This window comes from Sminthopsis crassicaudata, chromosome 2, assembly GCF_048593235.1.
Source record: "Sminthopsis crassicaudata isolate SCR6 chromosome 2, ASM4859323v1, whole genome shotgun sequence".
Lineage (NCBI taxonomy): Eukaryota > Metazoa > Chordata > Mammalia > Dasyuromorphia > Dasyuridae > Sminthopsis > Sminthopsis crassicaudata.
This window is the reverse complement of record NC_133618.1, coordinates 561015857-561087945: the sequence shown is the minus strand read 5'-3', so window position 1 is coordinate 561087945 and position 72089 is coordinate 561015857. Positions and strand designations below refer to the sequence as shown.

The following is a 72089-nucleotide window of genomic DNA, read 5'->3' as shown; positions in this document are numbered from 1 at the left end:
GGTTTATGAACAATTGGAAATGAAAAAGTGATCACTAGGAGTGAGCAGGGGTTTGGGAAGGACTGATCATGTGAGACTAACTTCATTTCCTTTAATGGCAGAATTACTATCAGATCAAGAGTTTACTAAAGATAGACAGGAACTGGATTCCTCAAGGCATTTGAAAATATCTATTTGCTTATAATAGTATTCTTACTATTTAGGGAATAAATTACTGTATCTAAGGAGTAATGATTAATGCATCAATATAAACTGATTTCCTAATATATTTTGCTCATAATAATTTTTTAAAGTTTGTTTCCATAAATAAATAAATAAATCTATATCGGCTCAAAAGGTCTCTTGTGCTGAGCCACAGTGCTCTATACTCAGACCTATTCTACTCAACATTTTTATAAGTGAGTTGAATGATATCTTTATCAAATTGTGGATGACAGGAAGTTGAGATAGTTATTATATTGGATGTCAGCCTTTTGATTCTAAGAAATGTCAACAATCTGGAATGCTAGAAACAAGACTAGAACCTAAGATTGATTTTGGTAGGGTTTGGTATTACCTCCTAATTTGCAATTCTAGTGGGGTATCATATGTAAATATTATATGTAAAACACTTCACAAGCAAGTCATAAAATATTATATACATGTAAGCTATTATTTTGGAGTTTTAGGTTAAAATATTGAAGGCATAAGTACAAGGATTTGGGTATGGATATGCTAAAGGTAGCTTATGCCAATTTTCTTGTTAAATTTTCAGTAAGAGCATTTACACCTTAGAAATCAGCAAATGCTTGACTCAGAGCTTGATTTATTTTCTTGTTGACTGTCTAGACTTAAGAAAGTGATGGAGAAAATTTAAATAATGCAGATTAAGCTGGAAAAAGTGCATCCTGAGTTTTCAGAGTGCCAGTAGTTAAACATTTACCAGTACACCTTTGGAAGTGTGAGAAAAGCCTAGGCAAGAGATCACTGGGGGGGGGGGGGGGAAGATTTTCAGTCAATTGAAATCTCACCAACAGTAAAAACAATGGTATGTCACAAGAATAACGATCACATTAATCCCAGCAAAGTGTCAAGATAAACAAAAGTAATTATCAGACTGCATTTCTCAAAAGTCAAATAACATCTGGAGTATTATGTTTAGTTCTAGGAACCAGATTTTAGGTAGGATTTTAACTGGCTGGAGTACATTCATAGAAAGATAACCAGGATGGGGAATAGAAGGTATCAATGTTTAGTCACATATAAATTGTTTAAAAGGAACAGGGGATAGATATTTAGTCTGAGTAAGAGAAAATTTAGGTGGGGTATGACAGTAGAATATCATATTTGGAGGGTTGTCCTATAAAAATAGCAGGAGACTTCTATGTCATTCCAGAGGACAGAAATGGGACTGTTGAATGGAAGTGACTGGGAGATGTGGGTCAGTTTAACATAAATACAAAAGAACTCAGAGAATTATTTAAAATGCCGGGCACTCAGGTTGTCATGTGGTAATAAGGTCCCCTCACTGTAGGCTTCCAATGTACTACGTGGGAGATAAAATTCATATATCAGGTAGTGGGCCAAACGTCTAAGATTCTATGCAGCTCTGATATTCTATGATAACTCAATTGACCTAATTTCCAGCTGGAAATCATTTTCAGGTTTCACCAAACCCCACTTTGACATAGTCACATAGTCAGTATATATATATTAAAGGGAGGATTTGAAGCCAGGGCTCCCTGCCTCAAAGACCAATCCTCCAAACATTAAGCCATGTCAACCCCATTCCATTCAGTAAAAACTAGTGGCTCCCTACTGCTCCTACAACAAAATATAAAATCCTTGATTTGACTTTTAAAGTCCTTTTTAAGTGGTCCTTTCCTATGTTTTCAGTCTCCTTATACTTTACTTCCTTTCATGTTTTTTAGGATACAGTGATACTGCCTTCTTCTTGTACCTTGCATCCGACTCTTTTATTTTCTGACTCCAAGTATTTTGCCTGGATATCCCCCATGCTTGGAATATTGTCTCCCTTCATCTCTTTCTCCTAGCTTCCCCTATTGCCAATTACAGTCCCATCTTCAAGAAAGGCTTCTTGATGCATTCCTTCTGAAATTCTTTCCAACTTATCCCACCTATATCTTGTTTGAACAAGGTTGTTATACCATGAATTCCTTGAGGGTCCTTAATGAGAATTTTTTGGCCTTTCTTTGTGATCCCATTTCTTAGTACAGTCTCTAGTCTCCTGAGGATTTTCAGTTTTGGAGAAAGAGAAACTGATGATTCCTAGGATATGTGATGATGACTTGTATTCTGACCCTTTCCTTTGTTCTGAAGCCTTCCAGAGGGCTTTGCATTATACACAAAATATAGTCACTCTGTCCTAAATGGCTTCCATTTGCAGAGTCAAGAGAACTAGTGCATGAATAGAGAGATACAAGCAATTCTCTTCAAAAGATTTTCTTCCTGGAGAAACTAGAATGGAGATTGAATAGAATGTAAAGGGGAAAAGAATAATATTTAGATGAAGGTGAGGACAAGAAGTGATAAGTATAAAAAAAGGAACAAAAGTTAGATTGAAAATAAACTTTGGAGGCACTGGAATATGCTAAAAGAAGTCTCATTTTAGATGGTATACTGGAAAGAATGCTGGCCTAGAATTATGAAGACCTGAGTTCAAATCCAACCATAGATGCTTATTAGCTATGTGACCCTGAGCAAGTCTCTTAACCCTGTGTTTCTCTTACTTTCCTCATCTGCAGAATGTTGATAGTAATAGCACCTACCTTCTATGTTTCTTTGTGAGGATCAAATGAGCCCCAACACATTGTAGGTGCTTAATAAATGCTTGTTTCCTTCCTTCTCTGAAATTTTGAATAAATCTCTAGAGGTAATATGATACAACAGAAAGAATCTTACAACTCCCTCATTTACTAGCCATGGACTTCCAGGCAAATCATTTAACCTTTCTGTGCCTCAATATTCTCATCTTTAAAGTGGGATAATATCATTTCATTAGCAACCATATCCGGTTGCTCTAAAGAAAGCCCTTTGTAAGCTTCATAACTTTCTATTGATTTGAGTTCTGGTAATGAAAATTATTATTTCAATGCTTCAGTGGGGGGAATGATCTCATCAATGTGAAGTATTCACTCCAATGGAACAGATTAAAACCCATCAATCAATGTCTTCTCATCTGGAGTGATTCTTTGGGACTATGTCCTCCATAAAGGATCTGTGAATTCATTGGAAGCCTTCCTCTAAGTCTTTGATATTACATTCCAGGCAGTATCCCATCATTCATCCCTCATTCTTACTACATGACAAGTCCACCTTCTTTTCCAATTGTGTAATGATACCTTTTACACAATTTACTACATGCATGTCATCATTGATAATATGCTATAGCCTATTTATAAACCCACTATGCATCCTTCCATTGCCCTTTGAGTCATCTGTAATTTTGATTCTTTGGAGATTGTAGAGTTCTGTGATTCACAGCCATATAGCATCATCAAAAGAGTATTAGATGGGTTTTTATGTCTTTGAGGAGCCTGAGGTAGTTGAAAGTGCTACATAATTACTTCAATACAATCCAACCTGTACTCTCTCTTCTTCAATTATGGGCATCTCTAGTACCTGTACTAATAAACTAATGGGTCTGCATCCAATTATACCTCATTGTCTAGACAAGGGACATTATTAAACCACTTTTTTCTCTGTGTGGATTGTTAGATCAGTCTCTTTAGGGAATTCATAGACCTTATAGAAGAGGCCCTATTGGTCTTGAATAGATTACCACTATATTATTTATAAATAGGAACATATGAAGGACTCATTATCTGGAAGGAATCATTCTTCCATTTCCAGAGAGTCCTTAACCTGAGGTTCATAAATTTGGAGGGTAATTTTTTTCATATTTTGTTCATTTTATTCAATGAAATTGGTTTCCTATATATTTTATTTATTTCATTTTATGCATTTAGCAACACCGTTCTGAGCTATCTACAGACTTCACAAGACTGCGCAAAGAGTCTCTGACACAAAAACAGGTTAAGAACTATTGATTTAAGGCAGAACATGTTGTTTGATCAATTATTTGCTTGATTTCAAGGTCTTTGACATTAACAGTCAGGAAATCCAAGCTTTCTCAAGTCACAAAAATCACAATGGGGAAGAATGATGAGGTGGAAGATATCCTTCCTATTGTTAAAGGAAAAACTCCTGTGTCATACTGCTAAGCACTCTTGGCAAATCTAAATGTTGCTGTTTTATGTCTCATTTGAAATTGAAAATCTTTACTTGAGTAAAATTTCCTTGAGTGGAAAAAAAATCTTTTACTTGAGTAAATATATTTCTGTGGTTCTTTTGTTAAGGAACAAGAATGTAAAGTGTAAATATGTAGAAGTTGTAAAGATAAAAATGATAAGACTTTGCAACTTATTAGATATATGTTAGAGTGAGAAGTTAAAGAGAATATCCAAAGTTTTGAAGCTGTGAGATTTAGAGGATAGTAATATCTTCAACACTAACAGGGAAATTGGGCAGTAGAGAGACTGAGTGTGAAGTTTTGTTTTGGAAATACTGAGTTTTAAGATACCTATGAAAAATCTAGTATGCTCTTGAAGATGCAGGATATGAGTTCAAATGAGAGAGGTAGATCAGGGTATATTAAATTAAACTGGTGCAGATAAATCACTAAGGGAGATTGTGTTTCTAAAGGAAAGAGAAGAGCCCACAACAGAATGTTGGGGGACATCCACAGCAGGATTGACAAGGATAAATACCTAGTAAAAGGAGACTTAAAAGAAGCAGTCAGTCAAGTAGGAGAATAACTAAGAAGAGACAATGTTGTGGATACTCAGAGTATCCAGGGGATACAGGAAATATCCAGTAGGAGAAAGTGATCACCACTGTCAAATATTGTAGGCAAACATCAAAAAAGATTAGAGCTGATAAAAGGTCATTATTTTGAGTGATTGAAAATCATTGGTAACTTTGGAGAGGACATTTTCAATTGAATTATGAGGTCAGATACAAGATTGCAATAGGTTTAGAATAAAGAAAAGAGACACTAATCTATGAAAGTTTTTCAAAGTGTTTAGTACATAAGAGATATAAGGTGATAGCTAGTGGGTATGGGAGGATTAAGTGAAGGATTTTGACAAAATGGGAGACAGAAATATTTGTAAGCAGAAAAAGAACTAGCAGACAAGAAAAACTGAATATTAGAAGGAAAGCATGGATGACAAATATTCTAATTCTCTAATTCTATATTTCTTTTGACTTTACTCTGTTTTAGCTACACACAGAGATCTTGCTGTCATCCACAAATGTTTTACTTTCATGTTCATAAATTCTCACATTCCTTTCTTACCAATACTTTTATCATCACAACAACTTTGGGAGGTAGGTAATGTTATTATCCCCATTGTATAGATAAGGAAACTGAGGGTATAACTTGCCCAGGGTCACACTAAGTATCTGACTCCAGACTTTAACCAAAGTTTTTCCTGATACCAGGTTCAAAATTCTATCCACAATATCGCCAAGCTGCCTAAGAAAAGTCTAGATTAAATGAAGACAGCAAATAAATAAGGAAAGGGAACAGGCCTACCATTGTTTCTAGAGGAATATATTTTTTTATCACCAGTAAATGTAAAGTGACCACATTTGATTCTAACAGAACAATTCCAGTGAACCATGGGAAAAAGAAGAAAGACAAGAAGATAGAATTAAGAGAGCCAAGGCAAATATACTTGGGAAAAATCCATACCAGAGGCAAAACAAGTTGAAGAGCCCACTAAGGAATCAAATTTCTTGCTATCTAAAAGAGGAGGACATATGAATTTATTGGCAAACAAATCCTGGGTCAAATCCTACCTACTGAAAAGACAATGGTAACCTGGAGCAATCTGCATGCAGTGCTATACAGATGTGAGAGGGTGGGTTAGATGACCATTTGGAGTGTCCTTCCTGCACCCAAATTCTGTAATGCTATACATAGACTCTTAGAAGAGGAAGGAGGAACAAGAGAAAATAGAAGGTCTTGATCTTGTCCCTACCCCGAAATGTCAAAGCAATAACTTGTGGTACCCATAAAAATAAAGTCCTGCCCCATCTAAAAGTTCCTTTCAGGCCCAAATGTTCATTTCACTTCAGACTTCTGACGACTTCAATCCTATAGAACACAAAAACCTTATAAAAAAAACAAAAAGTTCTCTCAGCGGCAAAAAAAAAAAAAAAAAAGCTGTCACAAAGTCCATGTCCTTTACTCTATAAGAGTGATAGAACCTCCTTCAGGCTCTTATCCAGTCAATTAATTATGTGTAAAATTACAGCAGCAGATTATAGCAGCAGGACACATTGATAGTAATGAGAATGACTGCTAACAACAAAGGAAGGTGACAAAAGAACTACAAAAAAAACCTATTAATTTTGTGTATATTTCAATTCTTTATAACAATGATCTGAGGCCATTTTGTAAAGGAGTAACTAGCCCTCCTATTTAATATCAATATATCTCTGAAGGAAGATGTTCGTTTTATTAGAGTCCCTTAATTAGTATTTAAAATGATGACCCCCATGTTATCAAATTTTGTTTGGTATTCTCGCTTTTAAGCAGGGAAAACATATATTTCTTGGGGAGGGGAAAAAATTGTCAAAATAATTAAGGTAAAAATAAAACTTTGACTTTTAAAAAATTAGATTCACTTACCTGAAAGAATTTATCTTTATGAACAAACTTAATTCTTGTCAAAATTCTAACACTTATTTTTAAAGGGATTTTAAATCTCCTGAAAAAGAAGCTCTGGCCCCAAAGAAACAACATGGCTTCATTAAGAGCATATTTGGCCAAACTAATCTTACTTTGTTTTTAGCAGATTACTAAACTGGTAAACCACAGGACTGCCATAGATAGTATATGCATAGCATTTGAAGAAGTCTTTCATTCTACTTTTATATTAAACATATGGAGATGGAAAACTGGGTCTACATTATGGAACAATTAGATGAAATTTGTTGACTGATCAGAGCCAAAAATAGTTGTTAAGAGTCCAATATCCTAGACTTGGAAGGAGGTCTCCAGTGGCGTGTTGCAGGGTTGTGTGATTGGTCATTTATTAATACTCTTATTAATATATTTACTTCATATATTATTTATCTTCATATTTTATATCCATTTATATGTTTATGCATAAATATAAAATATTTCGTCTAATAAAATATGTGAAATATATTTATATTATATTAATATTACCTTATTATATGCTTATTATCATTATATTATCAATGACTCAATGAATCACAGAATCTGTGAGGTGGGTAGGGACTCACCAGTCATTTAGCCTAACCCATGTTCCCTAAAACATACCATCAAATAGTCATTCAAGCCAAATGGAGGGTTGGGGCTTTTTACTTATTTTTTTTTTAAAAAGGGAGAACCATATTTTTTTCAGTCCTTTCCCAACCACCCTAGTTTTTAGTGCCTTTCCCTTCTGAGATTAATTTCTATTTTTTCTATATATGTATCTTATATCTACCCAATTATTTTCATGTTGTCTCCTCTCTTAGAGGCAGCTAGGTGGCAAAATGGGGCTGGAGTCAGGATAATTTATCTTTGTGAGTTCAGATCTAGTCTCAGACACTTTCTAGTTGTGTATCCCTGGACAAGTCAATTAATTAACCCTGTTTGCCTCAGTTCCTCATCTATAAAATGGGTTGAAGAAAGAAATAGCAAACCACTCCAGTGTCTTTACAAGAAAACCCCAAATTGGGTCACAAAGAGTCAGGGAGGACTGAACAAATTCCCCATTAGAATGTGAGTTCTGTAAGGACAGGGCTCTTCCCTTTCTTTGTATCCCTGGTACTTAGCAATGCCTTGCAAATAGTAAGCACTTAAAAAATGATTGTTGTCCAATTAATCAGCAAAGAGGAGAAGACTGATGATTCAAGTATAATATGGAGTATATTCTACCTTCTCTCCTGTAGCAGAAAAGGTATGCCTCCCCCTCCACATTTTCTAAGACTTGCCAACCTACAACCAAGAGGAAGTGGGATCAAGAAAGGACCTAGATGTAAAATCATAAAATCATAATATGCTCAACTTGAAAGATATTTTATTTTATTTTATTTTATTTTATTTTATTTTTCTGAGGCTGGGGTTAAGTGACTTGCCCACGGTTACACAGCCAGGAAGTGTTAAGTGACTGAGACCAGATTTGAACTCAGATGGTCCTGACTTCAGGACTGGTGCTCTATCCATTGTGCCACCTAGCTGCCCCTAAAAGACATTTTAGAAATCATATTATCCCAGAGGTATCATAGTGAAGGATCCCTTCTGGTTTCATTTACCAAAGCTGGATTTATAGTCAAAGGCTCTAAGTTTAAGTCATAGCTCTGTTATTTACTTCCTTTGTCACCTTGAACAAGTCATTTAAACTCTCTCAGTTTCTTTATCTATAAAATGAAAAAATTGAATTAAATGACCTCGAAGGTTCCTTTCAGATTTAAATCTTATAAGAATAAAACCAAAATTCAGAGCATGACCTGCTTCCAGTTGCCCCATGAATTAATTAGCAGATCCAGGATTACAGACTATCCAAGTCAAGGTGAAAATTACAGATACAAAGACATTATGAGATCAGGGGTAAAAAGAACAAAAAACTCAAACTGCATGACCTTGATCTTTTCTTGAAGCAGCAGCAGCTGAGGAAATATCTCATTCTCAGGAGAACATTGGATAAATTAATCATGTACTGAAGTGCAAACAAAGATACTAGATCCACTGTGGCAGTTAAAGGGGAATCCTTTCCCTCCTTCTACTAATACTAGAAGTACCCAATTTGAAATCTGGAAAGGGATTTTATTCACAATAGATGTTTCCTGAAATTGTATTATCTGAAAAAATCCAGAGTTAATTTATCAATCCATTCTCCACCAATGGATAGATGGCCACCAAAGTTCAATTACTAAAATAAAGTAGTAAAATATTGGACATTTTTTCATAACAACAACTGTAAAGGGGGGTCCTCCCTTTGTTTCAATAGTCTAGGCTCAGTAATTAAATGTCTCTTTTTCCCTTTTTCTGAATTTTTTGGTACAATTTTAACAACAAGATAGTATCACAGAGAATTTCAGTTCTCTGGAAATTCTCCAGTAAACCAAAAACTTAGACATTAATTTCCATCTACTTTTTTTACCAATTCTATTATCAGAAATGTTAGTATATGCAAAACTCACTCATTTGAGTCTCTTTTCTGTGTCACTAACTTCCTTTAGAATTCACATCAGCTCTTACAACCTAGGGGCAGAAGGGAATGTGAAGGAAAACAAAAGGGCTAGGTAAGCCATACACATCCCTAAACAATGGAAATGTAAATAAAATGGTCTATTAAGTCAATCACTTTGCCCCTTTATAGTGTAAAACAAAACCTAAACTTGGACTTAATCTACCTATATTTCCTATGCCCTAAACATGAGCAATGAGGCATTTTTCATCAATGTGATTTAGAGAAGAAATAGGAGACAGTAAATGGAGGGGCAGTCATGGAATCAGGGAAAACCTGGGTTCAAGTACTCTTTTTGACTGTATAACCATTTGTAAGTGATTTAATCTCTCAGTGGTCCCACACAAACCCTACAAGGCAGTAATTTGTGAGAAGTTATCAATCTGTATCAAGATAGAGAGTTCCTTCTTCTATACTGATGAAATCACAAATCTGGACCAAAAATAAAGTGACTCTACCTGAGGCTGTCACCACAGCTGGGTTGTCGCATGGTCTCAGCTGGAAAACCCAAGAGATAGAGGATTATTCCAAATCCTTCTGGATGGACTTAATGCCTACAGCATATATTGGAACCATATGTCCTCAGATGAAAAGGACTGGAGGCTAAAGTCCAGTGAGAAAGATGGCTGGTGATGAGTAAAATGTGCTCATTATGATTCCAAATCAGGTTAGCTTTCCCTTGTGGTTATTTTTTCTATCTTGATTTTGTTCTTGCAAGATTTAACCATTAACAGATCCTAGAAACAAATCCTCATCAATATCTCCAGGTATCTGTGCCCAGGTTCATTCTCTGAGGCTAGTCATCTTCCAAATCTGGTATGAAAAAGGATGTCCGGGGGTAGCTGTACCCATCTTCTGACCCCATCTTCATGGTTTCATTGAATAAGCATTTTGTCAAGTTGATGCTGCTATCACTGAGAAACAACAAGGAAATTTTAAAAAAAAAAAGCAAAACAAAACAAAACAAAAAAGCAATATGTATTTCCGGGCACTTACAGAAACCTTTTGGTTATTTCACATCTGCTGTTTCTGCTTCAAAAGTCAAGAGCTAAATACTATGTCAAGCCAGTTTGGGGGCTCATAATTCATTGGTCATTCCTCCCTGAGTTTCATTCATTCTGACCTTGTTCTCCCTCAAACATGATAAGAGCCCAGACTGCCCTGCAGACTGCAAGAACACATGGTCCCATCTGGCTGAAATGCAGAGAATCACAGATACCCATTATCTCAGTACTCTGGGTAGACTCCTAGACAGGTTGGTTTTCCAGATACAATTAATCCTAACACCAATTTCAGTCCCAGGAGGTGGGAACTTGGGGGAAGAGAATATTTAAAAATAAAAAAGGAGCTTCAACGAAACAAGGAAAAGTTTAAATGAATTAGAGGGGAACATTTCCAAATCATGCCGAATAGTAAGATTAGAAAACAATCTCCAGTGAAATCAAGTTTTTGCCTTTTGCTTCTTTTGGTCTCTTTGGTGGATCAGAATCTTGTTCATATTGACACTAGAAATGTGTAGACTACAGCAGAGTCAACTCCAATGCCATCAAGGTCATATATAGAGTGCCTTTCCAAGAGAATTGGACATGGTTGAGTGGAGTTCCTCCATCCTCTGCTAGCCTTAATTTTCATCACATTGTATGGTATCAAAATTAGAAGGGACCATAAAAGTAATTCAAATCATTCCTGGAAGGTTAAAGGCATGTATATAGTAAAAATATTATCACAAGGTTCAAATCCTGGCTCCAAGACTTAGTAGTTTTGTGACCATTTTGTCTCTCTTAGTCTCAGTTTTCTAATCAGTAAAATGTGGGTTAAAATATGCTTACATTATCTACCCTACTGGGTGGTTGTGAGGAAATAAAATTACATGCATATGAACTGTTATTATTACCCAAATTATGGATCCAGTATATAATATCCCAAAAAAGTAGTCAGTTATTGCCTTCTTAAACATCTCTTGGGACAAACAACTTGCTACCCTACTTTGAGATGCCTTCTTGGGGTATCGATCACTGTCTGATTCAATTCAATCTCCCCAGGCTCTGAAGATGATCTAGAACTTGCTGTCATCACCACTGTATCCATCTAATGGATGATGTAGTTGTAGTTGTTGTAGTAGCAGCAACAACAGCAGTAGTGATAGTAAAACTAACAATAATAGAATTTGTAGAGTTTAAATGTTTGCAAATCATCTTAGAAATATTTCATTTTTATCTGCACTAGCTCTATGAAATAGAAGGATAATCTCTCTCTGCCCCCCCATCCCATTGCTGACCAAAGCATGGGGAAAATATATTTTCTCTCAGTTAAATTGAAAACAGCAATTTTCAAAGGAACTTACAAGCCTATTTACAAATAAAATTAATCAAAATGATCAGATTCACTGATTTGGATTGAATTCAGAAACACTTCATAAATATGTTCAGGGTGTTGCCCCAGGCATTGAAGGTTAAAATTTAAATAAGAAACAGCCCCTGCCCACAAAGAATATACTTTCAACTTCTTAACAATGATGTCTTATGGATTCAATATTAAATCCAAGTAAAGGAGATAACATTTCCCAAGTTTCTCTAATTTCATCACTACAAAACTTAATATTTTAAAAATCTAACCTTCTACACATAATTCAAATGATGTTTTAAGGAGGGTTATTTTTTACAGTTCAGGGGAAGGATGGCTTACTGGGTCTTCTTGGAAAAGTTAAGGAATAATTACAATTGACTTTATCATGCGCCCAGAGATAAAAAATAAATAAATAAATAAATAAATAAACATCACTTTGTGGGACATTTAGTCATCTCACATTGTATTTTTTTAATAAAGCTTCCCCTGAAATTAATACATTCTTTCAGATAGATAGATATGAATAACTTCAATGCAAAGGTAATCATAAGGGAGGAGAATGAATACATAATGGAAAATATAGTCTATGATTAAGAAACAAAAATTTCAAAGGCACAATACAAAAAAAATTCATACCTGTGGTATACTATTGCTTTCTTTAAGAGAGTCAGCCATGTGCTAGATATAACTAGAACTAAATAATATCATCCGAAAAGTGAAATTGGCTATATCTTAAACAATAAGACATTATAAGATAATGATAGGAATAATTAATGTCTAAATCAGAAGACTGTGTAGAGTCAAACTGTTCACTCATTAACATAATGATCACTATCAATAATATCAGAAGAATTAAATAAAAATGAGAAACTATGTTGTCTAATTGTGGCAGTATTAACCTTTATCTTAAAAACTTAGTAATATTGAAAATGGGAAAGCGATAGAAGAACAAACATAGACATGGATTATCAGACTCTCAGAGTTTCTTAAGTAAGTGTAACTGATTTATATAAGTTATTGCAAAGAGATTAAAGGAGCTGAGAAATCACCTTTGCTAGAAAACACTTGATCATCTTTCTAAGTAGAAAGATAGTACAGCCTAAGACAATAAAAGTTTAAAATATAAACTTATTTGCTAAATCTTATGGAGGAGGATGGTGAAACATTATGAGCAGTGTTGCCTCATAAAACAATAAGAAGCAGGGATAGGAAAAACAATTTTACAGCCTTGGCAATACATCCAATTAAGGCAGATTATCCCGAGATCATTCAAGTATGAAATTGAAAGGAGCACAACAAATAGAGAAGAAATGGAAAAGATCTGTCAATATTTCCATAATAAACCTTTTCCTCCATCAATGATAGTGGAGCCAACACATTTGGAGTCTAATATCATGTCCTGGAAGTGCTTACAGAGAAAATAGAAATGACACCAAAAAAGCAGGGGAGAGGGGGAGGGGAAGAAGCTGGAATTGACCAAAGTTCACATGGAAGAAATCTGTGTTAATAGTCACACTTTTGAGGGGAGTGGGATAGAAATCAATACTCAAGGAAGGAGGGGAAAAAAATAAAAGTATAGTAAAATCTCTAAACTGATACTTAAATAAGTCAACTGAAAAAAATCAATTATTACTGACCTATATGACTACTTTTCAATTTATAAAATTTTTTTGAAAATAGCCCCCTTACATATCATGAACATCTTTGATAAAGATATTAGAAGGAAAGAGGCAAGCATTCACAAGTGAAATTCTACAATAGACCAAAACTTTATCATCACACAATTGGCTGTAAGATGCCCAGAATATATAACATCCCCCTATATTTAATGCTTATTGACATAAACAATATATGATTCAATATCTTTAAATGTCCTCCGAAAATAAAATAACTCCCATTCATATGTACTAGGGCTATTATCATTCTAATCACCTCTTTAAGAAAAAATTCACTCCCCAAAAGTTCCCAGAAACCTCTCATCAGGATGACAAGGAAATATCCCTCCAGACCCAAGACCAAAAAGGAATCTATTCTTCCTATCTCTGATACTCAAAGGAATCCAAATATGAGAATTGTTGCTTATCAACTGTAGCAATAATCACCTAATCTCTCTCTTTCCACTCTGTCTCTTTTCTAATGCATCCTCCTTAACATCTACCAAACTGATATTTTTAAAATAAAGCTCTGACCATGTCATTAACCTACTTTTAAAAATCTTCAGAATTTTTCTATATCTTATAAAATAAAGAGTCTTGTTTTATGTAACTCATTTTTACATATCCTCCAATTCAATCAAGCTTGTCTGTTCTCTGAGGAAGAGATGCTAGTGAATGTTTAATAACCAGCTCTCAAAGAAAAAAGTATGTTCTATACACTTTTAAGTTTAACCTAGTTATTCACACTTTCTCCATCACTTTCTTTTAGTCTAGACAATCAACAAAACAATAAACCAATAATTGTAGGGTTCACCAGTTTCCAAAGAGTAGATACTCACAGTGAAATCTTAACAGTTAGCTCTTGGGAACTAGCATGGACTAACTCCAGCACATTCCTGCTTATTCTCCATCCTCCACAATGTAACTACCACCTCCATGCTTTTGCACAAGTGGTCCTAATTCCAGATCATATTTAGAATTCTCACCTCTTCCTCAATGAGTCCCTACCTTTTCTTCAAGCAAAGCTCAAGTGATTCCTCCTACAGAAGGCCTTTTCTAATCTTCCTAAAGGAGATCAGATTCCAAAAGGATGCAAATAAGGGTACTGACTTTCATTTTTTTTACCTTTCATATACCTGTAGACTAAAACAATGTCACAAAATATAGTCATAATTATAATAGCTAACATTTATCTAGTGTTTTTGTATCATATTTGCATGTTATCTCATTTGATCATGATAACTTTGAGATGTAAGTGTTATTATTATCCCTATTTTATAGAATAGGATTGACAAGAAAGAAAAAGGTTGAATGATTAGAGTAGGATCACACAGCTAAGATTCTGAGGTCTTCCACACCAAGTCCAATACTCTTATTCATTACCTCTCACCTTACCTGTCTCAATATGTGTTTGCTGAATTTAATTATTTCCTCTATTAAAGAAGTATTTTCAAAATGAAATTTAGAGACTATCCACCTTCAGAGAAAGAACTGATAAATAGAAGTATGAGTGGTATGATTATGTGTGTGTGTGTGTGTATGTGTAAAATGATGGCCTTCCATAGTGTGGGGTGGGGAGAAGAGGGAGACACTTCAGAATTTAAAAATATAAGAAAAAAATTAAATTATATTAGAAATAAATCTTCCAACTAGAAGCTTTTGCCTTCAAAAATAAATAAATAAATATGAGGAAAGGAAAGCAAAGAGGCGGTTGTGCAGGTTGTGTTCTAGATTATTCAGCCAAAGAGAGAACAGAAGTGAGAATACAGGCTTCTAGTTGCCTGGCCCCAGATATATGTTTGTATGTGTATATGTATATATACATATATATATATATATATACATATATATATATATATATATATATATACACATATATATAGAGAGAGAGAGAGAGACAGAGAGAGACAGAGAGAGACAGAGAGACAGAGAGATAAGCTCCATCCCGTGGCTTAACATTTCAGACAAATGTTTTTTGATCCATAATTATAATCGACACGAGGTCACTGCCTTTTTCCTCTCCTTAGGTTCAGCCTAGGCTTAGAAGGGTAAGACATCAAAAATTTGGAAGCAAAGTTACTTCAAAGTCTTTTCCAATTCTGGTGCCCTCCAGGAACTTTATAATAAAAAGAATGTAGCAGACTTTAATTGATTATTCAGACTTTCCTTTTTTTTTTCTTGTTAATGCTGATGGGACCCGTTAGAGCAACAGCAGTAGGTCTAACAGGGTTGGAGCTCCTTCCACGTCTCTATAACAGGGCACTGCTTCTGTAATGGTGATATTAAGAAATGAATGAAACAGCAAAAAAAAAAAAAAAAAAAAAAAAAAAAAAAAAAAAAAAAAAAGCCAGGTTTAACACAGAATCTTTTCAAGTCCTAGATATGAAAGATAAAGGAAAAAATACACTAGTTTTCTACATTTAGGTTTGGTGAAGTCTGTATACATTGCCTGTTGAAGTCTTTAGAAGGTTTATCTGTCCAGGATGAACTTTTGTGATGCAAGATGAAGGTGCCTTATCTCCAACATCTGTAACTCTGCCCCTTGATCTGTAGATAACCAATTAATTGATGAATATTCATTAAGTATCTACTTCTTAACCAGCACAGGGAAATAAAAACACAGAATCAAAACAATAGTTACAATCAAAGAGTTTACATTTTGAAGACAGAGAAAATCTATACATATACAAGTATATACAGAAAATATACTCAAAATAAATGAGATAATTTTGGGACAGGGTGCTAGAAGTTGGAGACATCAATGCTTGTGTTTTCCATGGAAAGACTACCTTGAAGCCCCAAAGATGTCAGAGAATTTCTGCATTAACACTGATTTCCCTAGAGATGAAGAAAAATTTCCTAAGAGCCAGAGACATAACTAGTTTAAGAGAACCATGGCGTTTCCTCAGAGCACTGAAAAGGGGAAATAAATGGTGGGGATTATTGACAAAAATCAGAAAAAGATCATTCCCTCCACAACTCACTTTATGGTCCCCCAAAGAACTACAATGCAATAGCCCTCTTGCCTAGCCACCTCTGGGTCCCATCATCTTAGCACCCTCCTCTCTAAATGCTTAAAAGACTCAGGACTTTCTAGGTCATTGCTAAGGTCATACCTAAGATAAATGTCCTCGGAACCACAAATGTTGAAACACTCTATCTCACCCCAACTCAACCTGCTCAAGTGAATTTGCCCCAGGCTCAAGAATTCCTAATTAGAGCTCAGCCAAGAGCTAGAGGGAGTTGGTAACTGAGAGCCAAAGTTAGACTGTCCCTTGACAGTCTCATTCAGTGAAGTAAGGAACACCCATTCAGATGTTCAGTCTCCAGGCTATTTCTCCCTAGAGATCAGATCAGCCAAGTTAGCTTTTAATGGCATTCTTCCAGGACTTGCTATAACTCAGGGTGATCCCCAGAGCACATAGGCCTGTTCAGCAAATTTGGTTCAGAAATGCTGTGTTCAGCATCAGGCTGTAAAAACTACCTCCCAAAGCTCACATCACATCACCAAGTCTTTTGGATTTGACAATGAGAAAAGAATGACTGAGTCTAATCCAAAATAATGGGGTCTCTCTGGGTTAGTTTACTCAAGTTGATGCCACAGAGTGTCTCAGAAACTGCTTAAGTTGATCTGTAAATTTCCTCCTTAAACTCAGGTTTTACTACTGTCAGATACATCCACATATGCAGAGTAGAAAAATTCTTCACCTTCTTGAGAGATTGAATTCCCTCTCCATAAGCTTTTTCTGACATCAGTCTTCCAACAATTAAATTCAACCCAACCATAAAATTATTAATCACCTACAATAGAAAAGGCACTGTCCCTGATGTTAGAGAAAAAGACTTAATTCCAACCCTCAAGTATCTTATAGTCTAAAAGACAGGTACAACAAACACATAAGATATATATATATATATATGGTACAATGTGACAAGAAAATGGGGAAAACAAAGTTTCCTGGAAACTTTGAATGAAGAGCAAAAGAAAGAAAGAATGTTAAGCTAGAAAGATCAGTGAAGACTTCTTTTAGGAGGTGGCAAATCACCAAGACATTTAAGGGAAAAAATGACAACATACAGAGATGAAGAGGAAATATATCCCAGTTATAAGAAGCAGCCTAAGCAAATTGTTGGAGACAGAAGACACAAGGTAAGATTGGGGAAAGGCCAGTGAGGAAATATTGAGTTAGTTTGAAATATAGAGTGCATGGGGGTAGCTAGTTGGTGAATGGATAGAGCACTAGCCCTGAAGTCAGGAGGACCTGAGTTCAAATCTGGTCTCAGACACTTAACACTGCCTAGCTGTGTGACCCTGGGCAAGTCACTTAACCCTGATTGCCTCAGCAAAAAAGAAAGAAAGAAAAAGAGAGAGAAAGAGAGAGAGAGAGAGAGAAAGAGAGAAAGAAAGAAAGAGAGAGAGAGAGAGAGAGAGAAGAGAGAGAGAGAGAAAGAAAGAGAGAAAGAAAGAGAGAGAGAGAGAGAGAGAGAAAGAGAGAGGAGAGAGAGAGAGAGAGAGAGAGAGAGAGAGAGAGAGAGAGAGAGAGAGAGAGTACATGAAGGGGGATAATAGTATACAAAAAGACTGGAAATGTGGCTTGGATCTAGATTGTGTAGAGTCTTGAATGCTAGAGCTAGAACTTTTAAAGCGAAAGATAGGGAACCAATGAAAATCATTTCAGCAGCACAGCCTTTTACACAAAATAGGAACTGAACCAATTTCATGAGTATAGGGAAATTTGGAGAAAGGGAATTTTCTCTACTAGTGTTTAGCACTTTTTTTTTTAACCATTTATGGTCTTAATGATTTGCCTAATTAGGCCAGTGAAAGTTATGTGATTTGTCTAGGGTCACATAGACAGTTTTTATGGCAGAAGAAAAACTATTGTGAGAAATGCCAGAGAAGGAAGCCTAGGTTGAAAGGAAATTTGTTCACTATGGAATGGCAATTCCTCAGGACACAATGGAAGAAGTAGGCAAAGTTGGAGTAAAATATGAGATAGACAAGAAGGGGGAGGGGGAAGTAAAGTAGAAAAGAATAGAAATGGGCTGGGGGAAAAAGTTGAAATTAGGATAGATTTCGTCTATATGCTGGTAAAAGTGGAGCAGTTTTACAAGCAGCAGTAAGACCAGTCTAAATAACTCTTCCTAAAAGTTTGGAAACAGGGAGGAGAGAGAGCTACAGAATGATAACTTGAAGGGATGACAAGGCAGAATGAAGGTTTATTTAAGCACAGAACTGACCTATACTGATTTTATGAGAGGATAATGATCAATAGAGCAAAATCCTGGAGCAAATAGTTAAGGATGGAATTAAGGGTACAAATAAAGGAGTTAATCTTGAAAGGAGCAGGACCAGCCCTTCATTTCTAAAATCATTAGAAAGGAGTTCAATTCTCAAATGTCTTAGACTTAACCACCTGAATATGCTTATTTTTAGACACTAACCAGGAATTTTGACTTTTTGTTTTCTGTATCTGGAATGGGACTATCTTGAAATGGAATAGCTTTGTATGCAACAAACAGTGCCTTTGAAAGGTAGAAAATAACTTTCACTTATTGATTTTTGTCTCCTTTGAGGGCTGACCAGAGGTCACCAGAGTAAAAAAGGATGAAAATTCAGCAATGATTGGAATATAAATTGCAGAAAATTTTCTAGTAATTATGTAGCAGTTTACAAGTAGTTTGTTACATTATTTAAAAGGGAGAAGAGGAGGAGTTAGTGGCATGGGGCTGAAGTCAGATATTATGTTTAGATAAGATAGTTCCTACCCTCTTGGAACTTGCAGGCACATAGTGGGATGTGTCCCATACAGCAATAACTCTAATGCAAAATTGAGAAGAAAAAGATCTTAATAAACTGGGAGCCATTAGGAAAGGATTCTGGAGAAGATTACATTTACTGTAGCCTTTAAAAGAAGTATGGGACTTCTACTGTACTATATTCTAAGCTCCCTGAAGGCAAGGATTTTGTCCTACCTTCAGTACCCAGCAGTGTTCTACAAAACAGTAGGCTTAATAAAAGTTTATTGACTTGAACTAAACTAAAATGAATTTAAATGAATAGAGGGAAGACACTTCCTGGCATAGAGAACATGAAGGAAAGTACAGAGGAGGGGAAGTGGGGGAATGGTTCAGATTCTTTGGATCATGGAGCAAACAGTGAGCAGTATGTATTCAGACTGAAAAGGTAGGGTGAATTTTATTTTCATTTGACCACTAGGAACCATTTAAAGATTTGGAGAATCCCACACTGTATATTATCTGTCCTTCAGAACCTTTTCTTCTTCTAATTTCCTTCTTCTAATTTTACTCTACACATTAGTCTCTGATTCTTGAAACCTAGATATTATTTTTGAGTCTGTCTTCTTCTTGATCTCGCAAATCCAATCCTAAATTTTGTCAACTCTACCCACAAAATAGCACTAGAATCCACCTGCCACAGTCATAGGATAGACCCTCATTCTCATCTGCCTGGGACATTACATTAGCCTCCTACCAGGCCTTTCTCCCTCCACTCCTTTCCCCCTTCAGTTCTCACTTCCTGCTACTACCAGACTTCTCTTTCCCATGGATCTAATCACGCCATTACTTGATTCTCTTCAGTGGTTTCCTTTTGCCTACTCTAGTCTCTTTCACCTAACATTTAGTAATCTTCATAAACTTGCACCTGAATCATAGCTTCTCAGCCCAAGGTTTGACAAGAGATGAACATCAATAGAACAAGAGAGCAAAGGATTCAAGAACAAAGGACTGTGGAGAATTGTATTGACAAATGATAGGATTAATATTAGAAAGGAAAGGAAAGGAAGTAAAAGCAGGAATACTGAGTACTAAGAAAGTACTGATTCTACTTCCCTTCATGTATTCTGTGCTCCCCCTCCATAATGGTTTACTTGCTATCCTTTGCACTCAATCCCATAGTTGATGATCTTTGCTTCTTCCCTTGTTGTGTTTCTATGCTTGGAATGTGCTCTTTCCTTTTCTTTATCTCCTATAACGGAATTCCTATGCATTCTTCACAAAATCCCTCCTCAGGGGCAGCTAGGTGGCACAGTGGGTAGAGCATCACAGTCCAAAGTCAGGAGGACCTGAGTTCTAATTTGGCCTCAGGCACTTAACACTTCCTAGCTGTGTGACCCTGGGCAAGTCACTTAATCCAATTGTCTGAGCAAAACAAATAAACAAACAAAAAATGAATGAATAAATAAATAAATTTCTTCTCAAAGAAGCCCTCTTTGAGTCCTCTTGTCAATAATGAATTTTTTTCTCTTTGAATTTCTGAGTACTTTGTTTTATACCTTTCTTTACTTCATACTTTATAGTATCCTTATTTTTTTTTGTGTATATCACTATTCATGATATAAGAATGTGAGAGTTACACAGGACTTTGCACATCCAATCCAATCTCCTTAGATGAGAAAACTTAAGTCTGTGGTTTGATTTTTTTGTTAAATTTGAGAAACTGCAGTAAACCAAGCCAGTTACACGGTAGAACTGGGATGCTGCTGATTAAAAAAAAAAAAAAAAAAAAAAATTCCATAGAGATTAGTCCCTTGGATTCATCTATATGGGCTTATACTCTGAAAAATACATACTCAGCTCTTGATTATCCACCTTAATGAAGCAGACAGTAGTAGTTCAGAAAACCTTAAATATCAAATAACTCTCAAATCTTTTATGCTTGGCTTTCGATTACATAGAATACACCCCATAATCATAAAATGATTTTGCAGAAGATTTGCTCTCTCATTTACACTTTATTTAAAACATTATTAAAATAAATTTAGAGTGCGTGTGCATGCACTGACTGAATGGTAAGTAGAAACTGACCTAGGATGAAAAGTTAGCTGTGACTAATTGAGAAAATGGAGATATTAAGGTTGAAAGTGAAAAACAAAAATTACAGAATATTTTCAAAGGAAATAATGTTTTATCACAAGTGTAGCAAGTATTAAAAATTTTCCTAAAATATGCTATAAGTAATTATTTATAAATAAAATGTGACTCAGTTGATGAAAACCTCAAATTCACAGTTAACCATGATTCAAAATTGCTAGTTATCAATGTCTAAAGATGGCAAGTTAAAGAAGAGGATAAAAGAACAGTTAATGAATTAATTGACTGCATTTCTGTTTAGTCCTCTACTGACAAGACTTTTTTTTTTAAGTATTTCTATTTATTATAGTTCTCACTAAAATAGAGTGAATTGTGGATTTCAAAATTGTATTTGAATTTTACAGCCTTTCATTTCTTTAAATATTCATATTGATGAATGGTTTTGTGATATTCTAGATTTGGGAGTTCCCTCCAGCCATGCAAATCACAATCCATCCTTGTCTACCCATCCCAGAGTATTTCTTACACATGCCCTTCCAAAAGTTCACCACAGGTAAACTTTTTTAATACCCAAAGGTATTAAAGGCCTTTGTATGGACACATTTTACCTTGAATAAGGGAAGGTTCTTCTCTTGTGACACTTTTGGAGGAAGGAGGTTTGTGCGGTAGAGGAAGGATTCTCTGAGTTACAATTACCAGAGATAAGGTCATACAACTGCATCTCCAAAGAGGAAAGATCCATCTCTGATTTACTTGATGTAAGCACCTGGGTCTTAGGTAAAAGGAGGTTAAAGAAAGAAGAGGAAGGGAACAGATGATCATACATACATAGCATCTACCAACCAGGTTATGGTTCTTGCCAGTCCTCCTACCTTGTTGCACTTGGGTTATTCCAGACAATAGGAAATTCATCTCATTAGAAGAGGGAAAGATGTTTTAAGAAGGAAGAAAAGAGCCTTGCTCAGGTTTGTCTGATTGATCTTTTACCTTTGATGTTACAGGTGGGGAAGCACTAATGAACCAGATTCCATGGCAAATACAAATTTTTAATATTGGAGATTCCTGGCAGAATGCAACCATGAGTACTAGATAAAAAAAAAAATTTAAGGAGAAAGAAAAAATATATAGGTAGCTATAGAAATGACAGCCTATAGTGAAAAAAGCAAGACCTGAAAAAATGGAGGTTTTTTTGGACAACAGCACATGTCAATAGGAGAATTAGTTGAAGGAAATGGGAATGTTTAACCTAGAGAAGAGGAGAACAGGAGAAATATGGTGGTCATCATCAAATATTTGAAGGATAATTATGTGATTAAGGAATGGCTCTTATTTTCCTTAGATTCAAAAAGTACCAATGAATAAAAGGGAGTTATTTTCTTGCTAAATGAAAGAAAAAGAATCAAAAATAAAAATGACCTAAAGAGAGTCAGATTGCTTCATAAGTTAGTAAATTCCCTAACACTGGAGGATTTCAAGTATAAGCTGAATAACCATTCATTAGACTCTCATCATCGGGATTCACCCTTCAAATGAATTCATCCTTCAAGTTTGTTAAATTTCTGAGATCCTTCCCAATCTCACTTTCAGTGATTCTCTGTGTTAGGTGTCATTGACAACTAAGGATCAACTAGATAGAAAGCTAAAATATTTCTGAAATTATGTAAGTCATCCAAACTTGGGTAGAGTACTGATAGAAAAGTGTGGAGGAGAACTACACAGGATAGATAACCATGGATGAGTTGCAATCTATACCATATACTATCACAAAAGCAATATGGTATAGTGTTTTGAACTTTAAATCTGGAAGACCTGAATTCAGATCCTATCACTAATACTTTGTAGTTTAGGCAAATTACTTAACATTTCTGAACCTCAATTTTCTCATCTATAAAATGAAAGGATTGCACTAGAGGAATTCTAAAGAACTTTTTGGCCTGAAACTGACAATTCTAAGTAATGTCACAGAGATAATGAAGAAAAATGTCATTTCATTTGCAAAATCTAATTTATAGCCAACTTTTCAAGAACGAATTTATAAAATGAAGAAAAAAGAAAGAAAGGAAGGAGGGTCATAGAAGCACATTTTCTTTAATTCACAGAAAGAATCATGACAAACAGGACAACTTTGAAGGTTACATCCTAAATATATATGATTGTATATAGAAAAACAAGCTGTATGTAATAGAGATCTATAGTTTCATATACAATCTTTGTTTCCTCTTCTACTAGGACTATGGAAATGCTCATTTTATTTGGTGTTTCAAAGTTCTGAATAAATAAAATTACAAAATGAATGATATTGGGGGAGAGGGAGAAGGAGGAGATGGGGGGTGGGGAAGAAGGAGAAAAAGGGGGAGAGAGAGAGAGAGAGAGAGAGAGAGAGAGAGAGAGAGAGAGAGAGAGAGAGAGACAGAGAGAGAGAGAGACAGAGAGACAGAGACAGAGAGACAGAGAGACAGAGAGAGAGAGACAGAGAGAGAGAGAGAGAGAGAAAGAGACAGAGAGAGAGAGAGACAGACAGAGAGAGAGACAGAGAGAGAGAGAGAGAGAGAGAGAGAGAGAGAGAGACAGAGACAGAGACAGAGACAGAGACAGAGACAGAGAGAGGAAGAGAGGGAGGGAAAAGGAGAGGGAGATATTGTATCCCTGGCACCTATGAGCATAGTAGTAAGTGTTTAATAATAAAAGCAAATAATACCTACCTTTAAGGAGCTTAAGCTTCCAATTGGGGAAGACAGTGCAATGTGTGCAAGATAGTAGATGAGAAGAATGAATGAATCCAGAGAGAGACTCTGAATGACAGTAGATAAGAAGAATGAATGAATCCAGGGAGCTAAAACTCTACCTAAAATAGTGGTGTATGGAAGGAACATGTCAATTTAGAAAGAAATGTTTCAGAGTAGAGGTTTCTTCAGAGTATCAAGATAGCTGACAAAGAAAAGTCCAGAGAAAGAGATGGAGATATTGAGTGAGGTTATCATAAGTTAAGAGCTGGAAGAGACCATAAGAGAGACTTATCTAGTCCAAAGTCCTCACTTTCTAAATGAAGAAACTAAAGCCTAAGCAAGTCCTCTCACTGCTCTAAGGCCCAATTCTCTGACTCCAAAATCAGCTCTTTTTTCCATGGCACTTTAGGGCCTCTGAAAGTATCCAACATATCAGCTACAATCTGATTGCTCTCTTTGTGGTCATTTTCTTATAGATTTAGCATATAAGGGAGACGGTAATTTTGGTTTTTAGTTGTCAATTAATTTTAATTTATTGACCATTAAGTAAAAGCCAAGAGGCAGGATGGTAGAGACCTGATGTTGGAATCAGGAAGACCAATCCTATCTCAAATATTTTGTAGTACCATGACCAAGGGCAAGTAATTAACCTGTCTGTTCCTCAAGCAGATCCCTAAGCTTATAAATTGTATGGGTATCAGTCTATGTCCTAATGAGAATTCCCTGTATTGCTGAAATCATAAGTCTTGACCACAAATAAAAAACCCACCCTTGGCCCCAATACTATTTATTCCATTACTCTTACCTCCACAAAAGTCCTGCTCCCCTGCCTCATATGGCATGGTGAATACTCCAAGGCTGTGCCAGTGGAGCACAAGGTTTTATCAAGTTGGAAAATCTTCACAGAAGTCCAATAATGGTTGTAGACTATATCAGCTGTCAGAGGACCACCCAGGCTAAGGATGGAATAGTTCATCAAAAGAAGTCAGATCACTAAGCAATTAATTATTTTATCATTACAACTCGAATTTTGCTGCTTCCACAAATAATAATAAGACCTTATGTTTGACATTTCACGCGTTTTAAGGTGCTTTCAGATCCATTATCTCCCTTGATACTAGGTGCTGTTATGCAGAACACAAAAGAAAAGGAAGAAGTGGTATCTGGAATTTATAGAATGATCAGATACACACTTTAAAATGGCTTAAAGACAGTAATGGAACAACATATAAACAGGTCTAAATTAATATAGAAGGAAATTAAGTACAAAGTGCGGAGAGGGCACACAATAACAGTGTTGTCTAGTGGTGTTAATGAGGTATGGCTAATCACAGGTGTGCTTACTCCACACCTTAAGGTTGAGGCTAAGTAAAGTTTCCTGATAATGGGACCCTTCGGAAGGAACAAAAAGGATATATCTTACTCTTAACTCATTCTGACTTACCATCATGAAAAATGACTCCCAAAGATGGACCCTTTTGGCAAGTGGCAAGAATGAGAGCTGCTTCCTCCGTGAACAGCTCTCCAGACTGGGGGATCTCTTGACTATTGAACAAAGCTTTGCAAAGAGGAACTGGGTTTATAAATAATGCATTTCCTTTGTCTTGCAGGAATTCTGGAGGCAGAGGTACAATCAGATCAGCTGTGAACAGCTTACATAGCAAATCTAATAGGTTTGTAAATTAGATTTTGTGTTCATTTGTTTTTGCTGTAAGGCAGCTATTAATCTGCTTCTCTTCTTTGCTGGCTGGTGCCCTTCTTACTTAGTGAACAGATCTGTTTTGTTTCATTTCTGCTTTCCATTTCCCTAATCACTTTTTGGGGGGTTGGGGGGAGGGGAGAACTGTCAATGTAAGAACACTTACAAATGACCCAAGGTCTGCATATTCCAAAGATGGGAAATATGGGGAGACAGCAGTTACATTGAGATAAAAACCAGAATCATATTAGACAGCTTTGGATATCATGGAGCAAAACTTAAATTTGCATATTCACTATGAAACTTCAATTCTGCAAGATTCTAGTAAAAGTCACAATATAAACTCCATCAAAAATCAACAATTTATTGGAGGGACACAATCACTCTGGTGAGGCATTCAAGCAAAGAATTCAAGATATTAGCTGAAAACTACTTAAATTGTTTGGGCATACAGAAAGCAATTAGTCTAAAGGAACACTGTTTAATATATATTCAATATTTCAAAAGGGCCTTTTCTCACTTGATCATAGTAGAATATTTGACTATGTTATGAGGTGCATGTGGGCTAATCCTGAGAAATGTGGGAGATTTCTGGCAAAGAATTTTCTCCTGCAGCATCTCTTAGAGACACCTAAGATTTACTGATACTTTCCTTTAAAAAAAAAAATCCCCATTTTACAACCTTAAAGTTGTCATTGTTTCTGATTTGTTTTTGTCATGTGAAGGTTCCAAGGAAAGTTATTTTGTTCCAATGACCTTGACCAAAGCAGATATAGGGAGAGAGAGAGAAAAGAGCCCCCCCCCAAAAAAAAAAGCTTTTTGTGTCTGCCGTCACTGGATAAACTCAGAAATTTGAAAAGTTTGTTTCATAGAATTGAGATTATCCAATGATCACAAAATGGCCTTTACCTTCCTAATGATTCTAACAAACCAGGTTTCTAAACTTTCTTGTATATATACACAAGATCTAATGTATCTACATGATTAATTCCTGTAATAAACTTCTTGTGTAATTTCATAAAATTATTAACAACCAAAAAATCCCTGAGATCAAGGATTACCTTACTTATTAATTTTTGCTTTTACATCCTCAGCATCCAAAACAGTGCCTATCTCACAGTAGTACTTAATAAAAGCAGCTCAACAGTTTAATGCTGACATTATATAGATGTTGAGTTGTTCTTTAGGAAATTGAAATTTCCTGGAAAGGAAGTTCCTCAAGCCTGAATTTTGTCAAGAGTTATAATTTCACTGATATGAGGAAGTGTCTGTGTGAAACTCCTTCTTTTAATATATATTTGTACTTATCTGTGACTTCTATTCTTAGAGAGTTGTCGGACTCACTAAAACCTTTCAGTGATTTTTGTGTGGACACACAGCAGGTATGTGTAGGAGGCAGGACTTGAATCCAAGATTTCCTGAAGTCAAGACTAGCCCTCTATTCACATTCCATGTTGCTCCACTCCACACACACACACACACACACACACACACACACACACACACACACACACACACAAAAGACCTTAGCAATTCTTATAATTTCCCAATTCATTGATATTGACAACTGAGCTTGTCTTTGTCAATGAATAGATTTACTTCATATTTAAGAAAGATGAGGTGGGGAGAGAAACAAATTAGGTTCCAAATGAAACATCTTGGGGCCAAAATTCCTCTCTCTAGAATTTCATTTCCCCAAAAGTGAGGAAAATGAGAATCTCAGTTGGCTACATAGAAATCCAGTGGTATTCAATCACCAGCAAACCAAATATAGGTGGAATTTTAATAGCCATTCTAACAAAGGTTGCCACAGGCTGACTTTTTAAAAGGTTCTTATTACTTCTCTCCTACAGCAAGGTCATTGTCCCATGGTAACATAGCAACCAAATTTGGAGACTTGGGTTCTAATAAATGTCCTGCTACAAGGAAACAGCCGCAGAAATACTTCCATTCTAAAGAAGATCCCCTTCATCAGGGTTCTTGACTTTTTTGTATCATAGTCCTCTTTGGCAGGGTAGAGAAGCCAACAGACTCATTTGCAGAATAATATTTTTTAAAATATATAAGTAAAACATGTAGGAAATACAATTATATTGAAATAAAGACACAATTTTCCCCATTCAGGATCACAGATCTCCTAAAAATCTATTTCCCTGGGGGGGAATGTTCTATGTACCCTGTGTTAATTAAGAACTAGTGCTTTAAGATCTCTTACATGCCACAGTACCTGTTTGTAAGTAGCACTATCCAAATTTATTTACCCATCAAAGCAAATCCTAGCCAAAAAAAGTCCATTTCTGTTGTTTCCTCAATAAAATGAGGCATAGGTTTCCTTCCTGGCTAGACAACTCAAAAAATCCTCTGTGCGTGTGAAGCATTTTCTAAGGCATAAAAGCATTTGGGTTATTCACTTGAATTCTGATACTATTCTCTCTGGAAAGCTGGCTTATCATGATAAAATATTGAAATGCTGCCATCTTTTATGCCTCTTGATGTAAGCTGCTGTGAAATATGGGCATTAGACCTATGGTCTCATAGTAATGCTGGTAACTGGGCCTACTGCCAAGTAATGGGGTCCTGCCCAGTTCTCATGGATGCTTCCATGAATGGCACATGGAGGGTACTCCTGTAGCCCTCCCAGGAAGTTTCCAAAAGGGGAGTTCCAAATGCTAAGCCCCACTCTCCATATCACCTTTAGAAGAACTACATGAATATGAAATCAAGGCAAGAAACCAAGGCCATTGAGGAGGGAAGATGTAAAGGCTGATACCAATAAAAACACAAAAGTGAATTTCTACTCAGCTCATCTGTAGAAAGTCAAGGAAAAGAACAGAATTTAAACCTTGTAAAAAAAGAGAGAGAGAGAAAGAAAGAAAGAAAAAAGAATAGAAAAAGAAAGGAAAAAATTCACATTTTTTGAACTTGGCTTGAAGCCTCAGAGCAAAGCCTTCTTTGATTTGGACTTTTGAAAGGACAAGAATTTGGCTTCTCAAATCTGTTTAAAATTCTGTCTATCTTTCTCACCCCAGATAAAGGAACAGTTCTCTCCTCCTGTGACCCAGATGCTCTCTGTGTGTATCCGGCAGTATCTAGGTTGAATATTATATCCTTTATATAAATATAACTATAACCTAGTTTCTCAGAAACCCACTGGCATAGATCACAAGCCTATGAAGTTAAGAGAGAACAGTAATACCTGATGTTTCTGGAAGAAAGGGAAAAAAGAAGCACTTAATGTTCACATAACCATGTATCACCTTGTGGAAACAATTGACCCACTGTTGCTCCAAGGCCTGAAATCTGTTACCTTTGGCTATCATTCCAAAGCAAGTGAAGCTTTGGCGTACATTTTGATTGTCATTTGTTTTTAGTTTTGTTTTTTATTTAAACCACCCTATCTAGAGGGGAGTCAGCATGGGATCGTAGAAAGAACGTTAGACTTGGAGAAGAACTGGATTCAAATATAAGATTTTGTCTCAATTTTCTCCTCCATAAAATGACAGGGTTGGATTCAATGACCTCTAAGGTTTCTTCTAACTCTAGATATATGACACTGTACTTTATTAAAAAATAGAATATCTAGCTTATGTATTTTTCTTCCTTGAATTTGAACCACAGAAGCACCTAGCTCCACGAGTGACTGCTAAGTGGGTGAGGGGCACCTCTCTGTGGACAACATACTGCCCACCATTGGATAAGGCAGCTTTACCAGCAAGGTAAAGCTGGGTTTGTGCTTGAGAGAAAGCAAGAGAGAGTAGGGGCAAGGGAGGGAGAAGTGTACATCGTAAAAGATCCATAGGCTTCCACCCCTCTAGGTAATCACTGCAATTTTTGCTTTTCTGGAGTTTACATTCATGCTAGAGCAAAACCAAAACTATTAGAGATGTCATCAGTACGCTAACAAATCCTGTCTCTCTCTTCTGGTTTGTGTTGTGTGTTTTTTCTCCCCAGAGTCGAAGTTGTAATAAATGGCTCTTCATCTCCAGCTGTTGTTGACAGAAGTAATGAAAGTGCAAAGCACAACATTAAGCCAGCCCCATCCACATGGAGACACAACCAGACCCTGTCTTTGAAGATCAGGTATTGGTAATTACCTATAGGACAAAAGACAGATTTGGCCCTCTTCAGCACAAGCTGGCAAATTGCCTCTCTTTATCATTGAAAGAAGTCAAGATAGAAATAAAATGTTTACCTCCTGCCGAGGCGGGCTTCGTCTGTAAGCGATCAGTCAGAAATACAAATCTCAGAATAGCCTAGTGGCCCAGCAGGTGCATGACACCAGGAGGAGAATGGGCTGTGAGAGGAGCTCAGGGCTCCAAAGTGAGGCATGGGGTGTAACAACCTGGGAGGCGGGAGGAGAAAGGGTGTCCACCTAGCTTGGGATGTTGCCCTCTGAAAACATCAGGCAGGAGGGACCTCCAAGCTGGACCGCTTGAGGGGATGATGTGACTCGGATCACACAGAATATATTCATATTGCCATCGTGCTGGATTTCCGGTGTATAATGTTTTCATAGTTTTTGAGAAGCCAAAGAGATTCACCAGATTTGGGTCTGAGGTGTGAATTGCAGCTGTAGAAAATCCGCTGTTGGTTTAAATGCAAATGCCTTTATAAAGATTGGCCAGGGAAAATCTCTATCTTAAACTTATCCAAGTCCATCTTAAAGTACTCTCAATATATCCATCCTTACCCACAGATGAAGCAGGCATTGCCTCCAGAATCACTGGACAGAACCTGTACCTGCCCCTACGTTCTTAGTGAGAATCACAGGCCCTCCCCAAATCCTTCCTCTCTTACTATTGCCTGAAGTTCCACTCTTGAATGCTGGAGGTTAGTAGGTAGTACCAGCAGATAAAGTGCTGATTTTGAAGTCAGGAAGATTTGAGTTCAGATGGGGTCTCAAGGTGCCATCTGGGTGACTGGATAAATCCCTTAACAACTGCCTTATACGAAAAATGGGAATAATAATAGCACCTAATTTTGAGTGTTGTTGAGAGGACAAAATGAGTTATAGAAAAATAAAGTATTATGTAAATGTTAGCTATTATTATTATCCTCCAAAACTTTGACCAATTATGATACACATTCCCTTTAGAGAGAAGCTTTATGTCTTTAGCAGTCATTTATTTCTTTATAAGAATAAAGAAACTAATTACAGGTTTGCAGAAGGAGAAAGGAGGAGAATATGAGGACATGAGATCAGGAATAGCATTATTATATTATTATAAGCCCTTTGAGAGTTGGGTCAATGCCCTACCTACCTTCATTTTTCCCAATACCTAGCATGGAAACTTGCATGAAATAGCTATTTAATCATTTATTTAATTGAATTGGCACTATAGAAAGTAGAAAACACAGAGTCTGGGGACTATAAACCCAGACCACGATTTTGTCTAGCAAGGACCCTGGGGTAAGGCCATTGAACTACAGTTGAAATAGAAAATTAGATTGTAGGAAGGTACATGGGAAAATTAGCAGACTTTCCATTCAAGCCATAGGTTTCTAGTTTCCAGGACAAAGAGATATTGGAAAGAAGGAGAAGAGCAAATTCTTGAAATATATGATCTCCAGAGGATATATGTAGAATGGAAGCAGAAGCAGAAATGAGCAGCCAAAAAAAATCATCTGAAGTAGATTTCTTTCTCTACTACCTACTTTCTTTTTCAACATTTCTTCCTGAAAGGTCCCTGGTTCTGCACTTGCCTGCTATGCGCTTCCTGACAGCTGCAGGCCCATATTACTGATCCCTTTAATAAGAGGCTCTGTGTTGTCATTAAGACCAACTGTGAGTGAAATTGTACCTCCTTTTGCCAGCTCAGCCTCATCTGGGTTTCCTCCCTCTAGCTTATTCCCCTTGTCAACTGCCAAAGAAATCTGATCACTTCATTGAAAGCACAAATCAGAGGAGGTGCTCCAGCTTATGCCCGAGATTGGACTGGGTGAGCCTGAGAAGGGAGTCATACCCTAGGAATCATGATGAATTAGTTGTCAAAGAACTTGGCCTTTCCCAACTTGGGGCTCTTGAGTATAAGCCCAGTGGATCCCACAGTATGAACCATTTGCCTTCACTCAAGAGGAGGGACAAATCCTTTCAAATACAGCAATTAGTCATTGAAATTATTCATAAGAAAAGATTCTTCAAGTCATTTGAAATAATATTTAATAATTGATAGTAATTTCTAGTAGTTAATTAGAAATTAATTCACTCATGAAAGTCTTTGTGGGTTTTCTGGGGGTTCTCTTTGTTTTTAAATACTTTGGAGTTGATAATTGGAAGGTTCTTAGCCATTTCCCAAACAAATTAATGAGTTAGTTGAGTTATATAATCCTTGGTAAGCACCAGTAAATAACAACAATGCTTCCATTTTCCATCTAGTACAAATTATTAAGTGCAAAATTTCTCTCTGTGTTAGAGAAAGCTCTACTTCATTAATTAAGAAATAGAATCAAAGGAAGAAGAGAAGGGATAGTATTCCCTTCAGGCTTCTCCTACCCTATTAAATATCAGGACTCCCATTAGCCCCTCCTTCAAGAATCCAGGGTCAAATGCATGTTTTATTCCTCTTGGGCATCATTTATCCCATTCTGCACAACAGAAATCATAGGAACACAGATTTAGAACTGGAAGGGACCTCACAGGCCATTTAGCCAAACTCTTTAATTTTACAGATGAGAAACTGAGTCGCAGAAAGGTTAAGTGGCTTTCCCAAAGTCACAAAAATGGTAAGTTACAGAGGCAAGACTTTGACCCAAGTCCTCTATCTCCTGCCCAAGTGCTGCTGCTTTTTTCATTCCCAGCTTTGATGCTTCCTTGGGGCATGGAGGTGATCCTAGTTTTTCAAGGGCCATGGCAGCAGCACATGAATTCTGGCAGATCCTACCAAGTTGGCAAGGCATCAAGCTTGGGTCCAGTGATAGAATGTACATCTGTCATCTAAAAATCAAGCCAGCTAGACTTGGAAAGGCACATCACCAGAAGGTTAGCCACCAGGTGATGAATTTTCTCAACTATATCAATTTATGAACTCTTCTAGTAAGGCATGAAGGGAATATAGCCTTAATTAGTAGAGGAAGGACTATCACAAATAAATTCAGTGAGTCTTGAAAAATTAAAATTAAAAGTAAAATTAAAAATTAAACTAAAGTAAAAAAATTAAAGTAAAAATTAAAATAGAAATTTTTAAATGAAGTAAAAAATCTGGCTGATAATATCTACAAGGTGCTTAAAGATCTTATGATAACAAAATCTCTTCAGAGCTTTTTTTTTCTTATTTCATTTGTTTTGAAGGCATCCAGGTTCTCCTGAGTTAACTTAACAATAGCTAACATTTATATGCTACATATTATGTTTCAGGCACTTTGCTAAGTGCTTTAAAAATATTATTTCATTTGATCCTCACAACAACCCCAAGAGATAGGTGCTGCTATTATTCCCATTTTACATATGAGAAAACCGAGGCAAACTAAGATTGTGATTTGTATAGCTAGGAAGTATCTGAGACAAGATTTGAGCTCAGGTCTTCCCAACACTGCCTTATTACTGTGTCACCTATATGTTCCTATATGCACTTAGGCCATTTTACATAGCCATCTCTAACACAAACAATTCTTCTCTGCTCATACTCTTATTATAAAGGTGTCTTTGAGGGATAGCTTCAAAATTAAATCTTAAAAATATGACTTCACAATCAAGAGAAAAACCAATCAAGTAGCTTTCCCAAAAGCTAAGAGGCATATGACTTTCTGGTCAGACTGGACTATTTTCTGTTTCCAAATTCATCATGCTCTCTTTCACTCCCAAATCTTTGCACAACATGTCCCCTGTACATAGAATGCTTTCTTTCCTCATCTATACTTAGAATTCTAATCTTCCTTCAAGATTCAACTTGGGTGCCACCTCCTACAGAAAGCCTGCCTTCATCCTTCTAATTAATACTGTTTTATCCATCCTCAAATCATCTTATACTTGTTGTATTCCCCAAAGTAAATGCAATCTTGAGAGCAACCACTATTTTTCATTCTTCCTTTTTATACCCAGCATCTACCACATTACCTTGTACATAGTAGATGTCTTAAAAATGATTTTTAATGGAATAGAATGGAAGACAATCCTAAAGCTAGTTAGTCATTGTCTTGTATGTTGAACCTCATGGACTTTAGATCTGGAAAAGACCTAGAAATCTTCTAATCCAGCCTTTGTTTTATAAAAGACTAGAAAAAAAGTCAGAGAATTATTCTGAGCAATAAAAAAACAATACTTAGCATCTCTTGACCATGAACCAAAATATATTTATTTGTAATTGCTGCTGAAATATTGTAGAATAGAGAGATGCATTGAGCAACCTCTGGAAGTTAACTGAAGAGTTTCCTTTGATGGCAAGTCCTTGAAATTTTCAAAAAGTTCAAGATGCCTCCACAGGCCATTTAACAAGTTGATCAGCTGTCATCTGAGATAGATACAAGAGTTTGCAACACATTGTTTCCTCCCCAACCTGGGGAAAAAGCTGTCCAGTAAAAGTTCTTTTCCAATTTACCAGAAAAGGAACTGGGATAAAATAAAAGATGCATGCTAATTAGGAGACAAGGAAGAAGTGAACTCTGACTTCCTAGTCAGGACCCTACTAGTGTCAATCCATGTCAAAGGTGCCCCCCTGTAGGACAACTCAAGGATCTGCCATCTTTTTTAAGAGTAGTGTGCCAAAATTCCAACTTAATCATTTCTAGTGTGCTAGAGGGGCACAATGACTTGGCAGCTTCCTTTCCCTTTTTCAGAAGGAAATGTGTGTCACCAACTTTCACGGCAGGTAGCAGCTGTCATATATGCCATGGGTGTCAGAGGAAAGCTCTAACTGTGGCAGACAGCCCACCTGCCAAAGAAAATTGGTCCTTGGGTCATCTTTAGCACCCCTGGCATAGATTGCCAACCTCTACCCCAAACCAATTAGCCAAGATTACCTTCAGAGGGTTAGCATCCAGCTGTCTACCTTGTTTGCTGAAGAGTAGCTGGTTATCAGAGAAGGGGAAGGTTTGAAATTGGGGGAGAGGATGGGGAGAAGGAAAAATGCAGCACTGAGAGAACAGTTGGCAAGAGAAGGCTACATTAGGGAGAAGAGATGAAGGGAGGAGATCCTTTTCTGTCACATATGTGGCTTTGTTTTTTTCAGGAAGCAAATCTTGAAGTTCCTAGATGCGGAAAAAGACATATCAGTTCTGAAGGGGACCCTGAAACCTGGAGACATCATCCACTATATCTTTGACCGAGCTAGCACCATGAATGTGTCACAAAACCTGTATGAACTCCTGCCCAGAACTTCTCCCCTGAAGAACAAACATTTCAGGACCTGTGCCATTGTGGGAAACTCTGGGATCCTGCTGAACAGTGGCTGTGGACGGGAGATAGACACTCACAGCTTTGTAATAAGGTAATCTCTATGGAGTAGTTCAACTTGAAGCCAGTCTGGTAGACTGAAAGCTGTCAGATAAGTAGACGGAATAACTGATGACTTTTGATCTAGAAGGTCAATTTGTCCAAAAAAAAAATTTATTAGGTACTTATGTGCCAGGCACTGTACTAAGTCATGGGAATATAAAGGAGGTTTCAATTGTGGTGTTCCTGCCCTCAATAAAGTCCAATTCTAATAGGGGAACCAAGTCTATGCATATAGAAGACAAACTAGATGGAGGGATAGTGGGATCATAGAGTCATGGGATTGTTGGGGTCAGGATTGAAAAGGAAATGTAGAGATTATTTAGCTCAACTTTCTCATTTTACAAATGGGAAAATTGAGGCTGAAATCTTGGAAAATGATACATTTAAGTATTATAAAGCATTGTAATGTTGTAAAATGAAGTGAGCTCCATATTAATTAACTTGAAGCAGCTGTATTAGTGGCAGAGTTTGCGATTTCTTAGGTGTAGGGAGCTCAGGGTATGAAAATCTCTCCATTAGTGATGATTCAGTTAAAACTAATAGATTAGAGAGTTACATAGAAAACTAAGATGATCCGTGATTTACTCATGATCCCACAGGCTGGAATCTATTCAAAGGCAGGTCTTAAATCCATTTCCTCTTGACTTTGAGGCTGGACCTTTCTCTTCTGCATAAGACTGTGGGACTGTAGATTTAGAACTAGAATGAGATGTGGAACTCAACCTCTTCATTTTACAATTGAAGAAACCAAGGCCCAGAAAATATATGTGACTTAGCTAAGGTCACAAAGTAAGTACTAGAGCTGGGATTCAAACTAGAGCTGTAGTTCCAAATTTTAGTGGGGGGGAGGGGAGGTTCCCATATAATATGGTACTCTTCAGTTTACATATTTGGGCAAAATTAAGAATAAGGATTTTGACTCCATAAGTCAGTTAATAAATATATTTAAGTCATACTAAGTAAATAAATACTAAGTACCTTCTATGCCAGGCACTGTACAATGTAACTGAAGATACAAAAGGAGGCACAAGACATTTCTTACCCTCAAGGAACTCATAGTCTAATGGGAGACAATGAGCAAATGAACAAGGAAAACAAACTATATACAGGAAATATTAAAAAAAAATTTAAAAAGGCAAGACACTGGAGAAAAGAAGGGAATAAGCATCGATCTATATAGTATTTACTATGTTCCAGGCTCTGGACTAAGCGCTTTACAAATATTACCTCGTTTGATCCGCAGAGCAATCCTTTGAGGAACGTGCTATTATTATTCACTTTACAGTTGAGGAAACTGAGACAAACAGTTTAAGTGACTTGGTTAGGGTTACACAGATAGTAACTGTGAGAGGTCAAAATTGAATTCAGGTCTTCTGACTCCAATCCTATTTACTTTGCTACCCAGATGCTCAGAATTCTAGGCACTAGAATTAAGAGAGGTTGAGAAAGGCTTCCTGTAAAAGCTGGGATTTTAATTGGAACTTAAGGGAAGGCAACGGATAGAGATTCCACATCCTTTTCCCCCAACCCTTCTTTCCATATTTCACCAGCATGAGCATTTGAAAATAGTCATCTCACTCAAAATAGAACATCCATTGTGGTGCCTCCAAGATACTACAGGGACAGGTGTCTATGCTATTCCCGGCACAAATGGAAGCCCTGAGTATTTCATTACACACAGGTCTCACCCATGGAAAATTCGCATGGGACCATCTCAGATTTCCTGGGCCTAGAGAGCCACCATTCTTGTCTCAATACTGCCATACTGAGATTTCAATTTTAGGACATTGAAAGAAAGAAAAATTGTCTTTCAAGCTTTTGATGAGTTTGTGTCTAGATCATAGAACAACCTATGTAATTTCCAATAAAGTTTAAAAAACCCAAGCATTTATTAAGTTCTCATTATGTACCAGACACTATGCTAAGCCCTTTACAAATATTATCTCATTTGATCCTCACATTAACCCTGGGAGGTAAAGTGCTATTATATCCCCATTTTTACAAAAGGGAGAACTGTAAGAGAAAGGATCTTGTCCAGGATCTTGTCATTTAGTTAATCTGAGGTTAGATTTGGACTTAAGTCATCTCATTCTAGATGCAGTGTTCTATCCATTATGTCACCTTGTTGCTTACAAGCATTTATTAAGAGCCTGTGCCAGGTACTAGAGAGGTATAAACAAAACTCAAAACAAAGTCACTGAACTCGAAGAGCTTGCATTTTATGGCGATTAAAATCAATGTTCTCTTGATCACAATTTGATATATCTTGCATAGTGCCTGACATAAAATGGCAGAAAGCTAAGAGAATAAAAGGGGGGATTTAAGATTTCTAATAAATCGAGTTATGTCAATTCCACATAGCTGCCATAGTGATTTTCCTAAAATTTATGTCAATCCCCTGCTCTATAAATTCCACCAGACCCCCTCTTAATTCTAGGAGCAAATATAAACTCTCCTTACCAGTTAAAGCCTTTCAAAAGGACCTGATCCCATCCTACCAACTTTCTAGGCTTCCTTTATATTTATGCCCTTTCCAGTCCAGCCAAATTGACCTTCCTGCCACTCCTCACATCTTCACCTCCATGTCTTTGCACTGATTGTTCCTCATTCACACACACACACACACACACACACACACACACACACACACACACACACTCCTTAAAATGCCTTGTTCTCTTTAAAACTCAGCTCAAAGCATCACCTCCGACCCAACACCTTTCCTGATCCCCATCTCCAATTCCCACTTTCCTTCCTCCCAAAATTGCCTGATATTTATTTTGCATAGACTTTTTCATGTTTGTACATACATCTCCTCAATAGAAAAAGGGGACTGTTTCATTTTTGTCATTGTATCTCCAGTGTTTGGCACAGTGAAGGTATGGAGAAGGCACTTAATAAATGCTGATTGATTGATTGACTTACTCAGCTAAATTAAAATGGAGAGAAATAGTTGGAATAAGAATTAGCATTGAATTATCAAACGAGTCAAGGATGATGTAATAGAAAAAATGGTGGTACCTGAAGAGGTACCTGAGTTGGAATCCCAGATCTGCCATTTTCTAGTAGTGGAATATTGGACAAGGCTGGACTTCCCTGAGTCTCATTTTTCTCCATTTTAAGTATGATGGTTGGACTAGATGGCTCTTACAATCTTTTCTAGCTCTAGAGAGATGATACCATCAGCAATAACAGTTATTACTTTCATGTGGCACATTTACAAAGTGCAGGTATTATTAGCATCAGCTGAGGAGACAGAAGTTTTGAAAGGCTTGTTGGTAATTGGCAGGACTCAAGTCCATGCCTTCAGATATATACAAAGCAAGCTATAACTGGGATAGATAAGAAATCATGAACAGAGAAAGGTACTAGAATTAATAAGGGTTAGGAAAGGCTTCCTGTAGATGGTGGGATTTTAGTTGGAACTTAAAGGAAGCCAAGGAGGTCAGTAGTGGGAGGAGTTCTATGCAGGATATAGTGTCCAGTGTTCCTCAAACCACCCAACACCTCACTCAATAGTCATATATAGACACCATAGTTCACACACACACAATTTCATTTTAATATTTCAAAAGTATTAACATTAAATGGTACTCAATGAGGCTTGCCCCCAAATTGCAAACCTTGATCAAAACTAGTCCCCTTTCCAGGTCACCTATGGTCTCACCATTCACATATGAAAGACAGATAAGAACCCTGGAAAGAGTCAAGAGACTGAAGGTCTAATGGAAAACTGTCACTAACTTTGATACATAGTGAGTGCAGTACATGTATGCATGCTATATTTCCACTTCACACATTCCAACATAATTTCTTTTTAATATCTATTGATTATTAACATTCTGTAGAGCTCGTACAATGAGGATACACAGAAAGCCAGTATGATAGAGAGACTAGAGATATAGGAAATGGTGTCTAAATACATTAGAATGAGGGTGTGTGTGTGTGTGTGTGTGTGTGTGTGTGTGTGTGTGTACTTAAAGGACTCCAAATACCAGTGTACTGCTCAAAGGCAAAGCTATGCTTTTATCATTAAAGTCCATTCCTAGCAGGTGCCCATGGATTTGTGCGTATCCAGGGCTGATTTATAAATGTTTGCTCAGAGATTTGCAAGTCTATTGTGGAGAAATCGCAGCCACTGTAAGAGACACATGGGAAAACCAAGAATGATAATTGCCTGACTCTAGTCCTTGGATTAAAAAAAGATAAACCCATGTCCCAACAAGCAAGATAAGGTCAATCATTTTGTATCGCTTCATTCAGCCTCATTCCTTTGCCACCTAATTGGAAGCATTTAACAGATCAAAATTCCTTACTAGTAGAGAAGCACAAATCAATGATCATGATAGTAGTTCTTGTTTACTTAGCAATTTCCTGCTTAAAAAGCAATTTCCTCCTAACAATTCTGTGAAACTATGGAGAGCCTACTGATATCTCCATTTTATAGATGAGGAAACTGAGGTCATAAGTATGAAATAGCTTGGCGAGAGTCACACAGTCAGCAAGGGTGAAAGCCAGAACCTTAACTCTGAATTTTCTGTTAGGCCCCTGCTTTTCCTACAGGACCATTTTGATCCATCCTAATTCCAATACCACTGTGCAGCAGAAAATTATCAGGCAGAAAAATTCACCTTTGAGTTCTTTGGTCCTCTGTGGCAAGTATGAGATCACCATAGGAGCCCACAAGTGGCTAGTTTTCTACCTACTTGCTATTTATTAATCTTTATATATATAATATTTATTATTTATATATAATATATATTATTATTTATATTATATAAATATATTATTTATATAATATAATAAATTAATTTATTAATTATTATGAGCAAGAACTGTGCTAGGTATTAATATTGTTCTCAACTGGTTTTTATTGGCCTTCCCCATGCCCATATCATGTCCAATCAATAAGTATTTATGAAGCACCTTCTATGTGCCAGGCACTGCGCTAAACTCTGGAAATATAAAATAAGGCAAAAAGCAGTCCCTGCCCTGAATGAGTTTATAATCTCAAGAGGTACACAACATAATAAATACATACAAAGCAAGCTATAACCAGGATAGATAGGAAATCATAGAGAAAGGCACTAGAATTAATAAGGGTTAGGGAAGGCTTCTGTAGAAGGTGGGATTTTAGTTGGGACTTAGGAAACCAAGGAGGTCAGTAATGGGAGGAGTTCTGTGCAGAATATAGGTAAGCTATAATAGGTGGGTAAAATAAAGGTAAGAAAAAAAATCAAAATATGTCAGGGGTGCTTTCAGAATTCAGTTCCAATGCTCTATTATGTCACCTATCAATTTAAAATATTCATGAGAACCTACTTATGTGGCATAAGAAAACGTGAGTCTGAATTTAAGACCTGCCTCTCAGATATAATAGCTGTTAGCCTAGGCAAGTCATTTAATGTTTCATTCCCCCACTGGACCTGCTTTCTTCCCCAACCTTAGCCACCCCATTCCTTCAAAACAACAATCTATATTTTGATAAAGCAACTGATGGATGGATATGTAATATTTCACATTACTGATTCGCTGACTTTCATCTGAAAAAAAAAAAAAAAGTTTATTCTCATTTCAGGTTCTAGCACCCAAAATGGATTGTTGCATTTGAAGCATGTTCCATTAGGTTTTGTCTTCACTGATATTAGTGTAGTCCTTCTGGTTCTGATGGTTTCACTGTTCATATAAGTCTTCCTATATTTCTCTCAGTTCCTCAACTTTGTCATTCCTTTTGGTACAATTCTAATTCTATACATTCTTGTACTATATTTTATTCTGCCCTTCCCCAAATGATGAAAAAAGCCTCTGTTTATATTTATATTTATTTCCAGGGCATAAAGTGAAATTACTATATATGTGTGTATGTGAGTTCTTTGGCATACATGCGCAATGGTATCACTTTAACAATTGATCTTGTTAGGATCACAGAAAATCATAAATTTTTAGCTGGAACAGATCTTAGGTAGCATCTAGCTCAACCCTCTTGTTTTATGGTGAAAACCTGAGATCCAAGGATATTGAGGGATTTGTACAATATCATTTAACTAATCAGTCACAGAAGTGGGTCTGGACCCCAGTTTTCCTAATCCAGGACTCTTTTTACTAAGTCAAAATGTCTCTACCACCTGACCCTCTAATAACTCCATGGGAATTAAGCCTTCTGCAATGACTGAAGCTACCTAACACTTATTCTATCTCTCCAACTTCCATTTTCCCTATTCTGAAGGGAAGAAATAAGCAATGTCAAAACCAGTGGTCCTGAAACCTCAGGTTTCTTGCACTTGATGTCCAAGCTCCACCTTTCCCTCTACTCTCCATCTGCAATTCTGGAGAACAAGAGCATCCCCAGATTCAAAGTATGCCCTTTGGATGTTGGGAATATGGGCATATTTCCTTCCAAAAAAGCTAAACAGTTTCTCCACTCAGTTTTCAGTTCAGAGAAACACCTGTTCCTCTGAGAGTTGGATCACAGGAGTCACAGTAAAGAGGGGCCAGTGGTTGATATCAGATGCCTTATATAAAATATGACTCCGTATTTGGAATTTATTTGACTGAGCCTTTGGACCAGTAGCTCCAAAAAAGCTCAAAGCCCAAACCCCCTATAAAGTCATGTTTCCACTCTTCCTTTTCTTTCTTCAACTCAAGTGAATTCAATTCAATAAACTATTATTAAATGCTTATTCTATGGGGAGTATAGCAATAGTTACTAATTAGGTAATTAAATAAAATAAGATTCCCTACCCTAATGGAACTTACTATACTAGTAGAGAGTTGGTTAGTCATTTTCTCTCATATCTGACTCTTCATGACCCCATCTGGGGTTGTCTTAGGAAAGATATTGAAGTGATTTGCCATTTCCTTCCCCAGTTCACTTTACAGATATAGAAACTGAGGCAAAAATGCTTAAGTGACTTGCCTGGTATCACACAGCTAGTAAGTATCTAAGGACAAATTTGAATTCAGGTCTTCAGCATGGTGCTCTATCCACTACACCATCTCGCTTCCCCAGTAGGGGGATTTTATATATACAAGTCAATAGTGTATAAAAACAGTCAGGGACATGACATACAAAAAAATTGAGATAATAATAAGAAAGCATTTAGCACAGTGCCTAGCACATAACAGGTCCTATGAAAATGTTAGCTATTATATCATCATCATCATCATTATCATTATTAATGCCTTCCTTCTGTAGTTACCTCCCATTTACAAGGTATATGTCATATATATATGTATTTCCATTTACTTCCAATTCTATAGTAGATCATAAGCCCCAGGGAGGGAAGATATAATTTTTTTATTTCAAATGAAATATGTATAAAGCACTTTATAAATCCTAAAACACTATATAAATGCTAGCTATTATTACTATTGTTATTATTTCTTATCTAAGCTTTAGATGCCATCTAGTTCCTAGCTCAAGAGTTGATTTAATAACATATCCATTGAATTAAATTCCATTAAAATAGGCATCATGGTTTAGGGGAAAGAGTGCTAAATTTGAAATCAAAAGATCTGGGTTCTAGTCTAGGTTTTGTCACTTACTATTTGTGTGACCTTCTCAGTTTCTTCATTTGTAAAATTGGGGGACGGAATATACTAGATGAATTCTAAAAATGCCTTTCATTTCTAAAGCTGTGATCCTGTAAACCTATAAATGAAATAGGCAGGAGTAGTAATGTATAGAAGGTAATCCAAGTCAGGAGTAAAAATAAAACTAGAGGAACAGAGGTAGAAAAGCATATAATATAAATGGGGAACAACAAGAGGTTGAAGATGGCTTTCTGTTGAATCATAGAAAGTAAGAGTAAAAGAACAGGCTGAAATGGAAGGAAGTGAAAGACCTTGATTGTCAGCCAGAAGAGTTTGAGCTTTACTTGGTAAGCAGTAGGGAGTATTGAAGAATGTTAAGCAAAGAAGTAACATGATTAAATATGTGATTAAGGAAAGTGAATATGACAGCATTTAAGGGAAAAATTGGAGGGGAAGAGTGTAGGTGGGAAGAGATATAAAGGGACTATTGCAATAGTTCCAGTGAGTGGTATGAGAGATTGAATAGGAAATGACAGTGGGAATTGAGAAGAGGAGGAAGATGAGAGACATTTTGATAGTAAAATCAACAAACTTTGGTAACTGATTAGATATGAGAAGAAAAAGAGGAGAATCAAGTATAACAGCAGGATTTTGAATCTAAGTCTGAGTAAGGTAGCATCAAGAACAAAACTTGTAAAATTTGAAAGACAAGCAGATATAACAGGAAATGAAGAAATTCTTTTGGGGCCAAGTTAAGCTGAACTTGCCAGTGGGACAGCCAGGAGAAATGTCCTCAAGATAGTTGATAATACAAGTCTGGACTTCAGGAGAGAGAGCAAAGCTAAAAATACAAAACTGGAAGCTACTTATCTTTTCATCACCTTGGGTGTGATGAATGAGGGGATGATGTTACTGTACCCAAATAATGAAATGAGATGCTTCCTCCTCCCCAAAAATAATCCCTCTCATTCCATAGAGGTAAGTGGCTATCATTTCATCATTTTGAATAACAAAAAATGATAATTTTCTCACATTCAATGTATGTAACCTTTCTAATTATAATTCTTTTTGGACTTATGACAAACATTAAGCTTTATAGAGATACATCTTCTGAATTATCAGAAACCAAAGTTTTAAATCAGATACATGCAAACACATATAGACATTTACTATAGTGCTATGCACTATAGTGCCCAGTATTGCACTGGGCAAATTCCCCCTCACCAAAAGTGAATCCAACCTAGGGTTTATATACTGTGGCCTACCACCATTTCCACCTCCAAACTTTTGATTTATGTGGGCTGATTTTTTTCTTAGAGAGAGAACCAAAATCATAACTCTTTTGCTCATATAACCCCACCCAAGGTTTAATATGAGAAACTCTTCAAATATAACTTCTATTTAGGGTTCCACCAGATATGAGAAAAAAGTCCCCCAACTCCCATACAAGCATTCAAGGTAAGAATGTCTATATCAAGGACAGGACAGACTTTATTCTATCTGATGGAAAATCCAAGAAACACATAAAAGAACCATATAGCCCATTTAAAAAATCAATACAATCATCTTCCCTCTATAGTGAGTCAAACCATTCCCCAGGGCTCCTCAATTTTTCAGCCTCATAGCACCACCCTGTGGTTTAGAGTCTCCTCAGGAGGGAAATGAATTTGGGGTTCCTGGGGAAACAATTCCCCCAACATTCTGGTAAAACTATCTTCATCCCAGGGGCCTATCCAGGAATCCAACCTTATGGCACTATCCTGGGGGTTTAGATTATCCCAGAAGGAAATGAACTTGAGGGTGTTACAGCAGTTAACCCAATTCCCATTGCACCTACACTGTCTGAATAACTTGCAATATTAGCAGAGGAAAAAAGTTGAGTCTCTTTCAAAGACTTCATCTATGTCATGGTTTAGATCCCTTGATAATCTTCCATCTTCCAGGGGGTTAGCCATATGTTTATTTCCCAGGAACCCCTAGGAAGAAACTCTTTTGTGTTAGAAGGTTGGCTTTGGGGACTGAGGTGCCTAGGAATTCAACATTGTCCATGATATCCCCTCCACTTTTATCAAAGAGACAAAGGTTCAGGTTCTATCCTCTTGGGCCACATAGATAAGGGCACATACATCTTCCACTTGGGCAATTTTCATTTGTAGCTTCTAAACTGAAGCCAGGTCTTCTAGTTAGTTCTGATGCTCTCTTATTTCTTACAAAGAAGGAAAAGACAATAAGAAAATAAAAAGCTGTCTACCATGAAGACTTTCCTTTTTAAGCCAATATAGAATGGCTCTTCCCACAAAAGTTCACTCTACAAAAGTTCATGCCAACCAATGATTCACTAACAGATCCACAATGAGTCAAGAATGGATCAAAATGGGCAAGTCCACCCTTTTCATAGAAAAATTCAATAAAAAGTTCTAAAGACTCACACCCTGCAAGCTTATTCTTAACACACACAAATATGCTCTTAATTATCTCAACACATTTCTTTTCTTGGTTTTACACACACACACACACAAGAACACATATGTTCTTTTAATGAAGATCCCAGAGAACATCATATTCAACAACGAAAAAAAGAAAGCCAAAAGAGTGAGTTAAATAAAGCCTGGGGAAGAAGGGAGCAGGCACTTTTCCCAGCCTACATAGTGAAAAAGCAGGCTGACATAATGAATCAATGACAGAAAGACATGGGTTCAAATCTTACCTCTCACACTTTAATATATGTAATGATATCTTAACTCCAATTCTCTTTGTCAACTCCCTAGAGCTCCCTCTCTATTAACTAAGGTTAAGTATCTGTACTTGTAGAAGAAATTCCCCAAGAAAAAAATTCTTTCTTGTATTCCTATAAATATCAGGAAACATAATGGGAAGCCTAGATATCAATATGGAAGAAGCCTAGATCAGATGTACTCTTTCTTCTCTCCCTGACTTACCAAGGTATTAAAGTTTTTGATGAATTGGATTATTTGCAAAGTCTATCTAGTGTTAAGAATCTCCCCCATCATTAACATCCCAAATATATTCACAATGGACAATGAGGCCCTAGAAACTGTCCCTAAAGTACATTTATACTCCTGGGGAAGGTTTAGAGGTCCTAGGATCAGTTCCAAGCTTAAGAATTTATAGTAGGCATTTGGAAGCCCAATACATCTTAAGTGTACACATGCATTAAAGCAGCATCTTGAGACAAGAATTGTTGTCATAGAGCATTCAGAACATCTGATTTGTTTGACTTTTAAAGTCCTTCACAACTTTGCTTTTTCCTGCCTTTCCATTCTTCGTATACTTTACTTTTTTCTTCAAGCTCAATGACCCAGAAATACTGGCCTCCTTGCTGTTCCTTGTATAAGACACTTCATGTCTAAACTCCAAGCTTTTGCATTACCTGTCTCCCATCCCTGAAATGTTCTCCTTTCTCTATTCTGCCTATTCATTTCCCTGGTTTCCCACTTTAAACCCCATCTTCTGCAGGAAGCTCTTAATAGTCCCTCATACTGTTAATTCCTTCCCTCTGAGATTACCTCTAATTTTCACTATATATATATATTTTATTTGTACAAAGTTGTATGCATGTCACTTCTTCTATTAGAATAGGAGCTCCTAGACTGAGAGTGGATTGGAATATAATATTTCCTTTTTTGTGGTTTACTTGATTTATTTTTCTTTCTGATGTTTTCCCCTTTTGATCTGATTTTTTTCTTGCTTAACATGACAAATATGGGAACATGTTTAAAAGAATTGCACATATTTAAGCAATATCAGATTGTTTCTCTCTTGGGAAAGGGGAAGAAAAGATGGGGAGGAGAAAAGTAAGAAAAGAAGGAAGAAAATTTTGGATTACAAAGTTTTATAAAAATGAATATTGAAAATTATCTTTTATATGTATTTGGAAAAATAAAATACTGTTTTGAAAAAAAGAATGGGAGCTCCTTAAGAGCATTTTAAAAATAGCTTTTCACATCTCTAATAACTAAATATACATTCTGATTTCCATAGCAGTTTTTTTTTTCCAGAAGAACTTTTCCACTGGCAATTATAAAGCCCTATTACTAACTGAGAGTGATAAATAATTACCCCTCAGTTGTGGTTACCACTAATCAAATACTTGAAGAATAATCCTGATTGATAGGAGCCTGGATAAAATGGGAAAAATAAAGGAAAGAAATAAATGTGAATCACCAGGCACAAAACTAGAGTACAAAAAGTTGGTGGATATCCTTATAGGGTACTTACTAGGCCTTAGAATGTGAGGTGGACAATCCTAGAAAGTTGACCTGGGCTATGGTGAAATGTCCTCCAAATGCCAACCTCATCACCACTGAGTAGAGGACTATCCTGATACAGAGAAAGTCCTTGGTAAGTGGTTTTGGAATTAAATTGTGGGAATGGGATAAGATTTATCATTTGATTGGTGCTAGAAATCATTTCTTCCTCCTGTAATCTCATGTGCTATATACTCCCTTTGTGCTTTTGTACTTGAATTTGTATGCTAATCTGTGAACCTATTACTTTCCCCTCCTAAAGTTGAAAGTTTGAGGTTGAGACCCCATTGATCAACATAAATGTTCTTTCACCTGGTACTATACACATACTAGACACTTAATAAATGTATGTTGAATGGTTGACTAAAGAAATGGTTGAATAAAGAGAATAATGAATAAAGAAAAAAGCAATTATGATGTGTTTGCTATATATCAGCACTGAAACAAATAGGAAGAAAGGGGAAATTATAGAGATCCTACTACTTTCTGGAAATTGTAATGCTCATTTTTCTATTTTCAGGTGCAACCTAGCACCTGTCCAGGAGTATGCCCAAGATGTGGGCGTCAAGACTGACCTGGTGACCATGAACCCTTCTGTCATCCAGAGGGCCTTTGAGGACTTGGTCAATGAGACCTGGAGGGAAAAACTTCTTCAGCGCCTGCACAGCCTCAATGGCAGCATCCTGTGGATTCCTGCTTTTATGGCCAAAGGTGGCAAGGAGAGAGTAGAGTGGGTGAATGAGCTCATCCTGAAGCACCACGTCAATGTGCGAACAGCCTACCCTTCATTGCGCCTGCTACATGCTGTCCGAGGGTAAGAGTACCTCTCCCTAAGGCTAAAAGATGATGTAGTTGACAAAGATGTGGGCTGGACATATGGTCTGTTTATCATCATATGGAGCCTCTTGCAATTTGGGCTACTAGTAATCAAACTGGGTCTTCTTGCCTACATGATATCATGTCTATAAAGAGAACCAGGAAAATCTTTAATTAAAAAACATAAAGGAAAATGCTGAGACCTTTAGATTAAGTCATTAGTGATTATATTTTCCTTTCAGGGGTTGTCCCTGAGAAAGAGTGAATTGAGAAAAGGATATAGAAGGTTACCAGAAGGCTCTGTAGTGCTCCTCTGACCCTCATCCATCCTGAGTCAGTGGTGATAATAAATCACCACCATCTGTTGGTTCTTCACCAGCCCTAGCCAAATAAGTTGACATTCACACAGCATTCACATCACAGTCTGCTGATTCTCTCCACCCCTTAATGTAATATGGCATCTATCAGCCTGGCACTTGCACTGGTATATCGCGCCATCTAGGGCAATCTCCATGGAGAGACCTAGAATTAAATAGCAAATATCCCACATTCCCCAACTTCATAACATATGCTCAGTTCCTGAACCTTGTTGCCCTTTAGAACAAATGTGAGGTCAAAACCTCTAGGAGACCTAAAAAGAAAATAAGACCAGGTAGTCCATTGTAACTTCCATGCTTGCCCCTAAAATATTATAAAGCCCTCATTTGGATCCAAAATGAAAAGGAATTTACATACTAGTTAAAGGGAAACTCTCAGATTCCCTCAGTTTTCTTATGTATGATAAGTTATCAAATATTACCCGTGACCTAGGCCTATGAACAGAACCTTCATGCAGGAACTAGTGAAACTGCAATTTTCTCCATCCTGTGAGAAATAATGACAATAGCTCACATTTATGTAATACTTTCAGCTTTGAAAAGGGAATTACATAAAGTATTTCATTTGATCCTCACAATCATCCTGTGAGGTAGAAACTATTTTTTTTTCCATCTTATGGATAAGGAAACAGAGGCCAGGATCATACAACTAGTAAATATCTGAGGTAGAATTTTCACCCAGGAATCACTTTCCTGACTACAAGTACAGTATTCTGTCTACTACCGTCTGTTGCCTCTCTGTGTAGGATAAGTAAATAAATTCAAGAGAAGTTTCAGTCCTGACAGATATCCAATGGTAACTAAGGAAGTCTGAGCTCCATTCCTAAATATTTGATATTAATATCAAAAAGGACAATGCCTTCTCTCAAATCTCTCATTGTGCTGTCAGGGACAAAATATATAGTTTAGTAAGTCTGACCCAAAAGGACGATTCTTAAAATTCATATGTTTCATAATAATCCTTCCCTTTGGGAGGCAACTTAACTTAAATGTCTTGTTATGGGTCAGAAAGGATTAGTGAGAAAGAAGAGTAGCCTGCAGGTAAAAAGGAAAAACATTCTTGAAAGGGAACTTGGCAGGGGGCAAAGGACCATGGAAGGCAGAGTTATTTCTAGCTATAATTGACTTACTTTCATCTGTCAAAATTGCTCTAAGCTCCTGTAATAAGCTCTTTAAACAAATAGGCTGCTAATCCTGAGATTGTGGCTCTTTCTATGCCAGAAACTCCCAGTAGGTACACTGATTGAGAACTAAGCTATATCGATGCAATCAAATGCCACGGTGAAATGCAAACATTTATTAAGCACCTACTATATGCAGGCACTGTTTTAGGTACTGGGATAACAATTCTTTCTCTCAAAAACTTACATTTATTTTTCTTGGCAAAAAATAGTTCTCAGCTCTGAACCAAAAAAAGGAGAAAAAACTTTTTCTTTAGTTGAGCCATAAGATTTGTGGATGACATAATGGAGCAACAGCAGAATGTCAGTGAAGGGCATACGATTCTATATCATATATCTCATCTATAGATTTGGATAGAACTCACTTAGAACTCCTTCATACTCTTGGACTCAAAAACTAAATTTCCCAAGTACAAAATAGTGGAATCATAGATATAGCAATTCAGCATGTATATATACCCAAATAAATATACATAAACAAATAAGTAAGTTACCTGCAAGTCTGATCTAAATCAATAATGTAAAGTGGAAGCAGGAAAATAAATGCTTTCAATAGCAAGACATTGTTCCACTGAACACTGTCCTGTTTAGACCACATCTGGAATAGCGTGTTTATTTCTGGATGCTATAGACTAAGAAAAACACCGAGAAACTGGAGAGTACCCCAGCTCAGAGTGACCAAAATGATCAAAGGCCTTGAATTCAATTAATAACGATTAGTTGAAGGACTTCAGGATGTTTGGGTGAATAAAAGAAGAATTATGGAAGATATGGTAGCTGTGTTCAAATATTTGAAAGGTCATATGAAAGATGACATGAATGAGTTATACTTGGCCCCAAAGGACAGGAGTAGGAACAGTGGACAGCAGTTGTGAAGAACAGATTTAGACTTGAAAAGTGGGGGTGGGGTGAGACAGACAAAAAAAACTTATCAGAGCTATCCCAAAGTAGAACAGGCTGCCTTCTCAAAAGATAATAGGTTCCCCTTCCTTAAAAGTCTATAAGGGAAACCTATATGGTGACATGTCAGTCCGTATATGACAGAAGGGATTCTGGTTCAGATGTACATTGCTGACGCCTTCCAGCTCTGATGTTCCTGTGTTTGGGAAGCTCATCATTACTCTCTGAGAAATCATATAACCATCAAATGAATGTGGGTGAAGCTCCCAAGATAATGACTATAGATCTTTCGGATGAGAGCTATGTTTGGTATCGATATCATAAGCTGGGAGACTTCAATAAACCAGAAGGGAGAGAGGAAGAAGAAGGCAGTTGGAAGCAGTTGCAGTTGTCTCAAAGAGGGAAGAGCATTCCTAATGGGCGAAAGTATCCAACAAATGCCTGTCAATTGAGTGGCCATGTGTTTCTCTTGGTGACATTTGATCTGCTAAAAGACATTTGTGCAGCTTCCAAGAGTGATGGCTAGCTCCCATCTTTATGTTGAGAGAATCACACTGATACATGTCATTCTGTCATCATTCCTCTTCAGTCATGGGCATCTAAGCAGATTAGTCAAGTAGTACCTTGAAGAGAGAATTGAGAATTAGAAGAAAATAAAAGATTGAACTGACAGCCTTGTATGTGAATCCCTGGACCAGGAGCTGACAGGAACTAAGTCCTACCATTGCAGAGGTCAGGGACCTGACAGTCAGACTGGGCTGGCTCCCTCAACGTGGACTGAGGTAACATGGGAGAGCAGCTGGCTGGCCCTCCCTGCCGAGTGTTAGAATGCAGAGGGCCAGTCTTTTGGCAAGTGAGGTGAGAAATGGGGGAAGAGTTCCACAAATGAGTCACAGAGGTAATTGGCTGTGGCAGTGAGAAGTGGGAAACAGGAGAGTCAGCAGCTGGTCCCGAATAGATCTAATTCAATTACGGCAATGGAGAAGGTTGGAACCCACAGAGAGAATAGCCCCCTCAGCCAGAAAAGCTACACACTGACCTACTCAGCCCCTCCAAGTCTCTTACTTCCCAATACATTAGGTGTAAGGGAACTGATGTAAATTGATGTCTAATTAATGGCTCCTGGATGCCTTGCTGATTTCTTTAAGACCTGTCCCCTTTGTACAGACATCCACAGCCAGGGCAGAAGAGATACTAAATTAAGTATTTAAGAAAAGGTGTTCCCGATGGATCCCTGTGACTTATCAGCTTGGTGCAGAAACCAACTGGCCAGTGGCCAGGTCCGAGAACTCCTGCTAAGGTCAAGGCAGTCCCTTCAAAAACAAAATGAAATAAAGAAAAAAAAAAGAGAGAGAGAGAGAGAGAGAGAGAGAGAGAGAGAGAGAGAGAGAGAGAGAGAGAGAGAGAGAAAGAGAGAGAGAGAGAGAGAGAGAGAGGAGAGAGAGAGAGAGAGAGAGAGAGAGAGAGAGACGAGAGAAGAGAGAGAGAGAGAGAGAGAGAGAGAGAGAGAGAGAGAGGAGAGAGAGAGAGAGAGAGAGAGAGAGAGAGAGAGAGAGAGATCAAAGATCAGGTTGGTCATGACTACTCTTCAAGGTATTTTTTATATCTTTTAACTAACTATTTGACTTCTTGTCCTAGTACTATCTTTCAAAATCAAGAAACTATGCAGGGCAATGTGTCTACTGAGACTCTTAGGTAAATGTTAGATCTGGGATCAAGCTAATTTGCTCCAGTCTGGTTTCTAGAACCTAATTCCAGTTTTACTTTTAAGAGTTTCTTCTCCTCATTAGCTTTTTGTATTTGCTTTTGCACCACTCTTAATTTTTTTCTAATTTTTCCTCTATCTCTTTTACTTGATTTTCAAAATTCCTTTTGAATTCTTCCATGGCTTGAGCCCAATTCTTATTTTTTCTTGGAGGCTTTGGATGTAGGAACTTTGACTTGTAATTATCTTTGGCATGTGTGTTAATTTTCTATGGTCAGAAACTTTTTTTTGTTGTCTATTCACTTTTTTTAGCTTATTACTCAGCTTTTAACTCTTTCTTTAAGTAGGGCTCTGGTTCCAAGGTGGAGGGGACACTGTCTCAAGCTTCTGGATTTTTGTGAAGCTGTTTTCAGAGATCTTTCTAGAAATCTGACCACAAGCACTATTTTCTACCCTGGAATGTTAGGAGTGGCCCTGCCCCACTGTAGCTGTAAAATCTAATGTGCTAAAGAAACAAGAGTCCTGCTTTGCTACTAATGGGGCCAAGGCTAGGACCAGGGCTGCATTGGCCAGCCTATATTGGGATTGCACACAATATTTTTCAAAGGAATTGCACAAAGCTATAGTGCTTACTTCCCTCTCTGAGATGATCGTGGAGCCAATTTCTTTGAAGAACAAATATTTTCTTGGTCCTTATGAATTTTGAGTTATGTTTAATTACCCCAGGCCCCAGAAGATAACTACAAGGCTGATTACTATCCCAATCTAGCAATAGTGACAATAATCTTTTGCTAAATTTGATAAAAGCAGTTATTGACTCACAACAGCAATAATGCAGAAAATTTCCAAACTGGAAGGAACTTCAGAGATGACCTATTCCAACCTTTTTGAAGCTTTTTATAGCTGAGGACACCAGAGTTCACAAAGATTGAATGACTTGGCAGGGGTTTCACTGGTAAAACCCTTACCTGGAACTTTATTTTGTGATTTTCTTCACAATCTCATATGGAAAAGGAAAGAGCACGTTTGGAGAATCTGGGATACTTCAAGTAAAGGAAAGCAGCAGTTAAGAATGTGACCAGCAATTCATACCCAACAATTTAGTTAATTATATTTCATACATATGTGTCTATACCTCCTCAAAATCTAGACCATAATATTTATAGGAGTTAATACGGTAAAATTAATTAATGTTCTTCATGAAATACAATTTTTTTAACCAGATACCAATTGGCATTGCTAATAAGTCATTCTTTGGCTCCAAAATCAATTGTACCAAACTTGGAATCTCAGGAGCCCACAAGTAAATAATAGTTCTAGTGTAGAACTGCTCTAAACTTTCTATTCCATTGATGAACTAGTTTGTGATTTGGGATCAGAGAGGAGGGAGAGAAAAGAATGGGAGGGGTTCAATGAAATTTAGATCCTAACATTGATTTAAACCTTCTTTTGTATTACCAAAATTCCATTTTTGCCTTCAAATTGATAGAAACATGTCAAATTTTGTAACATAACTTTTACTCTCAGCTGGCTTGTTTCTTATTTTTCTGATTGAATTAGTTGATAATCTGAGTTTAATCTTGAAAACTCTTCATATCACAGGAACCTCCAAACTTCTTACCTCTCTTACTTTCTCCTTTCCTCCACAGTGTTTTTTTAACCATTATTCTGTGAACTCTCTTAGAGTTTTTCTTAATAGTCCCACAGTTTTTTGGCTCTTTTGCTGCCCCTTTTTTTTGGGGGGAAGTACCTTTGAAAATATACATGTTTATAGATAAAATGTAAGTTTTTTTCAGAAGTATGTATTGAAAAACTCCCTGGCATTCGAGTCAGAGGACCAGGGTTAAAAATGCAGTTCTGCCACTTATTAGCAAAGACAAATAGCTTCAGTTCTTTAAAAAAAAAATTAATAAAGAAATTGAACTAGAAAAGTCTTCAAAATCTATGATCCTAGGTTGTTGGGTTTTTTTGGGGGGGAGGGGGTGGTTGGTGAGGCAACTGAGGTTAATTAACTTGCCTAGGATCATACAATTAGTAAGTGTAGTCTGAGGCCAAATTTAAATTCAGATCCTACTGACTTTTGCCAGTGCTCTATCCACTGCACTATCTAGCTGCCCCTATAATCCTATTTTTTAAAAAAAGAAAAAATTAATTTCTTTACCACCTCTTGCAAACTGATTTTTAATAGAATAATTCAAAAAGGAAAGCCTGGCAGCCAAACTAGATAATTTCTACCATCTTTCAAAATTCCACTTTTTTTTTGATGTATGTATTTAATATTTTCCCCAATGATATTCAAAATAAATTTTTACATTTGTTATTTAAAAAATTTTGAGTTCTAAGTTCTATTTCTAATTCCTACTCACATTTTAAGAAACCACATGTGAAGTTATGCAAAACATTTCCATAAAACTTAAGTTGTGAAAGAAAGAATAAATCCCCTGCCCTAATGAAAGTAAAAACCTTTAAGAAAAAATTTAAGTTAAACAAAGAGAGAGAATGCTTTAATGTATATTTAGAAACAGTCAATTCTTTCTCTTGGTATGGACAGAATTTTTCATAAGTCCTTCAGAGAAATCATGGATGATTGTATTTCCAAGAGTAGCAAAGTCATTTATAGCTGGTCATCCCAGAACATTGCTATTACTGTGTATACAGTATATTTCACTTTGCTTGGGTTCATGGAGGGCTTTCCAGCTCTTTTTCTTCTGAGAGCATATTGCTCACCATTTCCCAAAGAACAATAATATTCCATCACAAACACATACCACAGTTTATTGAGTCATTCCCCAATTTTTGGGCACCACCTCAATTTCCAAAATTTCCATTTTTCTATGTCAGATGTATATGGCTAGACTGAAGAAGGTTCATACAAGTCTAGAACTTTTTTTAGAAACTCAAAGTTCCAGACAAATAATAATAATCAATAGTATTTATATAGTCCTTATAACTCATTTAATATTTTTAACAATCATAAGGTAAATATAATTATTATTCCTATTTTACAGATGAAGATTAAGTGGCTTGTTCAGGATCACACAGCTAGTGTCTGAGGCCAAATTTGAACTCAGGTTTTCTTGTGATTCAATTGCATCAAGCAACTGCTTTTAATAAAAGCACTTGAAGTTCAGGGATTATTTCATTTTTTACTTTAGTCTCCAGTGCCTGACATATTGTGGGTATTTAATAAATGATTGTGGATTGAACGATATAATTAACTTTACAGCTCATGAAATACTTTTCATAGAAGAATACTTCAAAGTAGATGGATATGTTATTATGAGCTCCATTTTACAAGGAGGAAATTGATTTGTCACTAATTTAAAGAAACACTATTATTTGTCATTGCCAAGATTCAAACTCAGGACCCCTGAGTCCAAAACTAGTGTTCTTAAGTTAGATAATATTTGTTAAGCACTTAACACAGTGTTTTAATACGAGAGTCCAAGTAAATTTTGATAATCCACATTTGTTATTCAATCATTTTCAGTCATGACCAGCTCTTCATGATCCTATTTGGGGCTTTCTTGGCAAAGATGCTAGAGTAATTTGCCATTTTCTTCTCCTCTTCATTTTACAGGTGTAGAAAATGAGGCAAGTAGGGTTAAGTGACTTGCCAAGGTCATCCAGCTAATAAGTGAGTGAAATTGGATTTGAACTCAAGAATTTGAGTGTTGCTGACTCTGGGCTCATCATTCTATCCATCATACTAAGCAGCTGCTTTAAATGAGATATCTGTAAACAATTAGCACAGTGCCTGGCACTTACCTAGTAGATACTTAATAAATGCTTATTTAATCTTTCCCTTCCTTCTTTCAACTACATCAAACTGCCAGAGATTCAGTCCTTTTCTCAATCAATACTGAAAAAAAAATGGTTATCTCAATATAACGCTTTAAAGCGTACAAGGTTTTGTTTTGTTTTTTACTTTCTTACAATTTTACTGTACTTTTTATTTTTTACAATTTTATAACCTCAGTCTTACAACTGACCAGGGCTTTCATTATTGTAGTAGAGAGTCAACTCTACTTTTGTAAGCTACAGGGTTCCTTTCTTTCATGGCATCCTGGTAAAGCTCAGACGACCTGAATTTGGACCCCAGCTTTGATCCTTACTGACTAAAAGATAAATCAACTACACTGAGCCTCAATTTCCTCACCTGTAAAATCAAGATAATAATACTTATATTGCCTACAGCACAGAATTTGAGAAAAACTTTTTTTCTAAACCATAAAGGGACTTAGAAATGTAATATATTTTATATATATAGATATATCTAGATATATAGATATATTATATATATATATATATTAATAGTCAAGAGCCCATCAGAATGTTAGTGAAACTGTTTCTAGGAACTGGGCTATAGAGAAAGTCCTTTGTAAATGGTCCTTGACAGTTCTGGAATTTAAACTTATTCCACTGCCCAGAAAATCACTTTGTTCCTGCTCCATGTCAACACAAAAAGATTTTGCCATCATGCTCCAAAAGTGATAAACTTCTGATTTTGTCTTCAGACAGATAGAACCAGGCCCTGGGAGGGAACAAGACCTAAACAAGTCACAAAAGCATCCACCTGATGCTAAGGGAGAGATTGGGACCTATGGAAAAAGAAAGGAAAGGTGCAGATATTCATGTTTTATAATTACTTTTTCTGAAGTAATGCTTACTTGAGGAGCAACCTCAGTTCAGGGCTCAGTTTCTGAAGTAAATGAATGAATAAATGAACAATATATTCCCCAGGAAGAATATTAAATGAGGTCAACAGGCCTTTTTTTCTTATCTCCCTAACACATATAACGCCTGTAGAACAATATCTGGACCCTCATGCAAAGTTTTAAAGTTTAAAAAAATTATACCAAAAAGTGGTATAAATTTAATACGAGAGTCCAAGTAAAATTTGATAATCCACAATATCCCTTCAAACAGCCTCAATGTCCACCTATGCAGGCTATTTGGATAAGAGTATGCTATCTATTCTTTATTTCCAGGGTAACAGTTTGAAGAAAACAATAAACTTCCTACTAAACACAAACATCAGGAGCTCTCTCAGCTGATTTATACAAATATTCTATTCTACAAATATTTTATTTTGGCAGCTTACTAGCTGGTGCTCTATTAGCCTGTCCATTTAGACTGGACTCTCAAGAATGAGTCTAGGCTTCTGATACTTCCCAACTAATATGCCAGCTGGCCTCTCCTCCTAGCTTTGAGTACTCCATTGTTTAACAAGCTATGGACCCTACTTGTAGTCATGGAATCCTGCCACTCTTCCAAAGCCAAAGCCATCTGGTTTGATTACCAAACAGTAAGGGTGAATCACTTCACCATAGGAAATTTCCATGATATCAGAACTTCCAAAGAAAGAGTAACAATGGATCAAGGGGTTTCCCAGGCCCACTTTGTACCTATGCAAAGATAAATCCTGTCCATTCTAGCTGCTCTATTCTCTGGTTGGCTCCAGAATCTCAAACATCAGACAATCAGTTTAGAGCTCAGTTTAGAGCAACATGGGGGATGATGTGTAAAACACAGATAATTAGGATCTGGGAATTCTATTCCCAACTTTTCTTGTAACTGACCTCAGCAAGCAAGTCTTAATATGTCACTTGGCCCAGTTCAGCAATATAAAAATAGAAATGCTTCTCCCTGTGGGTTGAAGTGGTGACCCTAAAATATACTTCACATACCACATTGTGTGATGTGAGCCCTCTGTAGAGAGGGGCTATAAAAATATGAACAAGGGACAAGCATTTATTGAGTACTTTGTGGATCTAATAAAGATAGGATCTGAGTCAAAGCAAAAAGAAAATGATATAATTGATTATTGAGTGTATTGAGCACTATGTGCCAGTCACTGTGGTAAGCAGAGACAAGCCTTGCCTTCAATGAACTTGCATTCTAATGCTCTAAAGTTTTTTTGTCACCTATTTAGCTTAAAGTAATGCAGCATGCAGGGAGAGAAACTTGAGAATTCTGGAGAGAAGGCAGGTTCGTGTTACAGAAAAAAAAATTCTGCTCTTTTCATTTATTGCTATCTATGTTTGTGGAACATCATGCTTAATAGTTATTGTGATTGGTATACCCATTTTGAAAAATAATTACTGCCTTCTTGGAGATCACCCTGCCTTCTAATTAAAATTTTAGGCCTGGAATATTAAAGGTGCATCATCAACCCAGCATCCAGGATATACTCAGCTAGACTCATTTGGGGAAGAAAAATTAATTAGTTTTTGTTTCAATCCCCAGCTGTTTTGCTAAGGAAAGGAATGGTATGCTTGTTGACCACACAGACATTCTCTAAATTGACTAGAGCAACTGAAGAGATAAGGAAAGCAGAAGGAGAAAGGAAAGGGAAGATAGTGATTTGTTCCTTTTTAACCCACTTAGCTTTTAATATAAACTGCCCATATGTGGTGCTCCCTTGTTCTTGCTAACATCCCTCAGGAGTCCTAATTTACCTGTATAGTAAGGCTAGGAGATAAGGGGGCTCCTCTTTAGAAATTAATGTTTTATTCACTTTGTTACTGTCAAGCCATATGCGGGTTAGTTACAGGGGGGGTCCTGGAGCCTTTTGGAGTGCTCACTAAGGTATCAGAGTGAAGGTTCAGGATCATGCTTGCTGTCACAAAGGTGGGTCAGTCAACACATGGCCAAAAGGGTTTCTGGATGATAGAATCATACAATGTAGCAAGGGGCAAGAAGGTGACATGAGGAGCTAAGGGTAGAGATAGGCTCTAAAGAGTCAAAGAAAATAAAGAATGAATGAACAAATAAATCAAAGCAAGAAGGAATAGATGAATGAATGAACAAAAATAAGCACTGTGAAATCAGACATTCAGAGTTAGGAGACACAGGTTTCTGTCTCAGCTTCGCTAGTTACTATCTGTGTGGCCTTGAAAACATTATCTCACCTCTCTGGATCTTCATTTACCAACTTATAAAATGAGAGGGTTGGCTCAAAGATAGTGAGAAGAGAAGATGGGTTGATGAATGGGGGGAAAGGGAGCCAGAGAGGGGATGATATTTCTTTTATGTTTAAAAGGCTACATAGAAGAGGGATTATACTTGTTTCTATTTGGAACAATGGGTAACAGTTGCAAAGATGTAAAATTTAGGCTTCTTAGTAAGGAAAAATTTCCTATTATCCATGTGAGATAGTAAGAGCTCTTCCCTTAGAGTTTTCCTCCTCACAGCTCCAACTGAGATTGGGTTATCACTTATCAAATATTTTGCAAAGTATCTTCTTTTGGACTTTGGGTGGCTACTGAAATACCCTCTCATTCTGAAATTCAGTGATTCTGTGTCCCCAAAGGGACTTTCCAACTTGAATTTTCATAATCTTGTGAGTCATCTAAACCAGGAACAAAGCATGGAAGAATTGGTCTCTGTCATACAAAGAATTTATCCCCAGCTTCTTGGATAACTTGAAAATATCTACAGGCTCTTCAGCTACCATGACCTCAGAGCTCTTTAGAACATTTCTGCTATGAGCGGTACTGGCCCACCTTGGCATTTAGCTGTTTCAGGGCTTATGGCAGATACATTATGGAGTTTAGTTTATTTATTCCTTCCCTTGCAATATTTCATAAATTTGTCATCCATACTTTGTGGCTAGTTGGGCCATGCCATTTATAGTAATAGTTAACATTTATATAGCACTTATTATTTGCAAAGCACTCTGATCATCACAATAACCCTGGGGGCAACCACTATTATTATCCCCATTTTACAGATGAAAAAAAATGAGGCAAACAGAAGTTAAATGACTTTCTCAGACTCACACAACTAGTAAATGTCTGAGGCTGGATTTAAACTCAGGTTTTCCTGACTCCAAGCCTGGACTCTATCCACTATATCACCTAGCTGCCCTACTCATGTTTTGGCTGGCCTCCATTAAGAATCTGTTAAGACTGCCTGCTTCTCTAATCTACATTTTTTTCCTCTCCTTTTTACAAGCACAGAGTTACACAGGTATAAAAAAGCACCATTCCTTTGAATATAAATAATCAGAAGTTCTTGAGCTGCATGAATATTTCACTCATAGCAAGAGATTTGTCCTTTGTGAGTGTGACTTCTATAAATGGTTTGATGGATTTAAAAAAAAAAAAGATATTTCTAAAAGTATTTCCTTCCTAAGTTATTACTTCTAGGGAAAAAATCCTCAGGGGTGATTATAGATAGGATTCCTGTTTAGCTATTGGGTAGATGGTTCCTGGGTACAAACTGAAATTCTTGAATTCCTTAAAATGATTACAGTTTCTATTAATACAAAGAGATTATCAAATTATTAAAATTTGCAGACAACTTATGGAATTCAAGCCACTGAGTGGCTAACTTAATTGGTGTTCACCAAAGCTTAGAATAGTAGAAAGTACATAAAACTTGGTAGCTAGGATCACTTGGATTCAAGTCAATTCAAATCAGCTAATGTTTCATAAATGTCCACTATTTTGAAAGACTCTGTGATAAGAAATTACAACAACAACAAAAAATGAAACAGACTCTGTCCTTAATGAATTTCCATTCTATTGTCATACAACTTGACAAATCATTTAAACTTTCTGAGTCTGAGATTCTGCATTTGTAAAATGAAGGATGGTGGATTAAACTTTTTCTAAATCAAACTTTTCCTTTGCAACTCCATTCTTTTCTCTGACCTTAAGAGAACCTGGAATTTACAAGTCTAGAATCCACCCTGAGTTCTTTCTGCCAGTACCTAACTCTATGACATTCAGCAAGTAGCAACTCTCTGGGCTCATTTCCTCATATATGAAATTTGGGAACTAAATTAGATAAATTATGGAGTTTCTTAAACTTTAAAATCATTGATGGTGTGATTTTTCTTTTTTTCTCCTTTTCTTCCATTCTTCTCATACGTCTTTCCTTCTTAAAGTTGTTGAGAAAAGTATTCATAAAACCTAAATGGATTTAGTCCTGAAGGAAACCTTAGAAATCATCGACTGTCCAAAAAAGAAAGATAAAGCAACTGAATCCCATAGAAAGGAAATGACTTGCCTAAAGTCATAAAATAGCAATTAACAGAGTCTGGATTTGAATCTGAGTCCTCCAAGTCTAAAAAATGAATATCCTCACTACATCAATGAGAGAATTATTATTACTAGCTCTTGCTTCGGCCTAATCCTCTTGATTGCCTTCATAAGCAGTGTCTAGTGGTACTTGGGACTGAATAGAGTGTGAACTTTGAGATATCCTCATTTAAGCAGTGATATGAGGTGGGTTAGGCATAGATTTAGCCTATTAGTCAAATAATAGTATATAAAAATGGCACAGTAGGTGGCTCCGAGGATAGAATGCCAAGCTTAAAGTCAAAAAGATGAGTCTTCATGAATTCAAATCTGGTCTCAGACATTTCATAGCTGTATAACCCTAGAAAAGTCATTTTCTCTTTGCCTCAGTTTCCTCATATTCAAAATGAGCTAGAGAAAGAAATGGCAAATCACTTCAATATCTCTGCCACGAAAACCTCAAAAGGGGTCACAAAGAATCAAACTAAATCTGTGGCCAGAAAGATTGACAAAAGAAACACCTGAGTGATTCAAGGAAATCATCCTGTGAGGACATTTAAAGTAAAAAGATAAGTAGAAGAGTGAGGCAATTATCTGATTATTTATGTAAAAATATAGGTGTAGGAGGGGTGATGGAGTAGCTAAATTTATATCTCAGCTCTGAAGTTACTATGTGACCTTAAACAAATCACAACCTCTTTGGGCCTACTTCGTCTTTAAAATAAAATAGTTAAAGTAGATGATTTTTTTTTGAGACAGTTGGAATTAAGTGATTTGCCCAGTCACACAACTAATAAATATCTGAGGCTGAATTTGAACTGATATTCTGACTCTAAGATAGGTGCTCTAGCCACTACTCTACCCAGCTGCCCCAAACTAGATGACTTTTAAAGTAACTTCTAGGTTTACTTCTATTAATCTATGATCCTAGTTCAATTCAATTTAATAATAAGCACTTGTGTGGAAATCATTGAGTTAGACAATAGGAATACAAAAATGAACCCTGTCCTCAATGAGTTTAATATCTAATAGGTAAATAGTTATTGGGAAATTCCCAAATGATTAATGTTAAACATTCTTATTTTTCTAAATTAATGTGGTTAATTGTTATTGTTCTTCACCCTGCTTTACACATATAACTTTAGTGTGGTAGGTAAAATGTTTTTGGAATTAGTAACTTCTGCCCTAAAAATAGGAGACCCTTGTCCCAGATTGTCATGGAGACAGATGTTTCTGCCTACATTTCTCCACCACCACTACTCCTTCCAACCAATTGAAAATAACAGATTCCCAGGAGTTCAGCACAAAACTGACTTTAAATTCCTGAATTAGGACTCATTATTCTTGCATTAAGGAAAAAACAATGTGATTTATTTGTAGTCATATGACCAGTAGGTATCACAAGACAAAATTCTAACCCAGGGCTGCTACCTTGGCTGCTCTTTCTACTCCATCATGTTACTTTTTCTCCCTTCTCAAGAAAATAAGTCAACAAAACAACAAGTTTTGCTTACATGGTTACTTGATCCCTGGTTCTGTAATGCCATGTTTTTCTAACTATATCTCTATCAGCCTTCAGTGGGTGGGGAATCTCTAAAATGAATGAGCAACTATGCCAGCTGATAAAAAAAACTTCAGCTTCCCTCTGGGAAGTGGAGGCTAAACTGAGATAACCTAAGCCACATCACAGCTGAATCCTCAATGGGAAATTCCATCTGCTGGCTGAAATAGTAATAGGGAAATAAGGCAGATCAAATGGAAGGAGTGTCCCCACCCCCAGAACTTTTCTTCTTAGGCCAGCATTTATCCCAACAGAGGGTGTCTGCTCCCTATTCAATAGACCATAGTACCAGGAAATGCAGGAAGCAGGAAATTCCCTCTTTACCCTAGACATGGATATACAAAGCACTCAGCTCTCTTCTGGAAAGCTTCATTCCTTTCTTAAAATGACTGCATCATAAAAGAAATACTTTTTTAGTCTGCTGTGGCAACTATTATTCCAGCCACTGGTCCTTTCCATTTATTACTTAAGGGAGAAAGCATAATGCTGACAAAATCCCAAGTAGAACTTTAAAAAATCTCCTTCTTCAACTCACCAGAGTTCAAGAGAATCTGAGGTGATTTTCAGCAGTGTTTATGTTTACCATATGACAATGTCTATAGTTTTGTTTGTGGTATGTTTAAGTATTTATTTAGTTTTTAAAAAATACAGCTCACTTCAATCGTCTTACATCAAATGGAAAGTATTAGAGAATCACAGATATAGTAAGAACCCCAAAGAAGATCTGGTTTAATCTCTTCATTTTACAGGGAAGGAAACTGAGGCCCAGAGATGGCAAATTACTTAACTCAAAACAGATAGAAGATAATAGCTCTTCCCACTGTATCCACTGTATTTTTTTTTCTTTACAGTGAGAGTTGTTTAGGTCTTCTTAAAGTAGCAAATGGGAGGAAGTAAGGTAGGGAATCCACAGAAAGAGGCTTTGATCAGAACTCACAGTATAAGGCATTTCTTCCCTCCACCATTGAACATACTTTATTTAAGGGAGTAATCCTTAGACCATCCACTTAGAAATGATTTGCTAAGAATATTTATTGTTAACAACTATTGTTCATTTATTAAGATTAATGATTTACTAAGTGCCAAGTCCTGTATTAGGCACCAAAGATACAAAAACAAAATTTTAAATCTCTACCCTCAAGAAGTTTCTATTCTACTAAAGGAAAACAAATATAAAATTCAAACAAAGTAAATACACAAAGCAATATTTGGGGAGAGACACTAATAAAAAAGAAAATAAGGAAAGGTCTTATGGAATACAGAATGATGTCATATGCTGAGCTTTGGAGGAGCAGATCCTTAGGAGAAAGGAAGAGTCATTACATTCTTAGAATACATAGAATTGTATTTGAAGCTTTAAATACAGTAGTCTAGTAAAGTCATAGGGAATTTATCTTTAGGGATAGAAAGACAAGAAAAAGGAGGACAGACTTCTAATGTTCTGTACTTACAATTTTTATCTTTAAAGAATCAGAAAATACCTCATGGATGATCATAGCTGTAAGGAATCATGAAGATCAATCAATCTTACCCCCCCCCCATATGACAAATGAGGAAACTGAAGCCTAGATATGTTTAAATCATATGCTCAAGATCACTCCACTAATTAGTAGACTCATAGACCTCAAGCTGGAAGGAACTTCAGATATCATGTACTTTAAAAGAAAATTGAGTCCTAGAAAAATGAAATGATCTGTCCAATGTTATACATCTACTAAGTGTTAGAGATGGTGACAGAATCAGGATAAAAACTGTAGCCTGGAAAAAAAAAAATGACTCTGGAGTTAAAAGACCTCATTTTATATCTACTTATGACCTTTGTAAGTATCGCATTTCACAATTGGGAAGAATGAAAAAGTCAAAGATCAAAGATATATGGCAGTTGTGTCATAGGCTATCCTGATCCAAAATGCCGGCTACCCTCTAGTACATATATTTTACTCTGCTTATCCATCCCTCCCTACTCTCCTGAGGAAATACCTGAAATAAAATCCAGGAATCCTACCAGCCAAATCATAGATTCATGAACTAGAAGAGGCATTAGAAACTATCCAGTCCAAATCCTCCATTTTATAGATTGGTAAACCAAGGTCCCAAAAAGTGAAATGGTTTGTCCAAGATTACCCAAAGAATAAAAAGCTGAGTTGGGATTAAACATGGATTCTTTGACAGAAAAATAAACACAATCCTAATCTTACTAAACTAGATAACTCCCCATAGAAGTTGAGCCATGGGGACTGTTTCCTCAGCTGTAAAATGAGAGACTTGGATTGAATGAGCTCTAAGAATTTCTTCTAGCTCTATCATTCTAATCATTGAAGAGCAGGAAAAAATCATTTGGGACTAGAATGGGGTAATTCCATGACTGATTATTTTTTCACCTTTGTTTCTAAACTGGGGCTGGCAGGTTAGAGGGTTCTTGGAAGGGGTGTGCTTATTGTAAATGTTTAACAACTGGGACTTGTTGAGGGGGGGACGACAGGGTAGGAGTGTACTTATAGCATAATTTTAAATTCAATGTGCATTATTGACATTTTCCCACCATTTTCTTAAGCCTAGATCATCAATAAAACTACATTTGCCAATTTTCTTTTTTTTCCCCCTGAGGCTGGGGTTAAGTGACTTGCCCAGGATCACACAGCTAGGACGTGTTAAGTATCTGAGACCAGATTTGAACTCGGGTCCTCCTGACTTCAGGGCTGGTGCTCTATCCATTGCGCCACCTAGCTGCCCCTATTTGCCAATTTTCAAGGTGAAAATACTTATACTGAAAATTTAATTGTATGGGCAGGATCCAGCACACTCCAAGTTCTAGGCCATGGCAGTGTGTTTTTTTCCTCAGGAAAGAATTAATTGTGAAACTTATGGGTTTTCTTCTTTATTTTTTTTCAGATACTGGTTGACAAACAAAGTACACATCAAAAGACCCACCACAGGATTGCTGATGTATACTCTGGCCACACGCTTTTGTAACACCATCTACCTCTATGGCTTTTGGCCCTTTCCTCGAGATCAGAATCAGAACCCTGTCAAGTATCACTATTATGACAGCCTTAAATATGGCTATACATCCCAGGCCAGCCCCCATACCATGCCCTTGGAGTTTAAAGCCCTAAAGACCTTGCACCAACAGGGGGCTTTGAAACTGACCGTCGGTGAGTGTGATGGAGCGACGTAAAGTGGGGATCGATGAGGATTCCGTGGCTCACATTTCCAGCAGGCTATACCACGGGCAGATGGGGGTCGGGAGGCAAAAACAATAGAATGAGCAGAGGCTAGTGGTTTTCTTTGTTAAAGTGTAAAACAGTGACAAGAATATATATACCTGCATATATATATTGACCTGAGTATTATAACTGTGTGGTGTTCATCTAGAGTACGGCAGACAAGTTGCAGGAAGAAGGTGCTGAGGACTCACCCAATCTGAAGACACCATGTTTGAGAGTGAGAAGATTGGACTCAAAAGGAAATTAATTCCAGCACTGAATATGTAATAGTCTCATCAGCTGAAAAATTCTGGGGGCTGACGGATGAATACTAAGGCATTCATTTTCAGCTGCTCTGAGTCTCTGAGAAAAGTGGATTCTGGGTGACCCAGAACCTAGAGGTTAGCAGCTGGGCTTAGTGTTAAAAATGTTACTGTTCAAGAAAAGGGGGGAAGGGATGGGGGGTTGCTCAACAGAAAAGTGGAGCAAGAAACCAAGAAGCACAGGTTGGGGCATGTTAGCGGACGGCCTTGGTCTACTCGCTCTAAGGGAATTGTCCAGGAAACACGCTCATGGCCCATCGATGTGTTCCTGATGGGACACTTTTTCAGCCCATAAAACAAACTGAAAAAACCAGCGATGGACTTTGGCTTTTTAGTTTATGAAACCAGGATGCCAGCATGGACACCACTGATGGCTGAAGCAGAGGGGAAAAAAGGTGACCCTGAAAATACTGACCATTCAAACCAGACTGACACTTGTTTACAAAAAAAGAAAAAAAAATCTGAGATGGTCAGAGCCACACTGGGGCGTGGCAAACAATGCTTAGCCTTTTCTAGATGCTCTTTGGGGTGGGATTTAGGGGAGGGAGAAAGAGAAAGGATTACACACCTAAATACGGTGTTGAGGGGAAGAAAAAAGGATATTATAATCTGATCTCAGACCAGTCAGTCACCTTTTAAGTCTCTTTCTTGCTACTCAATGGTTAGCCCACCTTCCTTCTTGTTAAATACAAGGTCAGGGATTGGACTGAAAGCTGCCACAGCAACGAAATCCAAAGCCAAGGCTTGAAAGGGCACTGTCGAGATAAATACCATCATGATAAAATATATAAGATTGCCTTCCCTCCCTGCACACAAAGCCCGGAGTAAGACATCTGAAAGCATTTTAGACATTGTTTCACTTCTCAGCACCGACACTGTTCTGCATCTCACTCTGTGTGGTCAAAGAAACCAGTCTGCTCAGTTTCAATGTACCTTTCTTGTCAGTTTCCTGTCCTGATTGTCAGGTGGTTTATCTTGACTCTCTTGTTTAGCTTTCTGACTCTGCAAGGAGAGGTTTAAATTTTCCCTTCTCTCCCCTCTCCCTCAGCAAGTGATTCGATTATTTTAGGATTTTGTAAAATTAGACTTGTTCCTACTAAGGTTTTGTATATTGTTCCTTTTTGTAAAGCTAACTATAGGATGCAAACCACTGGATGTAACATCCCAGGGAGATGAGAGCTGAGAACCAACAAGTCACTTAAGAGTTGGAATCCTGGGCCACAGTTAGAATGGATACTGTATAGGGGGTGTGGGCTGTCTTGATTTGATTGCTGAATTATCTCTCTGATTAATAATTATGTTTTAAGATATATTTTGAAGTTATGTAAAAAAAACCAGTATCTTGAAGGGAGTTGAGAAAAGAAATCAAGATCTTCTTCTAAACATGAGACTAGGCATAATTAATCGATAAAATTCAGGACAGGACTCCGGATTAGATAGAAGCTGGAAGCTAACAGAAAGATGATCCTAAGCCATTAACCCAGGACAAAATACCCCCCAGGATAAGGCAGTGATTGCTACTATAAATTGTTTTGTTCTTTTTATTATTGTTCTAGATTTTAGATTTTTAGTTTTCATCATGAAATGAAAATTTTAAAAGCAACAGCTGCTAGCTTCAGTGAGAAGTGAATGATACAGACTCCTTAGAGGAAGTAGAAATAATTGCCATCATATCTTACACTTCTCTAAGCCTTTCATCTTGAAGATCTCAAAAGGTTTTAGGAACATTTCATTTTCAAGGTTCACAATGCCCAAGACAAAGCAGGTAAGGGTAAGTGACACTGCCAGCATTTTCTAGTTGCATTAACTCAAACACAAAGAATTTTGGTGATTAACCCCAAAACAAAGAAAATCAGGAGCAAAGTCAGGAAAAGGACCCAGCAGCCTCATGTTCTAGCTAATAGATGCAATGGAGGAGATTCTTGAAATCCAAATTGTTTACTTGAATTTTGTGGGGTCTATAATAGTTTGGGCTCCTTAAATTGAAATTAGGGGTCGTTGTATGCAGATATAACTTGAGCTGCTAATTTTTCCTTTTCCTCCCCATGGCAAAGAACAGCTATAGATTGCCCTCCTCCTGAGAGGCCAGTTTTGGTGAAATGTAATTTTAGAGAAGTAGGAAGCTGTTGAAAATCTGCCTTCATCTATTTCTTGAAAAGGGTTAGAAAGATAAAGCCAATTTTGCTGATTCTTTACTGGCCAAATGCTTTATGCAGCAACAATGACTCCAAAACCTGTTCCTTTTTCATCTGGCCACCAAGACTTAAAGGAAATAGACAATAAGTTCTTGTCTAATTGGTTTGTTTGATTAAATCATAATAATAATGAAATCTAGGGTCATGGAGTCTATCTCCATAGAGACGAGTTAGCTTTGATATATGGTATGGGGGTGGTTGGGGTAGGAGTGTAATGATAACAATAGCTCACATTTTTATAGCACTTTACAATTACAAAGCACTTTACCCACATAATTTCATCTGTTTCTTACAGGAACCCTGTGAGATAGGTAAACCATGTGAGCACTGAAAATCTTTGATTCTTGGCCCTGTCTGTGGCCTTGGTTAAGTGATGACCTCTCTGAGCCTCAGTTTCCTTATTTGTGAAATGAGGATCACACTTTCAAGTCCTATCTCCTGGAACTTTTTTAAGAAAAAGCATTTTGTAACAATATAAATCAATATACAAATGAGCCATTTTTATCATCCTTTAAGAGGAATTGGAGATTCAGATAGGTCACCTTGCCCAAGGTTACACCGTTATTCTAAGTGTCAGACCCAAGGGCTAGCACTAAGATCTTCTGACTCCAAACCCAGTATTCTTTCTACTACTATATTATGTTGCTTTCATAAGCTTACCTTGGCCAACTATATTTCAGGCATGTTGGTGACAGGGGAATCATCTAGAGAGAGTGGTAATGATCATAATATTTTCTTAGCACTTTATAATTTATTAATACAGCATATTCACCTATAGATTGTCACAAAAATTCCCTCTAACTCTAAAATTCTATGAATCCATTATTCTAATTCAATTTTATTTGAACTTCATGGTAACCCCCTATTTTATAATAGTTTTTTTTTATTTTTCAAAATACATGTAAAGATATTTTCAATATTGCATTCAATATGCAAAATCTTGTGTTCTAATTTTTTCTCCCTCTCCACCTCCCCTCTCTCCTAGATAGCAGTAATCTAGTGCAGGTTAAACATGTGCAAATCTTCTACACATATTTTTTGCATTTATTATGCTACACAAGAAAAATCAGATCAAAAGGGGGGAAATGAGAAAGAAAAAAACAAGCAAACAAAAAACAAAAAAAGTGAAAATATTATGCTGTGATCCACATTCAGAGACCATAATCCTCTCTCTGGATGCAGATGGTTCTCTCCATCACAAATCTATTGGAATTTGCCTGAATCACCTCATTGTTGAAACGAGCCACATCCATCAGAGAACAGCTCCCTATTTTAGAGATAAAGAAACTCAGGCTCAAAATGATTTGCTTGAAGTCAGACAGCAAGTACATGGCAGAGTTTGGTCTAGCATTTAAGATCTTCTGATTCCTAGTCTTGTACTCTTTCTATTATAATATTTAGACTAATCAATGCATAAATATTCCTAATACCAAAAAAATTGTTACTTCAAGAATATGCCTTATTGGCAGTGATTCAGTAGCACCCTTGTCATATTCAAAGGACATGAGTGCAAAGAACACTCTGTCCATCTGTATAATGAGATAGAGAGAATATGTTTGTGGAAGAGTATATGTTATCATGAACCAAGAGACGTATGCTTATCTGCATAAGTGAAATCTCCTGTTGGCTTGGTGGAAATGAAAGCTGTTTGAATTTTACCAGGCAGGGGTTGTTGGAGCTACAGGTCTTAATAAATCTTCTATGCTGATGTTCCAAGTGGGATAAGAAACCATCAGACCAGATGGTACAGAGACCAACCTGCTCCAGGAGGCTGCTGTTTGATAAATCTCTTCATGCCTAATTAAGGCTCTTCTTCCAAAATGAATGATGCTGAAAAGTATATTGATGTCGATCAGATGGGAATCCAGACGTGGATGTTGCTATATGAGCGTCTTTAATAGCATCCCCAATGACACCAACAGCAGCAGCTTGCCCAAGCTGTTCTTGTTCTTCATTTTATCCCATCCCAAATCAAGCCTCCAATTCTAGCCTCAGCATCTCACCTTCTGTCTTCATTGCTCTTTCAATTCAGAGAGAGCAGAGGAAACCCAAGCAGGAGTAACTGGCATCTTTCCATCACTAAACATTCTGGTATGCCACTTCCTACCTGAGTCCTGACCTAGTGAAACTTCTTAGAAATGTGTAAGTGAAGGTTAGTCTCTTTAATCTGTCCCATCTTTGAATTCCCCTACAGATCACAAAAGAAAGACAATGAGAAATGCATTCCATTTTGGTGATTGAGCAAGCTGCCAAAGAAGAGGGACTGTCCATGAGAACTGAATTGAAACCATTGTTCAGTTTTCCTTGGATTTTATGGGAGTAGAAACTGAATTGTGATCAGTAGCAGCCAGGATGATCAGACTGACTTTACCAAATGATTTCAAGGCAAGGTATACTATTTTGAAATATCAAAGTCCAAACCACAATATCTAACTAATCTAACACATTAAGTTAACTAACTACAAAATCAAACTAATCTTCACCCTTTATCAGTTGGCAATCCTCCAAATTAATAGAATAGGGATCCTTTTTGTTCTTTCTTCATCTACCAGTTCAGTGTTTATGTTTTTTAGCAAAGTCAGGCTCAACAAAAGTTGTGAGTAGCCATTTCTTCTTTTTAATAGATCTATGATCTTATCAATTTGGGTTCAGGGGTGAAGATTGCTCCCCATCTACACCTTCTTTGCTCTGTACAACTCTAGATCATGTTCTTTTATAAATCCACTACATATTATCCACCCAAGATGGCAGAACCTTCTTCTAAACTTCTTGACATTACATGGACCAGAGAGAGGGGCAAAGGAGGGGGAAAGATTTAAGCAATTATTAAATATCTTCTATGTGTCCACTAATGTGCTAAATGCTTTACAAATAGTATCTCGTTTGATCCTTATACTAACCCTATGAGGCAGGTAATATTATCCCTATTTTAAAGTTGAGAAAACTGAGGCAGACATGATAAGTGACTTTGCCCCAGGTCACACAGCTAATAAGAATCTAAGGCTGGATTTTCAGATCCAGTGCTCTATCCATTGTGCCAGCAGCTGCCTCCTTGGCATACTATAGCAACAGACTATATAAGATATTCATGTTTTGTCTCTTGTACTTGCTAATAACCGCACTGTCTCCTTTTACCAATCTGTGTCTCTCTGCTGACATTACTTTCCATTCTGCCATTTATTTGTTGGTCTAAGCCTCTCTATCACCCTTTGGAGAACTCACCACCTTAATTCCCTGGAGACTATGGTATTCCTCATCTTGAAATCATATGAGATGTCATCAAAAAATAATGACATCAAAAAGATATGTTTTTATTTTCAGGAAACAAGTTTGGTGTCACTATAAAGAATGTGTAAGTTCCTAGGTTTCTGCCCATTCCCTTCTACTCAGAGTTAGATCCAGTTCATTATCCAACCCAGATTCTATTCTAGAAAAATGGAATGTCTCCACACCATTTCTAAATATTAAAGAGATGTCAACAGATACTAAACATAAGTGACATTAAGTGACATTATATGGAAGATATTACTATATCTGGCTGATGATAGTTAAGTTTTATTTACCTTTGGAAGACTCTGAAGTTCCATCCCTTAACTTAGATGGAATCATATCATGAACTTTTGTTCTAAAATGAGATACAAAAGGTGAAATTGTTGGATAGAACTGTTTGCACAGAAAAGTGGATCATTCAAGATGATGATATTAAAGGGAAGCTGGATGTTACAAAGGATGCAACAACTAGACAATTTTCTCAAGTTATTGTGCTTGAGAAAATGGCTTGAGAAAACCCAAGACTATTTTTTTTTCATATTGCAATGGAAGTGGCAGGATTACTGGCAAGAAACTAACCTATTCAGATAATGACTCTTGGATTAGTCCCTTGATTGCTACAAGCAGAGAAGAACTGTGTAATTTTGGAGAAAGAATACTAGACCAGGAATGGAATACCTACCTGGTTTCTAAATGAGCACTGAGACCCTTTCCAGCTTTAAAAGTCTATTATTTATGACCTAGGTAGGGTTATGTCTCTA

The 72089-nt window shown here is 36.8% G+C and overlaps 1 protein-coding gene across 1 annotated transcript; it reads left to right on the top strand.

Moving 5' to 3' along the window:
- Positions 1–25450: 25450 nt before the first annotated feature.
- Positions 25451–65639, top strand: ST8SIA2 (ST8 alpha-N-acetyl-neuraminide alpha-2,8-sialyltransferase 2). The gene is made up of 5 exons (XM_074295080.1): positions 25451–25508; positions 29486–29614; positions 34699–34956; positions 47286–47579; positions 65227–65639. The coding sequence occupies exons 3-5, from the start codon at positions 34805–34807 to the stop codon at positions 65510–65512; spliced, it is 732 nt and encodes a 243-aa protein (XP_074151181.1). The 5' UTR covers positions 25451–25508; positions 29486–29614; positions 34699–34804; the 3' UTR covers positions 65513–65639.
- The last annotated feature ends 6450 nt before the right edge of the window (positions 65640–72089 follow it).

What these genes read in the sequence shown, in the direction of transcription:
- ST8SIA2 (XM_074295080.1), top strand. Translation starts at nt 34,805, where the DNA reads ATGAATGTGTCACAAAACCTGTATGAACTCCTGCCCAGAACTTCTCCC. An exon ending in ACTCACAGCTTTGTAATAAG is followed by an intron (nt 34,957 to 47,285) that starts GTAATCTCTATG and finishes TTCTATTTTCAG; the next exon opens with GTGCAACCTAGCACCTGTCC. An exon ending in CTGCTACATGCTGTCCGAGG is followed by an intron (nt 47,580 to 65,226) that starts GTAAGAGTACCT and finishes ATTTTTTTTCAG; the next exon opens with ATACTGGTTGACAAACAAAG.